This window comes from Lutra lutra, chromosome 14, assembly GCF_902655055.1.
Source record: "Lutra lutra chromosome 14, mLutLut1.2, whole genome shotgun sequence".
Taxonomy (NCBI): domain Eukaryota; kingdom Metazoa; phylum Chordata; class Mammalia; order Carnivora; family Mustelidae; genus Lutra; species Lutra lutra.
This window is the reverse complement of record NC_062291.1, coordinates 12,836,721-12,908,539: the sequence shown is the minus strand read 5'-3', so window position 1 is coordinate 12,908,539 and position 71,819 is coordinate 12,836,721. Positions and strand designations below refer to the sequence as shown.

General features: G+C 45.2%; 1 protein-coding gene across 1 annotated transcript; it reads left to right on the top strand.

Moving 5' to 3' along the window:
* The first annotated feature begins 22,617 nt into the window (after positions 1-22,617).
* FAS (Fas cell surface death receptor) lies at positions 22,618-47,183 on the top strand. The gene is made up of 9 exons (XM_047702844.1): positions 22,618-22,906; positions 33,945-34,110; positions 38,462-38,599; positions 39,647-39,755; positions 42,532-42,590; positions 42,744-42,812; positions 44,240-44,301; positions 44,732-44,756; positions 45,522-47,183. Exons 1-9 carry the CDS (start codon positions 22,877-22,879, stop codon positions 45,806-45,808), a joined length of 945 nt encoding a protein of 314 aa, XP_047558800.1. The 5' UTR covers positions 22,618-22,876; the 3' UTR covers positions 45,809-47,183.
* Positions 47,184-71,819: the final 24,636 nt, after the last annotated feature.

Genomic DNA, 71,819 nt, shown 5'->3' with positions numbered 1-71,819 from the left:
GGGTGAGATTCTGCCCCGGGAGCCAGAACTTTATCTTTAATCAGCGGGACATGTGACTTGTGCCTCAGTTTCCCCATTTGCAAAATGACAATGACTCCTGCTCAACCACTTTGCAGGGTTCCTGAGCTTATAGTACTTACAGAAAGACAAAAACTGCGCAACTGTTTTGAAAACGATAAAGTAGCAATCAAGGGGCACAGCACAAATTATCTGCTATATTGGGATTAATCCAGGCGGGTATCAGATGTCAGGAGATGCTCACATGGTCACCATCCAGAGGGAGGTGGGCGGCACTAGGAACTTAGGGTTCCAGTAGAAGATCCTGGGGCTTAAGTGAGGAGACCCTACAAGGAGCAAAGTGGCCTCGGTGGTGCTAAGGGAGGTCAGGCTGTGTGCCAAGATGACCCCAGCGTGAATGTGACACTCTTTTTAGCATCAGACATACTCCAGATCCTAGCAAAGAAAGCAAACAGGAAGGACCCTGGGAGATTTCTTTGGATGCCTCAAGAATTCCAAAAACTGCAACTTGGAATTCAAGGCATTCACTTCCTTTTCTAAAAAAATGAGACCCTGTAGGGTAATTTCATGCCAGGGAGCTCCCCCTCCCCCTAAAACGCTAGCTAAAAATCCGAGCTAGTTGGAACAGGCCAAGACTCTCCTTCTCTATGATGACAGGCATCATCAAGTAGGTGCTCTGAAATTCGGCTGGGATCAAACCCTGGTTTTCCAACTTACTTTGGGTCTTTGGGTCAATCACCCAGCAGGCCAGCTCCTCGGTTTCTTCATCTGAGAAATGGGGACAATGTGACATCCACTTCATTGGGTCACTGTGGGGAATGCCAGATTCTGGTGACTTTCCGTCTTCTGCTCCCCTCTATCACTCCGTCCCTGAGTGTATCTTCACCTCTGCCCACATGGCTCAAATCCAAATTGCTTAATGCAGCGCACGCTAGCAAACACAAACAAAAAGGAACACAAGAACCTTTGTGTCTTAAGCTTGCAGAGCTGGAAGAGGATCAGTTGAAGTCGAACATTTTGGTTCACGATTTTCTCCCTTGAAGTCCCGTCTTGTCAAGACCCATAGAAGAAAGCTGGCCAAATCTCTGCAAATTATTTCAGCCAGGGCAACAGCCATGAAGGTCCACATGCCTGCACACGTTTTAACTGTCATGACACAGAAAGATGGTTGATGAGGTTTTCTTCTCCCCGTCCCCTGCTTTGGGAAACTCCCTGGAACATACATACATCGGAGTTTTTTGAATGAGATATCTCAAGATTTTTTTGGAATGATCATCAGACTGCAAGTTTATATTCTGCCCAGAAATCTAACGACTGGAGTGCCCAGACAGTATCTGCTTTCTTGCTGTCACGTACACAGTAATTGGGATTTTTCTGGTTGTGACCCGAAGGTGTGGCGTGATCCTGCCAAGTAATTTGCACTTAATGCGTACATTGTATGCCGAGCTTGCATGGACCTCTTTGAAACCCCTTCCTTCAGATGTGTCAGAATGAGCAACTCTCATTTATCCGAAATACTGGCCTAACCACAATATCTCATTCTATATTTAGGGCATCAGATCTGTGCATTTAATGGACTTTGCAGCAAGAATGAACCACAGAGGTGATTTCTTTCAGGGAGAGAACCCACCAAGTCTACACTTGGCAGTCTTTGGTGCCCTTAGGCTTCAAATTCTTAAGAGAACAATTGAAAACATGTTTGTGTCCCTGAGTCCATGACAACGAGAACTTTATCCAAAAAGCCGCCATGGAGGCTGGTAACACGGGTTCTCCGCAGACCTGAAGGAATGCAGACGAGGTCTGCGTTTTGCTCACAGATCTGTCCACAGAGAGCTTTTTTGGTAGAGAGGACCAGAAAACCCCGGCTTCTTCCGACAACTGGAGGCAGGCAGCCCCTCCTCCAAGAGTAGTCAAAATACCACTCTGGAGAACCTTGACTTTATAAGGGAAGGCAGCTTCTGAGTCACAGAAAGGCTTTTCCTGCTCCATTCTCCCCGGCTGGCCTGGAATGAGCCTCTGCTAAAAATGCTTCATTTCAGGCAATTGTTGACGTAGGAATTCCTCCCCTCTCTTCTAGTAACAGAATGTGTACATGGTGCAAAGTTCTACGGGTTCCTATACCCCACTCATGCCTTTTAAAGCCTTCTTCTTGGAAAGTGGTGTAGGGAAGAAAGACTTCTCAGGCTCTGGGAAGGAAAGGCTCTGTCCACCAGAACTTTGTATGGGTTTGGAATTTGGGGTAAAGCACTACATTATTTTACTTGTTCCCAGGCTACATACAGATGGAAAATGCCTCTGGGTAGAAGATCCTTCTGGATGAGGAGAAACGTCCCAGTAAAATGAAGTGTTAAGTGTTTGGAAAGCTATTGCTCTGTATTTGGTTTGGTTTGGTTTGGGTTTTGCCCAAACTGAATAGTACTCCATCCATCCTACTCAATAAGCAGGATTTTGATTCTTTTTTTTTAAAGATTTTATTTATTTAATTGACAGAGATCACAAGTAGGCAGAGAGGCAGGCAGAGAGGAGGGGAAGCAGGCTCCCTGCTGAGCAGAGAGCCCGATGTGAGGCTCGATCCCAGGACCCTGGGATCATGACCTGAGCCGAAGGCAGAGGCTTTAACCCACTGAGCCACCCAGGTGCCCCAGCAGGATTTTGATTCTTAACCAAAAAGTGTAATCCTAAGTAATAGAGATGGGGAAAATGGGAACACAAGGTTATTTCCATAAGATTAAAATAGATTTTTCCCATGTCCTGTTGGCTTTCATTTCTCGCATCTTCCAGAAAACTCCACTGAATTTAGTGTTGATATTTTGTCTCAAAGACAAAACAAAACAAAACAAAAGAAAAACCCCCAAAACCACAAACCACAAAAACCCCAAAACTGCTATGGAAGAAATGAATTACCTCCACATTCTGGCATGTGTGGGGTATCAGTTATGCCTAAACTCCTGTCGTTATCTAAACAGCCGCTCTGCCTCAGTGTGTCTTAGAAAGGAAGAAAACAACCAGAGGGCCTTGTTGTCTAATTGAGCTAAGGAGACTTTCAGACATTTGGGCTTCCTCCGTCAGGATCCTTCGTGGGGGACGGGTCACTCCTACTCACATTTCTCAGATCTCTGGGATGGTGGCTTTCTCCAGGAAGCCTTCCCGGACCCCCGGAACCCTTCCCAGTTACACTCTAAGAGCGTCCGACCTTCTGCTGGTGGTACTTAGCAGTGTTTGTAGTAGTCCGTGTGTGCATGGTCATTTCACTCATAGTCCCCTCTCTCACTCGGCTAAGGGCAGGGACCCCGACTGCTCACCACCTCGTCTCCAGTGGCTATGCCAATGCCCGGGGGCTCGCAGGTGCTCAGTAAATGCTTCTCACGTGGATGTTGGTAAACGATAAACTTGCCTGGGCTTTTAGGATGAATGAAGGCTCCCAATCCTTCAGAAAATACATGCGTTTTGGAAACTATGCTGATGACACACCCGATTTGTCCCTGCACCAACGACTGGAAAGGACGATGAATTTAGATGACTTTTTAGCAATAGAACATTGTCCCCAGGATTCAGGCCATCCATCAATCTCTCACGTTCAATGTTAGGATGTAAGAGATGATGCTTGAGAAAAATCTTTACTCTGACAATTTTCTTACGCTTCCTTCCCCTGCGGTTCAAAACTTCAGTCGTTTGGATGGGTGGGTGTCTCACTTCCAGATGCGTGGGGTAATAGACAGCATGTACTTCCAGATGCGTGGGGTCAGAGACGGCGTGTTTGTTTTTCCGTCTTGTTCACTTGATGAAATAAGAACAAATATGAATAAGAACAAATAACAAATACGAAATAAGGACAAATACGAACACGAAATGAGCAAACCTCACGCGGGATGTTTTGCAGAGAGAGTCGGTAGGACAGCGCCATATGATTTTGTTTAAATTTTGTCAATGCAGCCCATTACAATTTAAGTTAGGAGCCGAGTGTTTGGGTAAACAGAATAAGCTAAGAATGAGTGGGAGATGTGTTTCCTTAAGTTCCATCTGCTAAAGGTTTAGCTCCAAATCTCATTATCTGACTAACTCCTTCCTCTCTAGACCATGTGGGTTTGATGTTTTTCTGATGGGTTTGCGAGAAGCAGAAGCATCAACAGTAACCACCTGAAGAGTCGTTCCCCGTTCGTTTTGATTTTGTGTCTTACATTTGTAAACCGAGGCCTAGGATGCGGGTGGGACCCGCAGCAGGGAGTGGCTTCAGCAATTTGTGTAATATCCTTCTTCTTGTCCTTGCTGCGTTTTGCCCTAGAAGACACTCAGGAATGGGTGTTCGGTGGGTGTCGCTCGGACCGGGAGGCAACATACAGATCTGTAGCTTTTCTAACCGTTTATTGAACCCAGATTTCTAGTTTCCGGAGAGCTAGAAGACTGCTGCCTGATGGAACCACTTAATAATTATCCATTTCTAGTGAAACGCGATAACAAACAGAAGAGGAGTGTAAATTCAGCTGGTCTTCAGGCAGCAGGAAAGTAAGAGATCGGCTACTGTTATTTTTAATAGTGATCGAAGTCAAAAAGGAGTTTGGGGGACAGAGCATTTAGGAAAACAATCAATCCCCATCTTTTTACTCTATTAACCTCTAATGTCATATTTGATGTGGTTGGATTTCCACCTACTATTTTATGACTTACTTCTGTTTGTTGCCTTTGTTTCCTCTCTTTCTTCTCTCCTGCCTTCTTCTGTATTATTTGAATATTTCCTAAATGTCATTTTAATTGTTCTACTTTGTTTTACTGTATCTTCTTGCATTGTGTGTAAACAGTTGCCCTGGGGTTTAAAATATACATCCTTGCATAGTCTCTGTCCACCTAGAATTAGTATTGCACCACTTCATGGGAGATGTTGAAATCTACATTTACCTCCTCGTCCTGTTACGATGCACGTGACAGATCCCATTCGGTGGTGTCATTTTTGCTTTAATGTTCTCAGTGTTACTTCTGTTTTAGTATATGTTCTATTATCAAAGTGAGCCTCTTATTTGGATTTCGATCTGTTTCTAATCTATCTTCCCAATATCCATTTTAACTGAGAACCCTAAAGGCAACCTTGTAGCGTTCGAGGTGTTGTAGACGGCGGATACAAAGATTCTGTGTATGTGTGTGGGGGGCCGGAGGGGGAAGCTATTGAAAAGTACCACACAGAACACTTAAACAGATTGAACCCATACGGAGTTTGTGGTTGTTTTACTTCATTTTATTTTATTTTAAGATTTTATTTATTTATTTGTCAGACAGAGATCACAAGTAGGCAGAGAGGAGGCAGAGAGACAGGGGGGAGCAGGCTCCCTGCTGAGCAGAGAGCCTTATGCGAGGCTCTTTGATCCCAGGACCCTGGGATCATAATATGAGCTGAAGGCAGAGGCTTAACCCACTGAGCCACCCAGGCGCCCCAGTTGTTTTATTTTAAAAGCTAAATTCGTAAGTTCTTAGTTTTTCAAAAAATAAATTTCAACTTCTAAGTTTCATTTTCCTATTTGCATTTTGCCGGGACCTTCCCTTCCTTTCCCCCCCCCCCCACCCCTTTTGCCCCATGTGACCCATTGAGTAAGAAACTCCTTATGGAGATAATTTCTGGCACTGCTCTGGAGACAGAGTCTACCAAGATTGACTCTAGAGATCCCTGTTTTGATCTACTGGATCCCCACTCTCAGTGACCTCCAGGACATTGCCATCTGAACAGGTTTAAGAGAAACAGGAAGTGGGATGTCCTAATGGGGAGTGACAAGGCAGCCCCAGAGATTGTTGGGGGGAAATTGTGACATCCTTTCGCAGAGGTCACAGCAAAAAGAACACTTTCTTATTAGAAATTGTGTGTTCCTCCCCCTTACCATTTTTGTATTTTTTTAAAAGATTTTTATTTATTTATTTGAGAGAGAGACAGACAGAGATAGTGGCAGAGATAGCGAGAGAGAGCACAAGTGGGGAGGAGAGGGAGAAAGAGACTCCCCACTGAGCAGATCAAGCCCACCCGGGGTTTGATTCCCAGGGCAGACACTTAACCCACTGAGACACCCAGGCACTCTCCCTCTCCCCTTTTCTAAAGAGAAATAGACTGTGTCATCCTGGTTAATCGATTTAGCAAGTGTTCATGCATTTTGAGGCATTTGAGGCAGTGTGGCCCCCGTAGGCTCTGTCTGGGATGCACTACCCTGCTTACCCTCCTTTCCCTATGCCCCCGCAAAACCCCTCTAACATGGGCTATTCCCTCTTACGGTACAAAGCGCATGACCCGCGTGAACCTCAAATGGCCCCAAATTCCAGACATTTGAATAAAATCTGTATTCATTTTTACAACTCAACCAAAGTCACTGGGCAGCCTTGTTTTTGTCAGGCCAAAGGCAACCAAATATATACGCACATGCGCATAGTCACCTGTCTATTTTGCATATTTACATAAACATGGACTTTTTGAGCTATCGATTTTTGTTAAACTTTCAAAGTGGGACTAAACAGGGCATTGAGATGAACTGTAAATAAAGCCTGACTAAAGTAATATTTCATTTGGCTTGAATCTCTGGTAAAGAAACAGACTCTCAAGGCCCCTATTTAGGAAACCCTTAGCAGAGAGAAAAATGTCCTTGGCTTTTTCCCCAAAAATAGATGTCCAAGGAATTTGCACTTTGAACTTTATGCTTGCTTTATGCTTTATGTATTAAAAGTCAGATGAAAACTAACATCTTAACCAATCACTTTGAACATACGGAAAGAGCGATTGCCATAGAACGTAACTTACTAAATTGTTGGTGGTCTTTTCCAAAATGAATTCCTCTGGTAGCCAGATAGATCAGTTAATGGTTATTAAGTAATAAAAATGTTTTCATAAATTCCACCTGACCACTGACCTTGGCATTCATGTCTCTCTTAAGACTGGTAAAATGAAATCTGTCTCCTCCTAATTAAGAAGCATTTTGGGGAAGCTGACCAATGCTCTAATGTCATGGGGTCAAAGAATATGTAGAATCTTGCCCCCCACCCCTGGAAAGAATATTCCCATGGTTGCCAGGAGCAAGGTAACTTTCTGGAACAGAAAGCAGAGGGTTTGGGGCACCTGGATGGCTCGATGGGTTAAAGTCTCTGCCTTCAGCTCAGGCCTACTTGGGAGCTCTGTCTGTCAAATGGATAAATAAAATCTTAAAAAAAAAAAAAAAAGCAGAGGGTTATATGTGGTCTCGGGATCAGTCTCTGGAGTTGGCTGAGCTCATTTCGAAACCCAGATCAATGCTCTGCTGGCTTTGTGACCCTGAGCAATTCATTTCACCTCTCAAAACTGCGTCTTTAAAGTGGGGAGAATCCTAAGGTTATTTTGCAATGAAAGGAGATATAAGGCAAATTGTTTAGTGCAATGTCTAGCATGTAATTAGTGCTCAGTGCATTTAACTATTACTACAGATTATGTTAGTATCACATTAAATTACCAACTGAAATAAAAATTAAACAGTGTTCCAAGTCATCAGTTTAAAAAAAAAAAAAGCAACTATCAAGCAAGAGTGGTGCTGTCTTTACATTTTTTAAGTCTTTGAACATTTGAACACAAATCTTTTAAGGTTGGGGAAGAAGATTGCTAAATTTATAAAAAGGGAGTTTAATAAATCAGAAGCAGCAGAGGAGTCCCATCTGAAGAAGATGAGAAAAACACCAGGGCTCTGATTTTTTTTTTTTTTTTAAGGAAACTAAAATTACTGACAGTGTTTCTGGTTTGGGCTCATTACAGATGAGACAGGACAAACTTTCCTGTCATCCCTGGTCTCCCGGAACTTTAGTGAGTCAAGGATCTCAGGGGATAAGGCAGGCCGTATATAGAAAGGGACACGGAGTGAGAGAGGGCAGCCTTTGGAAAACCAGCCTGTGGGCTCCAGGCCCTGAAAACTGGGGCCAGGCCTGCTTCTCCCTTGGACCGTAAGCTGCATGAGAGCAGACACTGTTTTCAGTTTTGTTCGTTACTGCATCGCCAATGTGTAAAACAGCGCCTGGCACATGGCGGGCTCTCAATAAATATTCTAGAATAAAAACAAAGCCATAACCTGGGAGTTACTTGAATGTTAAGGTAGTGAGAGCCTTAGTGAGACTCTGGCGACTTAACAGCTTTTGAACCTTACTGTCCTTGAATCTGTTCTCCCCTTCTATGTGGGGCGTGTGTACTGTAGTATTAGCCTGTAGTACTGACACTGTAGTACTAATACTACAGCTCTACACCATCGTGCTCTACAGGTATAACTCAGTGAGTTTCATTTAGAGTCAATCCTTATAACAGAGTCCCCACCTGGCTCCTCTTCATTAGATTCTCAAATTAATTGTGGCCAAAATCTGAAATCCCTCTCAAGCGTGGGGCCACGGCCAAATGGCTCAGCCAAATAATCTTATGTCCTTTCTAGATTAAGCCTCTATCACAGATTATTATTACTGTGAATTACCACAAATTAAATATAGCAATTATATAATGTATTATAGATAATTTAACTCATATATTAATAAGTGATATTATTACTAGGCAAGAGTAAAGATGAGGGGGCCATATTTAGTCTCAAACAAAAAGGTTGATAGGGTTGAGATCAACATACTGGTTCATTTCAAGAAGAAATGAAGAAGCTTTCCTGGGAAGAAAATTATGAACAGAATCCTTGAACATCTATGGTGAGTGCTGTGAAGTGTGTAAACCTGGCAATTCACAGACCTGTACCCCTGGGGCTAATAATACATTATATGTTTATAAAAAAAAATAAAAAATAAAAAAAAAAGAATCCTTGAACATGTTTCACGAAATAAAGCAAAATGGAACTCTCTAGATACTGGGTAGAGTTGAGCGTTAAATATTGAATGCTTATTTCTTTTATTAAACATTGTTAGACCCTTTTGGAGGCTTAAACCAGCACCATGTTTGTGGAAGATGTTTATATTATTCGAGATGCTTCCCTCTGGTTGAAGGAATTTTGCCTACATCCCCCAGATTCCCTTGGATGAGCAGCAAAATGTATTCCTATGGACCCAAAGGAGAAAATAGATTCCTTGCATCCTTGGCCCCTAGTCAATTGGTACTTTTGTGGGTTAAATTATTAAAAAGCTTAAAAGAAGCCCCTACTTTCCCTTTCACATAAATAGGTGAAGTTGAAAAACATAACCGTCAATCTATTTGTTGAACTCTGCAAATTTGCACGATCTTGTTTTCTGTGGGTTCTTGGAGAGTCTCTGTCACGCCTGTTCTGACCTGTCAGCCTGTCAGCAAACAGAAGGAGACAGAAAAGATTCTGTTGTACGGGGAGCCAACCACAAAGGAAAGAAGAAACGATAGCCAGTCAGGCTCACTCTGAGAGCTGGGTCTAATCATGCTTGGTCCAGGGCATTAGAACACAAGCTCACCCTGCTTCCAGGCAGCCCACAGGATGGCCCAGGACGGCCCTGGGAGCGTCAGGTGGGCAATGTGAGTGTTTTCTCACCCTAACAGGGGCTAACCTGTCCCACTTGAGTGGCAGTTTCTCCATAAAGCCTTCCGTGACACGTGAAGCTAGAAGCAGCCCTCAGGTTCTTGGGTCTCTTAGCAACTTCGCCTCACTTGTAGTAATAATAACACTAATAGGAACTGATACTCATCCAGAAATTCTGTGTCAGATACCGTGGGACATCCTTTCCATGAACCATCTGTCCCCTCCTAGAAGCATGTAAAGTATGTTCTGTTGTTACCACCTTTTTACAGACAGAAAGCCAAAAGCTCAGAAAAAGGAAGTGACTGCTCCGTGCCCTCATCGTTACTGTGTGTGGAGCCAGAAGTCGATTCCAAGGCCACGCCGTTAGTGCATAGATTCTCCTGGCCTGCCTGTGTACTTCCAGGTGATGGTACCCAGATCCCCTTCCTCCCTGTATCCTAAATCTTTGTTCTCTCTTACCACTGCAAAGACGGTGACTTGCCTGAAAGTCAATAAACATTTTTGAAATGAGAGCCCAGGAGAGATTCGGTCTTCAGGGGCATGCCTGGACTGGGAGAGACTGGCGTATGTCAGCTTCCTCGCTGAGGACCGTGAACACGGCAGGTGACAGTGCGAGCTACCTGGGCAGAGGATGAAAGACAAGAAAGTTGTCTCCGTAGACCTACATCTTCAGAGTTGTTAACCAAGTGGAAAGCAAACAGCTGATGGTTTTCAGGGTGACCCGGAGAGCTCCTCTTGGCCCTCACCTGGTTTCCTAAGCCAGCTCTGCGTCTGGCCACCCAACTGTCCGTACCCGGAATCCTACCCTCTTCCATAAAAGAACAGAGGAGAAAGGCTTTAACACCAGGGAGCAGGCAGGGTGGGGAAGAGTGGCTCCTCCAGACAGAAGTTTCAGTCCTAGGAGGTCCGGGCGCCCGCAACCTCCGTAAACACACGCGTGCACCCAGGGGTCCCCTTGCCTGGATCTACAGCCACATGGAGCAAGTCGTTGCCCTGTCTGCTCTGTTCACTGCATGAAAAAGGAGGATGAGCAGAGGCAGGGAGAAAAAGGAAGTAAAGAAGGGATGTGCACCCAACCGTGGGCATCAGGGAGAAAGGCATGATGATCCCGTGCTGTTCTGTTTCAGAACAGGGTCCTCTGTCTGCAAGGCTGAAACACCTAGTTGCATTCAAACCCTAGATTCTTCAGCTGCTGGGAAGCTGGGGCTATGGAGCCACACTGGTGTGGGGGTGGGGGAAGCTGAAATAAAGGGCAGGAAAAAATGGGGTCAGCAAGTTTCCAGGCTCTGCAGCAGGGAGAGCTTTGGCAGCCCTCTGTCCTAAGGAAGCCAGGCCCTGTGATTCATCATGGACCAGATGCCTGCTGACTTCAAAGAGAGATGTTCACGGGAACATGCCAGCATTTGGAAGGGATGACAGTCTGGCCAAGCAATTGTCAGGAGCCCTTGAAATGTCGGCTATGCATCTTGGGGTGATATTAAGCTCTGGTTAGTGTAGGTGGGAGTAACCCTAATTAAAAAAAAAATGGGAAAGTGAACATGATGGTCTCAAGCTGAGGCTAATGTCTCTTTGTCTCTGTCTCTGCCTCTGTCTCTGTCTCTGTCTCTCTCTCTCTCTCTGCCTTTCTATTGTTGATGATGACACTGTTGTTTTTCTGAGCACATCTGCCATCCCTGAGAGATGGAGAAGGACAGCATGGATGTAACTGTTTTGATTTGTTTATAAAAAATCAGGATGGGGCCCCTGAGTGGCTCAGCGGGTTAAGCGTCTGCCTTCAGCTCAGGTCATGGTCTCAGGGTCCTGGGATCAAGCCTCACATCAGGCATCTTGCTCACCGGGAGTCTGCTTCTCTCTCTCCCTCTGTTCTTTCCCTCTCTCTCTCTCTTTCTCAACTAATAATTTAAAAAATCAGGACACAATTCAAACTCCATTCAATCAGAAAAGGTGAACAAAGTTTGAGAGCTGTCTAGTCCTGACTCCACAATCCAATGTCAGGTGAGTCCATACAGAAGAAGCAAAGGCCATTTCCGGCTCTGTGTCCTCGTCACACACCTCCCCGCATGCATGCAAAGCTCCTGTGAGACTTTGGAGCAGGCCCTGGAAATACAGAATGGTGGAAGGGGCGCTCCCTGCCTTGAAGGAACTGCCAAGCTCATTATGGAGATGGACAGACACAGAGGAAGCCCACCACGGCCGCTAAGTCTGTGGTTTCAGAAAATGGCCAGATGGGCCCAAACCCACTTGGACCTCTTTCCACTTGAAATTTCATTTTATCTTTTATTTTATTCACTGCTTGCAATTTCCTCTCCCTTCTAATCTCGGGCGGAAAGTGAAGAGCTCAATCTTGGACACACAAAGAGTTTGAGATGATAAGTAGAAAATGGGACAAAATTACAAATGGTGCCCTGTAAGTGTAAACCGAAGTCTGAGGGCATGAGGTAAGCAGCGGAGCATCAGGCATAACCAGGGTGAAGACGCAGAGAAGGAATGAACCCCAACACAAGTGTCTGGGGAACCAAAGAAGAGGAACGTTTCTCCAGGCCACAAGAGTCCTTGGTTGACTATTGAAACCACTTTACTCTGTTGTCTCACTGGCCTGTAGAGCCCAGGGAGGGGGGCCATACCGTCTTGCTCACCGCTAGTCCTAGTGCCTGGTTCAGGCCACACCATGACATAGGTGCCCATAAATGTTTGTTTAATTAAGGAAGATTGTTGAGATCCAGACTTAAGCTCAAAGCCTCCATTCAAAGACCGTGGAAGATAATGGCCTCTTTTCAAGCAACTTGCTTCCTGATCAGTATCTAAAGTCAAGGGCAGTTGGGGGACAATGAGGAGTAAGAGTGGAGAAGTTCAATTCCACATCCACATGGATTTATCTGAAGCAGAAATTTTTCAAGAGAGAGATACTTTTTGGAGACTCCACATGAGAAAATCGGTCTCACTCGCTCCTCACGAGTGCTGAGGAAGTTCTAAGTTTGGAAAGGTTGTGATGGGCAGAAGCCAGCCAGGGAAGTCTCCGAGTTTTTAATTTTGCTTTATAGGGAAAATGGGAGCTGGATTGTGAAAGTGGAGGAAGAAGGTCCTTCCAGAGGGGCGGTTTGGGTGACAGGGTGGGGACAAGGTGTGGGGAGGCGGACTGTGAGGAAGCCAGTGCAAGCCGAGGACAAGATGATACACCATCAAAGTGGGAGTGGGCTCAGCTGGCAGAGGAAGAATCAGGACCCAGATTAGATGGTTCTAGAAAGTGCCCCAGGGACACTGGTATGTGCAGGATTCTAGGTTGTGCTTTGTATAGCTTTCAGGCTGGAACTCTGTTAAAAAAAAAAAAAAAAAAAAGCACGAGGCCGACTGTCTCAGTCACTAAGAAGGTAGAGATACCAAGCTATGGTGCAAAGAACACTGCCTTGACAGACAGACAGACCTCGGTCCCTTCCTTGCCTCGGGAACTCGATCCAGTTACCTGCGCGTGTGAATAAGAAAAGTAATTCTCTCATAGGTGTGGATATCAGAATTAAATGAGGTCCCACACATTACAGGGTTTGTAAAAGCGAATGCTCAATTAGTTAGCACGTGCTCGCTCAGGAAGAAAGTGGCCCCTTGTCAAATGCAAGAAGCAATCCACTATCTCGGTTCAGACGCCAGCTCTGGAGCTCACCCCCCTGATGAGGTCCCTCAGGGGCTCCTTCCTTCCTCCCTCCCTCCCTTCCTTCCTTCCTTCCTTTCTTTCTTCCTTCCTTTCTTTCTTTCTTTTTTTAGAAGAGGAGAATAAAGACATAAAAGGCAGAGTTTGTGGCACAGAACAAGACACACATCCCCACGACAGAAATAAAGAGGCAGAGATTCACTGAGGGGGGAATTTATGGACATTTATGGTCACATTATTCTGATTGGCTGAGGCATCAGTAGGCTTCTGGCCAGTTTTCTTACTGTTCACAGAAATAAAAGCTCAGCCTGTTTGAAAATGAACTAGGTTTGCTTTTGCTTTTTCTTCACAGGAAGAACGTATTTCTATAGTCAAGGCAGATGCATTTCTGCTAAGAAAAAATTTGGCCTGAGGAGTATAATATTAAGGTAATGGAAACTGGATAGAAATACATTCATTAATTTTGTGTGGCATCATTTAGTTTGTTGGTTTTCCTAGATGCCCCACCTAATACCATAAAAAAGGTACTCGGATGATAATATGACTGGCCAAAATGGTAAAAGTAGACTCAGCTTGTTTTTATCTGTGGATCAAACAATTGAATTGATAGGTGGCTTCTTCGGGCTGGCTCGTCCCTGGCCAACTCAAGCCCCTCTTCCAGATGGGTTACCAACGGCAACACGGGAGAGCTTGTGAGAAATACAGGGTTTCACACTCCTCTCCAGACCTACTGAATCAGAATCTGAATTTTTTAATAAGATTTTTTATTTATTTGAGAGAGAGAGAGTGAGCAAGCATGAGTGGCAGTGGAGGGGCAGAGGGAGAGGGAGAAGCAGACTTCCCACTGATCAGGGAGCCCTGTGTGGGGCTTGATCCCAGAACTCTGGGATCATGACCTAAGCTGAAGGCAGACGCTTAACCGACTGAGCCACCCAGGTGCCCCCAGAATGTGAATTTTCACGGCATTGCTTGGTGAGTTATATTCATATTAAGGTTAGGAAAACTTTGAGTTAGAGGGGGGACTTGTGGCCAAATAATCTTAGCTGGGTCTTTATTTCAATACAATTTGCACAAGCAAGGGCTGTGATTTTTTGAAGGGAAAATGGGGTATAAACACAGCAAAATTTCTTACTTGATCGAATTATTCAGCACAATCAAGAATTCCCTCAGCTCACAGAATTATGGTCTTAGTAAATAAAGCCTAAAATTTAAGCAAATAAACTGATAAAATGTGTGACCTTACTCAACAGGAAACCGTGTGTTCAACAGAACAGCACAACAGTCAGGGGTGACACTTCCTCGGGGAGTTTATGTCTCAATCATAAGGCCATGGATGCAACTTTTTTGAAGAGGAAGTGGATTCAGCAGGGACCTCAAGAGATTTTTCTCAGATACCTAGTAACCATGTGACCCTGGGCAAGTTGCTACAAGTTGCTCCCATGAACCGGGATGGTGGCAGGACCTGGTTCATGGGGTAGCTGGGAGGTTTGTAAAGACCACCCCCCCAAGGCCCCCAGCTCTCTATGAGTATTAAATATTACTACTGGTGAAACCTCATTTTTGTTTCTTTTCACAATTCCCAGCTCCCTAAACAGTTCCTCCCAACCTCCCCTTTTCAGGGTTTAAGTAAAAATAAATTAGAAGAAAAAATTTAAAGAATTTTGATAAACCTTTGGGATGGCTTGGAGATTCCAAGGGGGATTTCAAAGTCAGGGGTGGGGGGGGGCGTGTGGAAGTACCTTCCTGCCTCATATCCTTCTTCCATGGGGAGGCTGCTGTAAATATCTGTCTCCCCTAGTGTACCATGATCAGGGAGTCAGGCTGACTCCTTGTCCTTGTAGCCTGGATACAAAAAAAAAAAAAAAAAAAAAGTCTCCCGAACACGAGTCTGAGAAGAAGGAGGTTTGGGATGGTAAAAACGCGTCTTCCAACCTCGCGCTGAAGGAGCGCGATACTAGCAGCCGTGTTTCCTGGAGCTGGTCCAGCGCCGTCTCTAGGTAGTCCTCTTCGGATAATGATGTTGAGCAAACACTTGTCAAACTACAGGAAGCTGTAACGTCGGGGAGAAATTTCTAAGCACTGGAAAGCATTCTCAAATGGCAGGAGCCAGCTCAGGAGCCAGAGAGAGCCAGCGCTGGAAGGATTCGAGCCAAGCCTGGGGCCCCAGAGCGGAGGCTCGATTCAAACGGGAAGGACCTTGCTGGAGTCCCATTGGTCTCACCCACCCTGAGGTTCTGTGACTGCGGGTCTGAGGCTGGGAATGGGTTAGAACGCCCATGAAGGATCTCCGATAAAGATTCCTGACGCTAGCCCCAAATGAGATTCTGCATTGAAGTTTTAACACCTAAGAGACCCCACAGTTTTCACCAACCCGCTTTGATCTTTGTAATGATTTTGCCTGGCTTTAATGCACCAGGAGAACTTCCAAAGGCAGATAGGGCCAAGTTCAATGAACCAGGCCTCTCTCGGGACGTGTACATAAATCCCTGGGGTTCACTGCCCCCTTGATCCATGCTTCTGTTTGGTTCCTTCGCTCTTTGATAAGAAATCCAATCCAACCAAGCATATTGTGACTGTCCGCAGAGAGATGACCCATCAAACACGGCTCAGTTTGGCTCTGAGAAAAAAACTGAGGGTTGTGGGGGTAGGGGTTGGGTGAGCCTGGTGGTGGGTATTAAGGAGGACACGTATTGCATGGAGTACTGGGTGTGGTGCATAAACAATGAATTTTGGAATACTGAAATAAGATAAAATAAAATAAAATTCCAAACAAACAAACAAACACAAAAACAAAATACAAAAAATCACCTCATCGGGCAAGTCTTTCCCTAAGGCATTCTCCTGACCCCATATTAATATCACCTCCCTGACTGCTACCTTGATCCATCTCCCCCACCAAATATCCTTACCCTCACTGTCAATCTCCCAGCACCTTCTCATGCAAGGCCAGCCCCTCTGAATCAGCAGATTCCTACCACATGACAATCATGAGAGCTTCCAGAGAACCATCCTTCCTAGAAGGTGCTGTGCATATGGCAGGAGGGGATGCTCAGAAATTTAAAACAATTTTAAGTCCTATGTCCGTGCCTCTCTCCCTTTGGGTGGGGGGGTGTTTCTCCTGATCATTTTGAACTATTTGATAATAATCATTTAGGCACCTCACAAGGCAGATTATTAAGGTATTTGTTCTTTTCTTCATTGATACCCATTTGGTGGAATTGAATGCAGACGTGACCCAGAGAGCACAGACTGGCCATGTGGCTTGCATTTAGTTTCTCGTGAAAACTTTGGGCCTGTCTGAACAGTCACATTATATATGGGAGGAGAGAGACAGAAGGAGAGAGGGAGGTATCTCTTCTTCAGACCAGATCTGATCAGGAAACAAAAGCCAATGATACTGGTAACCGTGGGCAGGGCCCACAGACCTTGTCACCTATAAACATGTTGGTGACCCACAGGGTCTGGAGTGGACTATTTGCAAATTGCAAAAATAAAATAAAATGAGATTACAAAAGGCAAGACCAATTCCCAGGCTAATCCTTGCCACTCAAAGGGCTTATGTTAAACTGAGGAGGAGAGATGTTAAATATTAGGCAAAGCTTCTCCCAGTTAGTGAAGTTACAAGGACTGAAATCCACGGGGCCTTTCCTTGTCTCTGTTCTGCATTCGTTGACTAAGACTGTCTTCTGCAGAAAACCAGCTACTTCTCCCTTCTGTGCAAGTGATGTGCTCTAGATTGGCCTCCAGCCCTCCCCGCCCCCCCACAAAGCTTTCTCCTCCAACACCCCACTTGCTCTCTCGCTGGTCCTGCCAGACTCGCTTTCCCCTTTCCCCACCCAAGGTGTCCCTCAAGCTGACTCAGCCGCTCTAACAGGGAAAGGCCCGTGCCTGGTAGAGGGTCCTCCCATCCCCACCCCTGCAGTGCGATGACAACCCCTCCCCCCATGCTAAGTGACACCCGGTGTGGCTCCTGCTCCTTGCCTCCCTTCCAACTTCCCGGGAAGGGCCTGAGGCCCAGACTGCTGCTCTTTCTCCAGCGGTCACCCAAAGCAGACAGAAGGCCCTTCCGCTCCCTCAGTCAACTTCCCCAGAAGCACGGTGGCCTCACCATGAGCCGGTGTGGAAAACAATTTCTAGACGCACGCAGATAAATATTTTATTTCAATAGTTGTAGATTTATTTTTATGGATCCTGTCTATCTCGGGTAAGGAACGCTGATTTTCCATTTATGGTGATATTACAACATAATGTTTTCTTTTCAAAATAAAATCACTTCAGAAACCAAGGCAGTTGATTTAAAAACGTATAGAGTTAAATAACAGGACAAGTGAACCCCAGAAACGGCAGAGGATTGAGAACCATTACCTTCATCTCAGCTTTAGATCACATCACCTTGACCCCTCGGCTCCCCCAGATCAGCCCCTCTTGGAAAGCAGTCCCTATTTTGCTAGGGGCCAGCAGGAGGTGATCATGCTTCTCATGTGTGACTTCAGGGCGCCCCATATGCAGAAACAGCAGGAGGGGACTGTCCCCACCCACCACATCAGGAACCCAGACCTACAGAAGAGCTCCTTCTCCAACCCTTGTTACCCACATGTTCCCGACATCGTGGCTAGGGCTGTCTAAATGTTCTTTAATCCAGTCTTCGGGTTCTGCTCAAGAGGTGGGCTAGGACCCCACTGCTCTCACATCTCCCACGCCCCACACATCTGCGGTCAAGCTTTCCTGCTCCCTTCCCCCGGAGGCTCCAAGCACTTTGCCTTGAGCTGCTCTTTCAGGCCAGGGAACACATTCCTACCGGAAGTAGTGTGGGAAAGGTGCTGCGAGGCCTTTAACTTGCCTTTCTTTCCATCTGAACTTTGACCCCAAATTAGCACCCTGCACACCTCTTCTAGGAAGGGCCAGGCCAGGAGTATTAACCAGTATTCACTGAACCTGCTTTAACCCTGTAAGACAGAATACATTCTCAGGGAGATGAAAATGTGTCTGTGATCAGATTCACGAATTAACTCTGCTCTCCCCTTACCCAAGAACCAAAATACATTTCTATTAATTGATAGAAACAGTGTTCCGTTTTGTCGCCTGACTGATGTGGTATTTGGCGCCCCCTACTGGTAGGAAGTGCTTCGGCGGCGTCGAGTGTCTACATGTTGCGTCATCTCCACGGGCGCCTTTAGGCCATTCATTATCCAGACTTGCAGCTGAAAATCTAAGAGTTGATTTCTAACAATCAATTTGGGTACCAGAGGACTTCTTATGCTGATCATAAGCTCTGATGATATGTCATTCAGGATTCTTTAAGTTGCAAGAATCTGGCTTAAGCAAACATCGAGAAAGTACAGAGTTGGATAACTGGGTGTTCCAAGGCTCCATCTGAGGATCAAATCAGTCTAGGATTCAGATGACACGACCAGGCTCTACCACTCGGCATGGTTTCTGCTCAGCACGAGTTGGCTCTGCTTTCAGCCCTGGCAGGCCCACAAGCTCTCTACAACTGTATCAATCCCGAATGTCACATATTCCCACTTCCAATCCAGTGGAGAAGAAAAAGTGTTTGTGTCCTACTGTTCTCAGCAAAGGTTACAGGGCTCATGCCAACAGAATGTGATGGGCTGGTTGCTGAACCAAACGGAGTTCCCTATCCTCTCCCTCCTCCCACCTACATACACACATACAGGCCCGAGGATGGTTAATTCTATGTGTCAACCTGGCGAGGCTATAGGACTCAACTATTTGGTGCCATTCTAGATGTTTCTGAGAAGGTATTTTTAGATGCAGTTAACACTTAAACCCGCAGACTCTTGGTAAAGCCGAGCTCTCGGCAATGTGGGTGGGCCTCATCCAATCAGTTGAAGGTCTTCCCCTGACAGAGCGAATTCTGGCAGCACATTGCCTTTTGATTCAAACTCCCCTTTTTCCCTGGGTCCCCAGCCTGCCAACCTATCTTGCAGATTTCAGATTTGCTGGGCTTTATAGTCACAAAAACCAGTTCCTTAAAATACATCTCTCTCTCACTACATAGATAGTTATCTCCTATTGTTTCTGTTTTTCCTGAGAACTCTGATTAATACAGTCACCCACATCAAATAGTTGAAAAGAAAAAAGAGCTGCAATTTTTCTAGAGACAACTTGGCAGTGCTGTTACTAGGAAGAAGGAGAAAATATGTAGAAAAAGAATCACGGATGATCACTACAGCTAGGAATTATTACAATCAACTGATTGCTATTTAGTAAGAGCAATTTGGTTGACAACAATTTTTAAAACATCAGGTCCATGGGGAGAAAGAATAAAAGTAGTTTTGGCGGGGGAAAGGTATTGAAGGTTTTCTTCCTCCCGGCTTTCTATATAATCAGATACGTGTTTAAATGTTACTCAGCTTGGGGCGCCTGGGTGGCTCAGTGGGTTAAAGCCTCTGCCTTTGGCTCAGGTCGTGATCTCAGGGTTCTGGGATCGAGCCCCGCTTCAAGCCTGCTTCCCCCCTCCCCACCCCGGCTGCCTTTCTGTCTGCTTGTGATCTCTGTCTGTCAAATAAATAAATAAAATCTTTTAAAAAAAAATGTTACTCAGCCTGGGATGTTGAGTGGCAAGCCTATCTTTAGAGGAGAACCAAGCTTTAACCTATATGGTGTGGTTTGAGTAAAACCAGGATGATTGTCCAAAATATCTCCCACATCTGGTAGAGGGCCTGAAATTCCATTATTAAAATTGTATATCTTTGCCTTGAAGGCTTGGAGGCCCTTAGGATTATGTTGTTAAAATAAAAATAGCCTTTAGAAACATCCAAACAGTTTTCCCTAGAACACCAGCATTCCTGAGGTGTTCATTCAGCAGGTGTTCCTAAAAGGACCCCCTGAAGAGGACAAACAAGTGTGGGCGACGGTCTATACCATATCCCCCTCTTAGACAATACATATTAGCATAGTAAAGGCTCTGAGAAGTCTTGAATAAGAGACCTGTTTAAATTTTAAAGATCTAGAATATTCTAAAATCATTGACTGTGAAATAAGTATCTCCCCACAAAGCACCTACTACTATCTCATTGAAGCTGAGGGTGATTGCTGGGGCAGGGGGTGAGGGGAGTAGTGGATGGAAAGAGCAGGGCCCAGGAGCAAAAATACCTAAGTTTAATTCCTGGCTCTGCTATTGATTAACTAACCAATTTTGTCAATATTGCTTAAGCTTTTTTTGGCTACTGTTTTTTATTTGTAACGTTAGTTTAATAAGCACCCACGTCTCTGGACTAAAATGATTAATATTAAGTAAGGGAGAGCCATTTGTGAAAGTTGCTGGCTCATAATTCACACTCAGGGGATGCTGATTTTGTCCATTGTCCCCTCTCTCTCTTTCTCTCTCCTTTTTCCCTTCCTCCTTCCTTCTTCTTACCATATTTTTTTAATTTCAATGAGTTTTTAATTAAGAATGGTTTTGGATATACAGAAAAGTTGCTAAGAGTCCCCTATATGCCAACTCCCATCAGATTCACTTCTTTTGTGTTTCTTCTGTGTCAGAACAGTGAAAGGAAAGAGCCTGGCCCACCAGGGTCTGGCCAGGACTCATCAACAATAAACTGGAAGGTGAGGCAGAAACGAGCAAATGCATACCCACAAGCCTGGGCCTTAAGTGCAGTGCAAACCCTAAGGTGGGTGAAGGCCCCCAAGAGAGTGACCTAACCCAGACTTTGGGTGCCTGAATAATCTTCCAAAAGAAAATATCAACACATATCAGATAAAGGGTTAGTATCTAAAATCTATAAAGAACTTATCAAACTCAACACCCAAAGAACAAATAATCCAACCAAGAAATGGGCAGAAGACGAACAGACATTTCTGCAAAGAAGACATCCAGATGGCCAACAGACACATGAAAAAGTGCTCCATATCACTCGGCATCAGGGAAATACAAATCAAAACCACAATGAGATACCACCTCACACCAGTCAGAATGGCTAAAATTAACAAGTCAGGAAATGACAGATGTTGGCAACGATGTGGAGAAAGGGGAACCCTCCTACACCATTGGCGGGAATGCAAGCTGGTGCAGCCATTCTGGAAAACAATATGGAGGTTCCTCAAAAAGTTGAAAATAGAGCTATTCTATGACCCAGCAATCGCACTACTGGGTACTTACCCTAAAGATACAAATGTAGTGATCTGAAGGGGCACGTGCACCTGAATGTTTATAGCAGCAATGTCCACAATAGCCAAACTATAGAAAGACCCTAGATGTCCATCAACAGATGAATGAATAAAGAAGAAGGGGTATATATATAAAATGGGATACTATGCAGCCATCAAAAGAAATGAAATCTTGCCATTTGTGACAACGTGGATGGAACTAGAGGGTGAGCGAAATAAGTCAATCAGAGAAAGACAATTATATGATCTCTCTGATAGGAGGAATTTGAGGGGCAGGATGGGGGAAGGGAGGGAAAAATGAAACAAGATGGGATCAGAGAGGGAGACAAACTTTAAGAGACTCTCAGGAGACAAACAGGGTTGCTGGGTGGTGGGGGTGGGGGTTGGGAATAGGGTGGCTGGGTGATGGACACTGGAGAGGGTAGTGCTATGGTCAGTGCTGTGATTTGTGTAAGACTGATGATTCACAGACCTGTACCCTTGAAGCAAATAATACATTTTATGTTAATTTTTAAAAAATTAAAAAGAAAATGTCAACAATGAAGAAGCCTGGCTAGAGGAGTGAGCCGGCCAAAGGGAGGAGGCATCGAGTGTTCCTGATGGGATGACCCCAATCGGAAGGAAGAGGGAAGAGAGGCAGCAGACGAGGCTCAGGACTAGAGGAAGGTTGTACAGAAATACTGAGTACTTCACTCTTGCCCGGCCTGGGAACTGCTTTCAGAATCACACTCCAGCGGTGTCATTATACAAACTTCCCTTCTGCAAAATTCTTGCAAAACCATCTGAACCGATAGATCTATTTTTCCAAAACAATAGCGGCTTTGAGCTGCCTTAACCCAAGTACCAAAGAATTACAACTTTTTTAAATGCGAAAATTGGCCAGGAAATAATGAGTAACAAAGGAGGAGGAGTCGTCGTGAACATTTCATGGGGCTTGAGCTGCGGGAAGGGTCCTAACTAGTTAGTTAGCTTTGTCCCCCTCTTGAGTGATACAGGTGAAGGGATTCCCCCCTCTTCTGAATCTCCTGAGCGCCGTATCTGAACCTTTCCTTGGGTGAATGTCACTTGGTACAGGGGTTCGTGGCTCCCGCGAGCCTTCGGGCTCAGCCACAGCTCGCGAGCTCAGCGAGGCCGGTCTTCCCGGGACGTTCCCAGCGAGCGGCCATGGCTCCGGCGGGAGGGGCGTCCCGCAACTATTCTCAGGGTGTCCGAAGGTCAGCCAGCTGCTCCCGGGGTCCTCACCTGAACCCCGCCCGCCAGCCGCCCGCGGAAACGCCTCCGCACGGGGAATGCCCGTTTGTGTAACGAAGCCTGGCCGCCCCCCCCCACCCCAGCTCCCACCCGCTGCGCGGTCCCTGGGCGCACCTTCCACCGCTCCCCCCGCCCCGGGCCCTCCTCGGCCGGGCTTCCCCCTGCGTCGCGGGCCCGGGGCCCACCCGCGGAGCCCGCGCAGGTGCCGGGAGACTTCCGGGGAGCGCGGAGAGAGACCCGGGCGGGCCGGGGCGGGCCGCGCGGGGAGCTCACTCCCCGGCCGGCGGGGCTCGGGGAGGGGCCACGCGGCTGGCACTCCTCCGGGGGCAGGTGGCAGGCGGCGTTCGCAGACCAGAGGCGCTGGCCCTCCGGAGCCATGTGGGGGACCTGGGTCGTCCAGTGTCTGGTGAGTCGGCGCGCGCTGGGGCGGCGGGCGGGCAGCGGGCCGGCCGCGGTCTGCGGGGCTTTCCCGGCCCGCGGAGTCAGAGAGCCGCTCCCTCCCGGCGCCCCTCCCCGGGGACCGCTGTGCGGGGCGCGGACCCGGCCGGGAGAGGAGGGGGTCTTCCGGGGCCGCGCGGCGTGTCCGGCCGCACTGCGGCTCCGGGACGGGGGGGTGTCCGCGCCCGGGGACGGGAAGGGGGTGCACCGATCCCCGCGGGGACCCAGCCCGCGCGCTCTGCGGCCGCTCCCCAGCGCACACTTTGCCCTCGCTCTCAGATCTAGGGAAGAAAGCGGCCTCCGGGCGGTGGGGAAAACTTGAGGCTTGAGGCCAAACCCTCTCTTTCTCGAAAAAGTTATGCCGGGGCTGACTGCATCTCCGGAGGCTTGTTTACCTTCTTACCACCACTCAGAAAAAGAAACTTGTTCTTGTTTCCCTTCCGGGAATACTTCTCCTTAAGACTGTAAGTCACGGTCTCAGGTTTGTCTCTCTTCTCCTCTCCTCTCCTCTGCTCTCCTCTCTTCTCCCCTCCCCTCCCGTCCAGTCCCGTCCTGTCCTCGCCCTTCCTTTTCTTCTTGCAGTCTTCCTCGCTTGCACCCCCTTTATGGCTTCTGTTCCAGGACGCTGGGGAGTCCGGACCCCGCGGCTCTAGCGGTGGTACCTGGCTCCGGGCGCGCACGCCCCCGCGCGCCTGCACTTAACCTGGAAGCCCGGGCCGCTGCTCCCACTTTGGGAGAGTCCCTAGCGCACAGCTGCCGGCTTGGTGGCCAATCCAAGAGACTCGGGTCATCTTCGAGCCGAAACTCCCGAAAGTCCGAGGATTTTCATTTTATTGGGATTGACCCCAAGTTCCGAGCACCGTGATCAGACCGTGTATCAATGCCAAGTCAGGCAGGTGTCACAGCCTGCTCAGGGAGATGTCTTCTTCATTTCCATTTCATTTCCATTTAGATAGCTAAATGGAGGCCAGGAAACCCCAGGAGATGAGCCAAGGTCATACAGCTACTGTAAGTGGCAGAGCTGGGACTTGGTTAGGACCTACTTCCAAAGTCCAGGCCAGTTTGTTGGTGGCATCTGGTTTCCAGACTACACCAAAAGTTGAAAGGAAAAAGGCAGTGTCTGGAACCATCTTTGATTGGGGGAGAAAAACAAAACAAAACCTCACTGGCTCTTTTGGAAGTAATGTGCCATATTTGGGTTCCTTTAGAAACTCTTAGAGAAAACTTAATATTCAAAATCGAACTATTTGTATAGCTCTGACCATGCTCTTTTTTTCCTGCGGGTAACCACTGCGTTATTGCAGTGTTGGTTGCTTTGGAAAATCTCTCTTAGTTCTTGGGACAGCAGTACTAGTAAGTGCAGCAAAATTATCAAAGCCCAGAGGGAGTTACACTTGTTTAACCTAGCATCTTTGCCAGAGAGCACATTTAAAGTACCAAGGACATTTTGTTTTTCTAAGCGAATGCACACACACATGTGTGTATATATTTATTATATACACTTATTATAACATCTATAATAGGTTAAATATTTGTGTATTGTGTTTACATATAATATATGGCCTAGGAGATTAAGAAATTTAAGAGTGATTAAATAAAATTTATAAATGCAGACAAATAATTCTTCTGAAAAAATCTGACATAACCCTGTCACTTAGATAACCACTGTCTATATTTTATAATGTATATTCCATTTTGCCCCTCTAAACATGACTCCTCAGTTTAGTTACACAGAATCCTGCCTTGCACCCACCACTTGCCCAATAGCACACCTGTATTCTTAAAGAAAGTTCCAGACTGTCTGTCGTGTCATCCGATGTGTGTCCCGCAAACACGTGCTTTTGTGCCTTTGCACTTAGCAGGGCTTACTTAGTAGTAGCAAGAAGATTCAAATGTGGGTGGGATTGCTAATTACAAGCAACACAGAAGCGGATTTTGTTTGACCACATGAATGGGCTATGAGTAGATGGAAAGGAGCTGCCTCATTCTCTCTTGTCCTCTTGGTTGCCCTGGTGCCCTTGTCACTGTTGCTTCCTATCCTCTCTTATCTCTGTGGTTCTCTTCTTTCTGCCCCCTTGGCGGTCCTTTTTCTCTCCTCTAGTTTCTAGCTATTGTGTCTATGATGCCTACAAGAAATAAGTTTGAAATCACCAAGCAATTCACAGATGTCTAAAGGAGACTTTGAAAATGAGTCAGGCCTAATATAGTCATTTGTATAAGAAATAGCTGTGGGCATTGCTTCCTTCCTTCCTCTTTCTTCCTTCCTTCCTTCCTTCCTTCTTTCCTTCCTTCCTTCCTTTCTTCCTTTCTTTCTTTTCTTTCTAGCACATGGCTCTGATAGGATTTTATTTGTATCGTTGAGGTTTGTGGTGAGGCAGTCAGTTCTACATACTCAATTTCTTCTACATTTCTTAGAACAGTTGTCTTCAAACTACGGTCAAGGGAAAGGAGAGGGCATTTGAAAAGAAACCAGTGTATTTATAAAAGAATTCTCTGGAAGATTTTCAGTGGAAAAATAAAGAATGGTTTATTTCTAATTTAATCATTTTCCTTAAACCGAACTCAGAAACATGAAATGGTTTTTTTTCTTAAAATGAGTTTTACTTATATCACAAATGACTTGAAAAGTTTTTAGACTGAAACAAAAATATGAAATGTAATTTAAAACAATGACAACCTGGAGGGGAAAATGCCAATTTATAAACGATGGCAAGATGCGGAGTCAGAAATGAAATTGACACACGGAGCCCGGCAGAGCCACTGTGAGACTGTAGGAAGCTTCCTCTTGTCCATCTCTGACGTGCAGTTACCACCCCTAGTGGCAAAATTAGAGTTTAATTTAGAAAAAGAGGTTTTATTTCTCGCCCTAAGTTTAGAGGGGGTAGGGATGAAAAAGAGAGGTGAAGGGGGCCCAGGATTTGGATGTAAGACTCTCTGGGACACCAGGCAAGTAATTTACTAGTAAATAGCTCTTGCAGTAGAAAGGAATCCCTCTGAAGGGTTCTAGAATGCTAAAGGAAAACCAGGTGACTATAATACAACAGGCAGTTGGAGAAGAGAGCCAACAGTTTACGAGATGTTTAAAAACCTGAATAAGGAAATCCCCCACTTGAAAACCCCTAATGAGCAAAGTGCCTTTTGGTAAATTATCTTGGGTCCCAAAAGTCCCTCACTGAGCACATGTTTTGTAATAGGTACTGAAGACTATTACCTTAGGATGAAAAATAATAAAAGGGCACACTTAAAAAGTGGATCCAGAAATCAAAAGCATGTCGAAACCAAATTTAGGACAGTGAATCTCTTTCTTCTCTTTAAATAGATAGGTAGAGAGAAACTGACTAGATGATGTGAAATAAAAAATAATTCTTGAAAAAAGTGAAGTCCTTCCTTATTTTATCACTTAAAACAAGCATTTTGTATTTTACTTATGGCCTCTTAGTTTTGTCTACACCCGTATGTAACTGCATGTTTGTTCAATGCTGTTTGTACTCTGCTTTCTGTCACTTCTTTGGGACACAATTTTTATCTTATAATTTTTATTGGATGCATTTACAGGGAGGGCATTTATTCAATAAACTAGAATTTCTAGAATTCTTATCATTTATTAGTTTATTTCTTTTCTTAGTAATCTATTATTTTATTTTATTTTTTTAAGATTTTATTTATTTATTTGAAAGACAGAGATCACAAGCAGGCAGAGAGGCAGACAGAGAGAGGGGGAAGCAGGCTCCCCACTGAGCACAGAGCCCGATGTGGGGCTTGATCCCAGGACCCTGGGATCATGACCCAAGCCGAAGGCAGAGGCTTTAACCCACTGAGCCACCCAGGGGCCCCGTAATCTATTATTTTAAAGAAACCATTTCTAATTGTACTGGAATCTGCCTACATATATCTTATTACAAAAAAAAAAAAAAAAAAGCTATTTGTAGAACCATTGTCAGTATTTTAGCCCATAGTCTTGTATTCTTTTTGCTATCTATGTGTATCTATTCACAAAAGTAGGAAAATAGCATTTAATCACCTAGAAAGTCCTTTTCATTTCCTTTCTGCTTTAAAAAGAGAAATAAAGCACCTTTAGCTTCTTAAGCAGCTGGATTCTACCACCAATTATTTCTCTTGAATTCAGTCTTAAACAGGAACAAATAATTGAATCTACTAGCCAACCTCTATATTTTCTTTGACATGAGATATAAGCAGTAAAGCTCCAATTAGAAAGGAACTGATCATTGGAGTGAAAGCTCCACCTTCACCAGAAGGAAATGAGCTGGTTCTCTCCTTTGATCTCTGCTCACTTCTTGTTTTGGTATGGACTTCGGTGCAACCAAGCCACTCCCATCGTGGGTGTTCAGAAACAGCCGTCTATGTTGGACCACTGGCCCGAGTTCCACAAAGTGTAAGGATGATAATGAATTTACCGTGGATTTAGGCATTTTGAGCAAGGCCAGCCTTACAAATGAGCAGATCTGACTGCAGCTCCCCAAGCAGATGCCCTCAGCCCAGCGAGGCCGGCATGCCTACTGGAGGTTTTGTTAAGCTGCAAACTGGGCTAGACTTGTGAAGAATAAACTTGGTCATGGAGTCATTAATGACAGACTGTCCTTTGGTCAAGTTGTGCAAGAGTCCAGATGTACTCACATCTGTGTTCTGGGAGGCCATAAAAATACAAGATGCGAGAAACATCGATACTTTTGATTTTGGAGGGCGGAGGTCTTGGAAGAGGGAGAAAATACGTACTCAGAGCATGTGGGTTACGCTATTGCCCCTTGCTGATGACTGAGCTTTGGTTTTTAGCCATCCTCACAAGAGAATCCTTGGCCAAAGTAGACTGTTTTTCGGATGGATGTCTTAACAGATTTAGGCCTGATTTCAAACACTGAGCAGACACTGCCCTAGACTATGGGTATTTTGTTTCGTTTTTAGCCTGCATGGTATTGACACATACAGTAAATATATATATGTAATACTATTTTTAATATTGGTTGCCACCTAAATGTTGGAGGATTTTGGTTTCTCTTGAAAAATGGAAAACCTAGGACCACTGACCACATGGCCCCCACTCCCCTGCCCTTTGGTCCAGGTGGCTCTCTCCGTTTCCACAAGGCTGTCCTCTCCTATTGCCTATGACACGTGGACACCTCGTTCCTGTGCTACTTCTTTGGCCCTTCCGGGGCAGTTAAGGATTCTAGGCTCTAGTTTAGGACTTGGGGGCCCTCCCATTATTTGTTTCCTCCACCAAAGATGACTTCTCTTCCTTCAGGCCAATTTTTGGGAAGGTTCATTACTTCTCCATGAGAAGTCAACTTCTGATTTGTGAGTGCGGGCCCCAGAGGCTGTTGGTCTGTTAACCCCTTCGGCTTCTCACATGTAAATATAGTGGTCTGCTGCCCTCAGATCTTCCTGGAGCTGGGCTGTTTCCAGTTGTGTTGAGCATCCCCAGAATTGAGAACTTGCTGAAGATGATCTCAGAGACCCTAATTCCATGTCTGCGGTGGGACCTGCACTATATTTTTTTTTTAATGCATCACCCCATGATTCTGAAGTCTACCACAGTTTTACCACAGACTATTTTTCTCACTCTAGCACTAAACTCAAAATCTAATCCCAGGTAGAATTTTCTAGATCCCCTCATTTTCTTTTATATATTGCTTGATAACTCAAAGGTCTCGCCAGTGCCTTATGCCCACTGCCTCAGCTATCTCTTTCTCTCCTGGTCTCCCCAGAAACTGGCCTTGAGAAAGAAAGAAGACACTCCAGGCATAAGCTTCCCATGCATATTTTTACTTACATGTTTTGAAAAAAATGAGGAGGAATAGACTCTTCACTCATCTCTTTCATGTAGAATTTTTTTTAAATTTCTCTGTATTTCAGTGTTTCAGTGAAGGACCTACTACAGGAGGTCACTACTATTTCCTTATACTTTACACCACTACACGAGAGACGCCTTTCATAGTTGGAAATGGCCTTTTTAGAATTTCTTTCTTCTCGCATGTTCTAAATAACTGAGCGTCCAAACAGTGAGCAGGCAGAGTTAGTCAGCTGAGTGTCATATCTTGGGCCATTTATGTCCTCAGCAGCAGAGGACAGAGCTTGATCTTGAAAAAATTCACTGACTCTTCAGGCATCTCTTGGTCATTCTTGCCATTCTTACATTTTTCACTGCCTCATATCTTCTTTTTTTTTAACTTGCTGCTTTTAAAAAATTATTTTCCTGTTTGCTTCGAGCTTCACTAAGAACAGGGAAAAAAAAAGTGATTTTTTTTTTTTAACTTCCTTTTCAAATCTTAGCTCATCTCTCAGGGCAATCGATTCTTGTAATCCAAAGGTATTCTCAATTTCTTCCAACAGTTTGCTTAATTCAGGCACTGAGATGTTACAGTATTTGAAACTGTCATGTGAGATCTCCAGTGCTGTGAGTCCTGGCAATGCGCGGACAGCTTGGCGACCCAGGGTGCGGTACGGGGTGGGAGGCGGTCTTCAATTTCTGGGTCTGACTCTGCCGGCTTCATTTCTTGTATTGAGTGCCTTGGTTGGCTCTGAAAAATGGTCCATCCCTGATGCAGATAACTAATGAATGCCCAGTTATTCTCTTAATTCCTCATCCACTGATACAAGGGACAAACTCTCTTGTAGGCCTGTCACTGAGTTTCAAAGGGAGTCAGTGCCAAGATTCTAGTCTAGGAAGACTTGGGGTCCCAGCAGTCCCAGCGGGCGTCGTGGCCATTCTTAGAAACTCAGCACCCCGATTGGAGGAAAGGAAGTGTAAACCCCACTTCTTTCCCAGCTGCAGACCAGGGGTGCGAACTTTCTGCCTCCCTGCCATGCCAGCCAGAACCCCAGCCTTGGGGGACCCTGCTACAGCCTTCTTACGCTGAGACTGACTTCTGGTTCTCAGAGAGTTCCTGACAGACCCCCTCCCCAATCCAAAATATGCATTTGCTTTGAAGATTCTTTTTTTTTTTTTTTAAGACTTTTTTACTTATTTACTTGACAGAGAGAGAGAGAGAGAGAGAGCACAAGCAGGGGGAGAAGCAGGCAGAAGGAGAGGGAGAAGCAGGTTTCCTACTGAGCAGAGAGCCCAACGTGGGGCTTGACCCCAGGACCTTGGGATCATGACCTGAGCTGAAGTCAGACACTTAACCGACTGAGCCAGCCAGGCGCCCCTGAAGGTTCTTTGTATAATTAACACTTGGGCTTTTTGTCAACAGTTATCTTTCTGAAAACAAATTGAGTTGTTGGTGCCCCTAAATGGAGTAGAAATAATTAGGAGGCTGATTTACGAACCTGAAACAAAGGCCAGGTCCGGGTCAGAGGTGCCGGCTTTCCCCCGGCCTCTCCTCACTGTGGATTATTGGATAGGTCTTTTTTCATACTCTGTGCTCAGCTTCCTCAACCGTAAAATAAGACAGTAAGAATTCCTCATGCAGAGGCTTCTTGAAACTACCACAAGGAGACATATATTAAGGAATTTTGTTAACAGGCCCGTCATAGGTCCTGGGGGAAAGGGAAAACCGCCCTCCACGGACTGGAGCTCTCACTTCACATTTTCTTTCTTTCTTCCTTTCTTTCTTTCTTTTTTTTTTTTTAAGATTTTATTTATTTATTTGACAGACAGAGATCACAAGTAGGCAGAGAGGTAGGTAGAGAGAGAGAGGGGGAAGCAGGCTCCCCACTGAGCAAAAAGCCCGATGTGGGGCTCAATCCCAGGACCTTGGGATCATGACCTGAGCCGAAGGCAGAGGGTTAACCCACTGAGCCACCCAGGCGCCCCTCACTTTACATTTTCATGGGTGAGTCAGGAGAGAGAAAGAGGCACATTTTCTAGATTTGCAGAAAACATTAACTTCCTGTAGATAACGAAAGACCTAAGACAGTCCATTTTCTGAAATCTGTCTTGCCTCTGAACAGGTGCATATGGTCCCCCTGCTCTGACATTCCAGGAGTCCACAAGACTGCGGCATCTAGGGGTAAAGGTTGGCCATATAATCCCCCCATGGCTTCCATCGGCAAAAGCCTGATGACTTGTGTGGCTCAGGAGACGGAGATCTTTATTTATCTTCACCCCTAGTTGCTAACGATGGTTTTGCTGAGGACGTGAGGTTCTCCCTCATCTTGATCAGGCCGAGTTCCTCTGGGTATGACCCTCCAGGACAGCTCTTTCCCGAAAGCCAGCTCTTACCCACATTTCCTTCACCACAGGAGCACATACCCTCTCATTCCGTGGCCTTCCTGGACCACGATTTCTAACACAGCCCTGCCCCACCCTTCAAACTCTCCATGCCCCCAAGCTTGCTTTATTGCTTTACACAGCACGAATCCCTCCCCGGCAGAGGCCCTGTTTCTCTGGTGATTCATCTCCCTCCATGTGATGCTTCATTTCACGTGTTCTTGTGACTCAGACGTGAGCTCGGACGTCTGCTCCAACCTTACCCTGGATGTTTTGTGAAGGTGTTTTTTGGTTTTGGTTTTGTTTTCTGCCGCTGTCGTTTTTTGACAAGTTGACATTTCAGGTGGTAGAGCCTGAGTAAAGCAGATCCCCTTCCCAATGCGGGTGGGTTTCATCCAGTCGGTCAATGGCCTAACAGCATAGAGACTGTGGTCCCCTGAGGAAGAGGAAGTTCTGCCTCCAGATCACCTTTGGACTTGAACTGCGATTCTCCGTGACTTTCCAGCCTGGTGGCCTACCAGATCAGATGTGGGACTTGTTTTCGTCTCTAGAGAACCCTAACATACCTCACTAACATATAAACCCTATGAGAGCAGAGTCTTTATCTGTTCACTGGGCTGTTTCCAGCTACGTGTTTGGCACCTAGTAGGTGCCCAACAAAGTATTCATTCAATTCATTATTTTGATGAATGGATTAGCGAATATTCCCAGCAGAATAAACAATCGAGGTTTCTCTGACTTTTTTCATCTTTAGGATGATGGAGATATAAAACTTGTTATTCCTCATTTCTTTCCCATTTGGTGATCACGTGACTTAGTTAATTCACATTTTCCACGGCATTCACTTTATCCATTTTCTGGCCTTTTCAGTTCTTCTGAAAATAAGTTTTCTGAGCAGTCAGATCATTTTGTCCTTTGTGGGTTTCCTGCCTTGTCACAGTCAAAACGCAGTTACTGTCTGGACGGTTTGGGTTAAATCTTTGCATATTGCAAACTTGAGTTAATGCAATGATTAAAAAGCAAATACAAGGTCTTTGGAGCAGTGCTGGCCTCACCTTGGGCAGCGGCTCCCACATGCTCTTTGAACCAGCTTTCTTTTTCCTACTTGAAGACAGTTTTTGAGGCTGAACTAAGTAAGAAACGTTTCCAGAAATTCAGCTCTGTGACCCGGCTGTGATCAGACACGAGCCGAGCTGCATGCTGGTGTCTGTCCTTAGAGGCCAGTGGTGGTCCTGACTTTCAGCGTTCCGCCCCACGCTTCGCGTTCCTCAAATCCTGGACGGATTTTGGATGGTGGATCTTGATTCCCACTGAGAAACTTCAAAACAAAATGAGGGAAGGCACACATTTGCTTTAGACGGCTTGAGAAAGTTGACAGGATGTGGAGTTTTCCAGAAATAGCATCCATGTCACGATCCATAAATGTGAAATGTGCTGCTGTCCTGAGCGCTTATCGGCTAATATTGTCTAATATCGGCTGATATTGTCTCAGGAATCCTGGATGGAATTAGAATACGAAGGAGGCTGGGGCCCCCTGGGGCCATAGGACACACACACACACAGGATTGGGCATCAACTATCAACTTTAAGTGCTTTTCACTTTTGGCCTGCTCAATCCCTATCAATCGCTTCTGAATTTAAGCCTGTACCGGTTTCTTCAATTTCTGATGAGACACCAGAATCGAAAGAGGAGAGCTCGTGATATCTCCCTGTGAACCCCCCTTCACAGCAGTGGGGGCAGCTGACAGTAGGAAAGAACTACTTCTACTCAGTCGGGTTGCTTAGGTTCAGTTTTCCATTATCCGTTGCAAACAGGACTCACTGGTCTCTTCCAACTCGGGAGAGATTTTTTTTTTTTTTTAAGATTATTCCCAAATGCTTCCATACATCTTAGAAGGCTCATTTTTCTAAGGAATTCTAGTCTATAACTCATGAGATAATTCTGAGACCATATCACTTAGACCGATGGACTTTCACCTTCAGAAGAAAGAAAGCCCAAATAAATTAAAGATTGGTTCTCCACTAAAAGAAGTTCTTTTTTTTTTTTTTTCCTGAGCAAAGGTGAAGAAAATCCCATGAGATACATTGTATGGTTGGTGAACCAGACAGGAGTTCATCAAAATTGTTTATTCTGTGGTTATGTATAAAGAGAGAAGAAATAGAACGTGCTATAAAATAAGAACCAGGCTTGGGAGAAATTATCACTTTTTATCTTCAAGACAGAAAGTGCCATCGTCACTTCCAGGTCAGACAACTGAGGCCACCTGGTTCTATAATTTGCCTAAAGTCAGCAAGCTGACAGTAGAGCTGGGATTCATGCTGCCATCGTTTTGAAATTTCATGGTTTTTCCTACTTGACTATGTTGTTCCTCACTAGAACTTCATGACGATAACAATAATAATAATTAATAAATTAATAATGATACCGTTTACTGGACATCTATTTATTATGTGCCAGAAATCACGCTAAGAGCTTTCAGTGCATTGAATGAGCACAACAAACCATGAAGAGGAGATGATTTCCACTTTACAGATAAAGCAATGGAGACTCGGAGAATTTAAGTGACTTCATGAACCACAGCGACAAGGCTGGTAGGTGAGAGCCAGGGTTCACTTTCGAACCCACAGCCCTGGCGGCCACCATCCATGATGCTGTTTCCAGAGTAGTTTGGACCATCCCTTTTCCAGAGATGTGCAAGTAGAAGGATGGAGCCCCCACCCCCCATGCATTTAGTCTCTGCAGCCTCAGACATAGCCCCATGGGGCAACTTAACACCTGTTGTCCAAGTTGTCTAGTTGGGAAGGAAGTCAATAACATTCTTCTCATGCTTTTCCTTAACAGATATTTACCTCCATTGCTGGACCATGGCCTAAAGCTGTCAGTGCTCAAGCAACTGCTGTCAACTCCAAGGCATTGAGATTTCGTAAGAACATTACCATAAGGGAGACGGGGTGCTCGGAAGGTCAGCATGGTGAGAAGAGAGTCTGCTGTCAGCCATGTCCTCCCGGTATGCTCCACCCAGCAGCCCACAATTAGCTTGACAATCAGGGCGAGGAGAAGCAAACAGTGATAATGGAGAGAACGGTTCACAGTGCTTGGTTCTCCCACATCGTAGCATTACTGGGAAGAAAAACCACCAGGAAATTACTTTCCCGAGACTAGCTGAGTTCAGCTTTACCCTGTTTGTTGGGGAGAGGAAGAAATGGAATTTGCAAATGACATGTGCCCCTGAAGGGAGAGGATTTCTCTCTTTAACTCCATTTTTGAGGAGGAAAAAAAAAAAAAAGACTCCTTTGTGGGTATTAAAGCTTATCGCAACAGAACTATGAAAATGTGTCATCGTAACTGAGGCGTTCTGAAAGCGAGGACCCTCCCCTCCTTGAGAGCCGTGTCTAGCCATTCCCTCCCATCAGAAGGTCTCTGAAGCCTGCAAAATACATTTGCATTTTTGCAGCTGAAACTAGATGAGCTAGAGAAGCAATGGACAGAACCCAGCAAATTTTTAACACCAGAATTTTGAAATGCAAACCAATTTCAGATCGGAAATCCTTCAAACACTAGCCGATTAGAAGCTTTGCAACATGCAATGGCACAATGTGCCATTTTTCAATGTGGAGTAGAGCTGACTACCATCTCCTATAGAGATGGCTCCCTCTCGGCCGTGTTGTGAAGTACGAGAGGAAGATGAAAGGAAGGAGCACGCAGGTTGCTGCTGTGGATGAATGGAGCCGGGAGGGACTGCCCGTAGTAGGTTTGGTGGTGAGCATGCCAGGCTTCTAGCATTCCCACAGCTGAACAGGCTTAGACCCTCTTTATAAACATTCTACCGGTCTCCCTTGGCCTCCTGTCCACTTTTAAGAACCCTCATGGAAAATCTCCCTATAATCCAACCCATTTATACTTAAGCCTATTTGCATTTACTTTCTCCAAAAGGGAATAGACAATGGCTTTCTGACCTTTTAATGTCTTGCCAAACATCATCTATTTGCCCTAGGACTTGAGGTCCTTGGTCCTGTTTTTAAAACCTTAAAATGCAAATTCAAACAAAGATAATATGCTTTGCCCTTCAGACCATCAAGAATTTTTGTCTGTTTGCTTTTCTTTTGTTTTGCTTTGTTTTATTTTCCCTGGAGAAGTGCTTTCAACCCTGGTGGGTCTTGTTGAGATAAGAACTCTCATAAAACCATAATTGGAAGGTAAATTGTTACAGTCTTTTAAGAAAGAAATTCGGATATGTGGGTTGGAAACTCGGAAATGTTCATGCCTCCTGAAGTAGTAATAAATTTACGGGGAGAATGTCTTTAAAAATAGTCAAAGGAAAATACTGTATGCATGACGTTCCATTGTGATACTCAGTGATGGGGGATTGGTTAAGCACATTTTGGAGTGTTCAAAAGTTGAATATCTCCATCGGTTATGTCACATTTTCTCATATATTTCTGACATAAGTCTCAATGTAGAAATTCCCTGAAGGATTTTTTTTTTTTTTTTTTTTTTTTTTTTTTTTTTGAGAGAAGGAGAGCAGGTGGAGGGAGAGAGAGAATCTCAAGCAGGCTCCATGCCCAGCAGGGAGCCCACAGCGGGGCTCCATCTTACAACCCTGAGATCATGACCTGAGCCAAAACCAAGAGTCAGATGCTTAATCGCCTGAGCCACCCCAGGTGCCCCCTGCAAGGGATTTCTTTCTTTCTTTCTTTCTTTCTTTTAAAGATTTTATTTATTTATTTGACAGACAGAGATCACACGTAGGCAGAGAGGCAGGCAGAGAGAGAGGAGGAAGCAGGCTCCCTGCTGAGCAGAGAGCCCGATGTGGGGCTCAATCCCAGGACCCTGGGATCATGACCTGAGCCGAAGGCAGAGGCTTTAACCCACTGAGCCACCCAGGCGCCCCCTGAAGGGATTTCTAACTGATCTGCCTGCTGAATTAACTGGCTCTCTCTTCTCCATCTCTAAGAATCCTGGGTGGTGTCCAGCGCACGCTACTCCTCTTTCTGCTCTGTTCTCTCTTGTTGAATTGTAGGCTTATCGCTATTCAAATTGCTTCCAAGTCTTTATGCTCATTGGTGTCGTGATATTAACATGTAATTTAATTAACTAGTGTGTAAATCAATGCTGGACAAATGCAGAGAAAAGACAGATTTTACTTCTATATAAGCTTGTTTGAATGCTTGGAGGATTTTGTTCCAGGTGAGCAGCTAAAAGAATTGTTGATGAATGAGATGAGGTCAAAATCAATGAAAAAAAAATCACAAAACCCTGGAAAGCCTGTCATACAAATTATTGGTATCTGTGAGGGTTTATTCCCATCAAAAAGAAAGGAAGAAAGGAAAAAAGGGAGGGAAGGAGAAGGGGAAGGAGGCAGGGAGGAATGAAGAGAAAGAAAAACAAGAAAGGAGGCCTTTTAAATGTCACCTACATGAGGAAGAATCTGGAATTCTTACTACCTTTTTTCTTAGGCCATGAGACTGGCCAATAATTACACATTATACTTCGTAAATTAAAATATTTACGGTATTTTTTTCAATAATGCCCTACATGAACTGACAGCTTTAACTGATCAAAAAGTCCTCATCGCATTACCTTATCCAATCAGAAGGACTCTGTGGTATACCACATACTATACACGCACACACATGCATGTTACATACACATATGTTCACATGCATGATGGGTATACACGTGTAGGGATGTGCCACAATGAGAACCATGAATCTCTCAGAGTGGCTGACATACAGCTTCTTTTTATACTTCCCGAACTTTTCCAAATTCTCCACATTGAGCATGGGTACTATTACACTCAGAAACAATGTATTTTAAAATCTTACTTTCATGAAAACAACCACTCATGGATGCCTGGGCGGCTTAGTCAGTTAAGCTGCAACTCGTGATTTTGGCTCAAGTCAGGATCTCAGGGTCGTGGGATCGAGTCCTGCCTCGGGCTCTGTGCTCATCGGGGAGTCTGCTTGAGATTCTCTCTCTCCTTCTCTGCCCCTCCCCCGCTCACTCTCTCTTTAAATTAAAAAAAAAAAGAATTAAAAAGCAAAAGAAAATAACCATATATTTTGATAAATATTTGATACATTGAGGTTGCACACTTTGGAGGAGAGAAAACCCTGTGTTTACTCTCATGCCATAGGCATTGTGCTAGACTTTATTCTGCAAAGTAATTCATTAAGGGGGCCAGTTCATTTAGAAACCAGTATAATACCACTGGCAAGCCAACAAAATTGTACTTTGGCTTGGTGTCCTTAAACACTGCTATGATGTTACACAGCCCCCGTGTTCAATGATGTTCGATATTTGAATTTGGTTCTGAGTTTTCACAACTTACTTTGTGCTCTTGACACACTATTGCCTTTGCTGACTACAGTATCACCTCTGTTTCACTTTCATCACTTGCTTATGTAGTATTTTGTTTTCTCGGAAAGAATGTGAGGAGGTTGTTAAGAAAGTCTTGTACCCAGGAAAGAGTGTAAATTGCTTTTGCCCATGCCCACACATGTGTGGGTCAATTCTTTTTAATTAGTTACACCATGAATAATGAGAGCCACGAGACTGGCTTTCCTCTTTGATTTTCCTTCATATTTTCTGTCTCTTTCTTCTTCGTCCTCTATCGCCTTGCCCTAATCCAGTTTCCCCAAGGCACTTACCACCGTTTGACATCATACACTGATCTGGGCATGACCTACTTCTTTCCCAGCAACATGAAGCCCTTGCAGACCTAGGCTTTGTCTTCCTTCCTGTAGGATCTCTGGGCCCTAGAAAGTGCCTGATACACACTAGTCATTTAATAAACCCTTGCTAAATCAATGAATTTTCAGTAGAAAGCATTGTTGCCTACGGCTTACGAACACCAATACAGTGCCTCGCTTTATTTGACAAGTGAAGCGAATGCGAATGTTATTTACAATTGTGTGGATTACGATAAATGCCATCTGATGATAAAAGTTGGCATTTATGTTCACACCTTCCCATCAAAACATGCTCTGTGCCTTAAAAGCAAAGGAATAGAAAGAGGAATGAATACAAACCCCTGCCTCCTTGCAAACCAAGTTGCTAGATGCATTTCTTCGGGCGCATTTGGTCGTTCTAACCCTTTAAAAGATATGTATTCTTATTGCTAATCATCCTATGTCTTTAGTCATATTCTTTGAGTCACTCTCTGAGCTTTTGTCTTGGGAGACTTTCTGTCTGGTGACATGACTTCTACGCCAGCCTTCTCTCCCACTGTATTGCTGTATCATTAGTTTGACCGTCCTGACTCCCTTTCCTTGCCATCCCCGCATATCTCCCATGCTGTTGCCTGCCGTTTGTGTTCCTCGTGTTCCAACGCTTGCTGTGTTTTTTTCCTGGGGCAGGCACACGGAAGGAGGGTGACTGTGAATCTGCGGGGGGCGAGTCAAAATGTGTGGCCTGCCAGGAAGGGGAGGAGTACATGGAAGAGAACCATTTTTCGGATAAATGCAGAAGATGTCGAATTTGTGACGGAGAGCACGGTAAGCGTCTTAAAAATCGATCCGAAATACCAGTGTGGTACTCCAAATAAAGCCAGTTATAATACGGTCTGAAATGGGACCCACTCTGGGCTGGGTTGGCATGGAGGAAAGGACAGGATGGAGCTGGCTGGAGCAAAGGAGGAACAGGTACCAAGCACATCGTCAGTCTAGACATTTCTGGGTCAAATCTAGGCATTTCTCCCAAGACGACTGAATATGAACCTGGTGAATAGGGTTCATCAGCTATAATCAAAATTGGCGGAGATTTTTTTCTTTCCCACCTTGATCGGTGCTCTTGTTACAGCCAGCAAGAGCTTGGAAGGTTCTGATACAAGGACAGAGCAATCCAAGGGGTAGGTGGGATGCTTCCCCTCCCCATGCTTTGGAGGTTGATTTTGTCCTGATCATTCCAACCAAGGACCTGAATTTTTATGCACGTCCTCTATTGTGAGAGCCCAGATTCAAATGTAACAGAAACACTCCCAGTGTCATGTGATATCAAGACATGTCTGGACATGAAACTTTTCTTTTTGCTCTGACTGGCTAGGTCCAGAGTAGGGTCTGATATTCTGCATTTTTTTTTTTTAAGATTTTGTTCATTTATTTGAGAGAGAGAGAGCAGGCATGAGTTGGGAGAGTGCAGAGGGAGAAAGAAAAGATACTCCCCACTGAGCGGTGAGGCCAATGCAGGGCTTGATTCCAGAGCCCTGAGATCACGATCCCAGCAGATGTCAGATGCTTCAACAAGGTGCCACTGATATTCTGCATTTCTGACAGGCTTCCGACTGAGGCCAAGGCTGCTGGTCAAACAGCCACGCCCTAAGCAGCCAGGCTCTGGAGGAACAGGGGAACTCTTTAAGCAGAAGTGGGATTGTGTTGGCTGCTGGACTGTCTGTCCACTTAAAACTCTGCTGGGATCTCTGGTTTGGCATGTAAACACTCCCCGCATTGCAAAAGGTGTGCTGATGGAAGTGAGAGATCTCCAAACCTCAAGCAGCCCCTGCTCATCAGCTGCGAGAATTAATAGTCTGCAAACTGGTTTTCTAGGGTTGGAAGTGGAGAGAAACTGTACCCGGAGCCAGAACACCAAGTGCAGATGTAAACCAAACTTTTTTTGTAACGTCTCTGAGTGCGAACATTGTACCCCATGCACCACGTAAGTTTTCATCTTTCTTTGATCATGGTGCTAGATACACCTGGACAGACCACGTCTTCCCAGGGGGAAGCAACACTGGTCGAGAGTCCAGAATTTGGGTTCTAGTCTTACTTTGCCTCCGAGCCACTAGATAACTAGACGTCCAGTCTCCAAACATTTATCGAACACCTCCTATGTGCTTGAAACTGCACGCTGTTAAAGCTAAAAAGTGTTACAAGCAAGCCTCATTCCTGGCATCAAGGGTCCCAGGCAAGAGGCAGAGAGAGTCAAGAAAAGCATTGGTTATGGGGTCAAGAACCAGAAAAGACACGTGTCAGGCTGTTATGAGTTCTACAGAGAACCTTACAGCTCTGCCCGATGGGGTGGGTGAAGATAGGACACATGGTGGGAGTTTTGAGATAGGAAAGAAAGAACATTCCCAGGTGTGCCAACATGGACAGGACATTTCAGGTAGCAGAGGAGCATCTGCAGAAAGACAGACGGCCACTCCAGAGAGCAGAGTACCGCTGGAGGGTAGCAAGAAGCACCCAGGGCCAGACCACGAAGGGCCATGCCTGTTACACAGAAGAGCTTGGTTTGGACCCAAAGTTAGAAAACCTGATGGTATATCTCACTTTTCTTCTGATTAGTTGGGTGATTTTGAGCAGGTCACTGAGCCTCTCTCTCTGAGCATCTGATCCCTCCGTCAAGGGAAGCAAATGGTATTCACTTCTCATTTCTGTGAAGCATGGACTTAGTGGTGTGTGCTGGAAAGTAGCTTTTGCTCTGTAAGATATTGTGTGGTACCAATATAAACATTTAGGATTATATTCACGTGCCTCTCCTTAAACTTGTATTTTGCCTCGGGAAACGTTTAGGAGTTCACCTAGTTGACTTGAGAAGTAGGGACATGACAGGTTATGTCTTCTATTGACTAGAAATTTAAAATTATGTGCAGTTCACCTAGAAATTTAAAATTATGTGCATTTCACCTAGTCTTTCCCTTCTAGCCCTCCCATGGCTGAGAGTGCCTCATGATGACGGCAGAAGAGGGGACTGTGGGGGAGGGATGGACGCACTTAAATAATAATGCTTTGGCCCATCAACAGCATGGGTTTGAACTATGTGGGTCCACTTATATGCGATTTCTTTCTACCTATAAGTATAGTACAGCACTGTAAATGTATTTTCTCTTCCTTAGGATTTTATTGTTTTTATTTATTTTTTTTAAGGAAAGAGAGAGAACATGAGCAGGGTGGGGAGGTAAGGGCAGAATGAGAGGGAGAGACACTCCTGAGCAGGCTCCATGCCCAGCACGGAGCCCAGCGTAGGGCTCCATCTCCCAACCCTGAGATCGTGACCTAAGCCGAAATCAAGGGTCAGATGCTTCACTGACTCAGCCAACCCAGGTGCCTCTTCCTCCTGATTTTTAAGTAACATTTTCTTTTCTCTAGCTTCCTTCATTGAAAGAATACAGTCTAGAATGCATGTAATATACGAAATGTGTTAATCAACCGTTTATGTTATCAGTAAGTCTTCTGATCAACAGCAGGCCATTAGTAGTTAAGTTTTGAGGGAGTAAAAAATTATACAAGGATATTCAGCTATGCATTGGGGGGGCTGAGTGCCCCAACCCCCACATTATTCAAGAGAAAACTGTAACAATAGTTCTAAATACCTCATAATCTCAATTTAATTTTCTTCTCGCCATAAGCCTCCTTGATATTGTAATGTAATCTCCTTGTTATTGATGAGAAAACAGGCTCGGGGTGGTTAAGCAACTCACCCAAGTGCACAGAGTTAAGGAATGGGCTGAACCAGGCTGTCATTCAGTCTGGCAATCCAACCGTCTGAAGGAAATCCCAAGGATTTTCCTCTCGAGGGTCCTGATCACCGCTTGCTGGTGAGAGGCGAAACCTCGGAGGGCTGGCTGGATAGGCTTTTAAGCAACATCACAGGCAAGGGCTGTTGTCCAGTCATTTTATTGTTCAGTGGGACTGTTTTGAAATAGCAGTTTATGATTTTAAGACCACAATTTACTACCAGTTTTAAATCTTTGTCTATTTCATCCTTTCTCCTATTTGTCAATATTTGATTACTTTCCTTTAACTCTTGGTATTTTTTTTAAGATTTTATTTATTTAATTGAGAGAGAGAAAGCACAAGCAGGGGAAGGGGCTTGAGGGAGAGGGAGAAGCAGACTCTCTGCTGAGCGCAGAGCCCAGTGTGGGACTCAATCCCAGGACCCCGGGATCATGACCAGAACTGAAGGCAGACACTTAAATGACTAAGCCACCCAGGTGCCCCAACTCTTGGTGTTTTAAAACAATTACTCTTTAGGATATTTTTCATCCAACATCCAAATTATGTTATGAATTTATACCGGCTTTAGATGTTAATCTGTCAGTATTTGAGGGATGGTGTCTGCTGGAGATGCAAAGATGAATAAAATGGCCCTAGATTTAGAGTGTGTCATTGCAGATGATCAAGGAGTCAGTCCGTCTGGCTTTTTGAATTTCCTCTGTGTTTTCTTAAAGATTTTATTTATTTTGAGACACACACACACACACACACACACACACACACACACATCCAAGTGCTGGGGGAAGGGTGCAGGCTTCTCAGAGAGAATCTCAAGCAGACTCCACGCTGAGCGCGGGAGCCGCATGTGGGGCTCGACCCCATGACCCTGAGATCATGACCTGAGCCGAAATCAAGAGTTGAACGCTTAAGTGACTGAGTCACCCAGATGCCCCTGTTAGTTTTTGTTTTCTTTTCTTTCTTTTTTTTTCTTTTAGGTGTGAACATGGAGTCCTTGAGAATTGCACACCAACCAGCAACACCAAATGTAAAGAAGGTTATTATTCCTTTTTTATGATTACATTCTCCTTTCTCTCATCCCTACTGTAAAATACGAAGAAAAGCCAATCCCTTTTGATTCTTTGAGAGTACTCTGTTTAATCTTAAAGAGTGCTTATTTTCACATTCAATGTTATGTTTCTACCCACAGGATCCAGCTCCAGCTTTCTGTGGTTTTGTGTCCTAATCCCGATTCTAATGGGTGCGCTAATATATTGGTGTAAGTTCTTTTTTTTTTTTAAAGGTTTTATTTATTTATTTGACAGAGGGAGAAAGAGATCACAAGTAGGCAGAGAGGCAGGCAGAGAGAGAGGAGGAAGCAGACTCCCCACTGAGCAGAGAGCCTGATGCGGGGCTCGATCCCAGGACCCTGAGATCATGACCTGAGCCGAAGGCAGAGGCTTAACCCACTGAGCCACCCAGGTGCCCTTGTTGGTGTAAGTTCTGACTTTGTTCAAACAACTGCAGATCGAAATAACTTGGAAAGTAGTGATTCACAAGAACTCCCCTCTGTCTCTTCCCCATAAGAAAGCTCATCCCAGGTAGGTGGCCCCATGATATTGCTAAATTCCTGCCACTAAATGAACCCCGGAGAGCTGATAAGAACAAGACGATATCATCCCTTGGCTCCTGTTTTTGAGCAATCATTCTGGAGCTCAGAATGGATATTCCCATTCTCTGTATGAACAAGGGTAGGTTTTCACCCCAGCAGCAGCAGAGCCGGTCAGGGATCGGAAGGAATCCTTGCCGGCTCGTAGAGATGGCCCCCTAGAGAGCACAGGAAGCAAGGATCTTCCTGGGAAAGACTGCAGGGAACACTTGCTGAATTCACCTTCTCTGTGCCTCCTCGCCCTTGTTCAGTCAGACTCCATGGTTTTTGCCTTGTTACTGTTATTTCTCCACCTTAACTTCAAATACCGTGGCAATAGGGTTTACGCTAGGGTTACTTAGGAAAGTCAACAGGTGAGCCCAAATGGAGCATAACCATGATGAAAAATCCCCAGAAATCACTCAGAAAACACAGAGGGGTGTCAAGTCTTAATAACTCGGAAGCATCCAATTTTCCTTCTCTGTTGGAACCCATCACTGTTTCTGTAGACCAGGTGAGGATAAAGAAGTCACCTTGCCTTCAGAGGCTAAAAATACATGCTCAGTGCTTCAACACGATCTGTGTGCTCAGAGACGTGTCCACTCCTTTTCTTTGATTTCATACTGACTTCAAGGCACACACACACTGTGTATACTGTAGGGATTTGTGGGTGTATGCACTTGAATTTCTGAACCTTCAGTGCCAACTTTCCATATCCTGGGGCTTCTGAGTCCTGTCGCACACACACCCCCCCCACTGCCCCCAGTTCTATTCTGGTGACAGGGAGTAGTGGTGACCATAGGGTAAGACAAAAGCCAGCTTCAGGCTAGGCCAGCGTGTGACCATTAGATGGCTTACTTACAATGGGACATATCTCTAGAAGATTTGACCTCGTGGGGTGGGATTTCAGACAAGGCTGCTTCTTGGGGTGTTGGTCACTTGAAGTTTCACTGAGTTTCTCCTTCCTTCTCCCACTTCTCTTAGTGTCAGAGTCTGTTCTCCCAGGCTTGCTGCGAGGCTGAGACCGGATTCTGACAGAAATATCTTTGATTTTCCAGGGAGGTTGAGAAGGCACCGGAATAAAAAGACTGAAGACCTGGAATCCAGACCCTCGAATACTGTAGGTATCGAAACAAACATCTGCTTTCTTAAGAAAATGGAGAAAGTAGTAATTCGGCCTTTTATTTGCTCCTTGTTTTAAGACCTACATTTCGTGTGAGTGCGTGTGCATGGGTTAGAGGGGCAACAAGAACGGACGAAGATTTGGTGCCCCGTTTATAGGAACACGAACAGCATAAGAATTAATTAACAAAGAGTATGAGAGAGCTAAGTGAATGTTCCTTAGTTTCTGGCAAAGCTGGAACTTTGCAGAATAACAAACTGAATAGGAAAATCATCCTTAATCACGTCACCTAGCTAATTTTATACATCAAGCTACTGATTGTACTTCCTTCAGTTTTAAGGGAGAATTTGACAATTACATTTAGAATGTCACAAATATATTTTTATTTATCTTGCTCCTTCCCTCTATTTTTTTTGGTCTCCCCCAGGAAATGATGCCAATAAAATACGCAGGTAAGTCTTCTATCATTGTATTTCCCAGGGATGGCTTCCTTGGGAGTTAACAGGCCAATTTCAGAGTGAAATTTATGTTGCTAATTTCAGTGACACGTGGGGTCTTGCTGTTCCTTGAGCTTATAGCTCACTCTGCTCACTGTCAAGGGTGTATCAGACAGTGTGTTTGAATGTATAACTAATACTCATCGTTAGGAAAAAATCAGGTAGCAATGAAATGCTATAGTCTGAGGCTTAAGAGAATTTTCCTTCACAAACAGATATATTATAGAACTCCTGCTTAAATTGATTTCCCTAAACCAAATAAACTGATCTGTAGACTTGGTTATTACTGGTATATTCCTGGCCCTGGTGTCTTCCACGATTCTATACAGTTCTGCTTCTCTCTGTCTGTGAGTCAGAGAGAAGATCACAAAGTCTTTGCCTGCCTTTTAGGTTTGTGGGTCATCGATCATCAGATCCATAAAGAACATTGGAGATGATCTTTTCCAACCCTCTTATTTTATAGACGAGAAAAGAAGATAGAGCTATGTCATAGATCTTGCCCATGTCATGGCGCAAATTACTGGTGACCTAGGAGGGGTTAGGGTTAGAACTTGATGGGGAGGGAGGGGGGGTTCTGTTTTCATTTTCCCCGACCAGTCTTTCAATCTCTAGGACTTAACCAGTATTCTTACTACTATTAGAAGAGAAATAAACATAGTTTTCAGAATTAGAATTTCATTTAGAAAAACAAATCTTCAGAGACTGTCTTCTATTTTTCAGACGTCGACCTGAATACCTATATAACTACTATTGCTGAACAAATGAAAATAACTGAAGTCAGAGAATTTGTTCGGAAGAATGGTATCAACGAAGCCAAGATAGATGAAATTAAGAATGATAACCTCCAAGACACAGCAGAACAAAAAGTCCAACTGCTGCGTAATTGGTACCAAGTCCACGGGAGGAAAGATGCTTATTACAATCTACTTAGAGGCCTCAGAAAAGCCCATCTTTGTGAACTAGCAGAGAGAATTCAAGAAATAATCCAGAAGGACAGTACTAGCTAACTTGAAAATGGAAACTTCAAACTATGAAAAGAAAAGATAAAGCTGGGCCAAAAGCAATAAGAATGTAGTATAACTCAGTCCTGAGCAGATACAAGTTGATAGAAAGAAAAATTAGGGTTTTAGTTAAGTTCTTACTAGCTGTGGACTGAACATTGCTTGGCTTTTTATAGCGTGTGCGTTTCATTTGTTAGATTTGTAGAGCTAGCATGTTTACAGGTTCTGAGGCTCTCAGGATTCTGACCTCAAGGATGTTGGGAAGACAGAAATGGTTCAAAGTAAATTCAGGGTTACATGAAGAGTACAAGTTGTGTGCAAAGGACAGAAGATTAGGAACACACTCTAGTATCTAAGGGGAGGGTGTGGGTATGATGGCGTCGGTGTGTGTGAAAACAAATGTCTGCAGGCAGATTGACTCCATTCCACGAATCAACAGGAGCTGTGACTTTTGGTTGCCATGTCTCAATCACTGGAAAGCCTACTTGGCTTCTGCATTAGCTCCCCGGCTCCACGACGACTCTAGAGACGGTACTATTTTTGTGAATTTTGCAACTCCAGAGCAGAGGATCTGAAACAAGTTTGCATGCACCTCTGAATAAAGAATTTGATAAGGGTCTATCTCAAAGATCTTTGCACAGATTATTGACATTTCGGTGTGAAATATTTCAGTTTTGAATTCACTCACAAAACGCAGACTTGACTTCTAATGCTTGAATATTCTCTACTCGAATGCCGTTTTACCGGATCGAGATAATCTCCTTATTTCTCAGGTGTCTGGACATTTTCATCAGGAAAGTACTTCTGGGGTGTTGCTGCCTCTCCGTTTTCTCTCTGATATGTATCTTGACTGTACACCCTCACACCCAAAAGTACTGCGTGAGAAACACCTCATGATCCCCTAAAACCATGGCTGCCTGTAGAAACTGCTAGCCTGTTTTGGGGAGACTAACCGCTCTTCTGGAAGGTAGCTCTGTGATGTATCAGGAACCCACAAACCCACCAAAGTCTTATTTTGTCCTGTTCCTCACAAAGTGCTCAGTCACTCCCTTTGTGTCCTCTGACTACAAATGCCATTCGTACACAGCAAGGGTGAAATCGTTTTCAGGTTTTAGGGTTGTCTCTTGTGATTCCCGGTCGCTTCTGAGGCAAACAAACCCCTCTCCCCACTGCTCCTTCCTCACTTTTCCATTTAAACACTTCCAGAAGTTTGTATTAAATATGGAACTTAATAAATACTATTTATATTTATATGGATGTACACGGAAGCATGCTCCAAACTAACACAAGCATTTAGAACTACCTAAAGAACTTCTGTTGTTGGAAGATATTTTTTCCTTATGTTTGGAAATATGAAATATTTAAAATCACGTTTCGGACATTTATGATTATGTCTTTTCTGGTGGGGCCTTGTTTTTTGTTTTTGATTCCCTGTTCTGTAACGACAGCTTAATGTAAATTGTTTATGAATCTCGAATTCTCTCTTGGGTCTCTCGGAAAGTACCTCCTTTGTAAAGTCCTCTCAGTAGTTACATAATTCCCTCCATTGGCTGTTCTGGCCAAGAACACCTCTCCCAAATAGCACATAATGATTCGTCGTGGTAGGATACATTACAAGAGGATTATATGTTGGGCTGTGAATGTGCATAAGAAAGTCACTATTTCAAAGGTCAGGTTTTATTGATAAGAAAGCTAAATGGGGATTTTGAAAAATGTTCTTTCCTGCATACGTTCCATTCTGGCTACTTTGTGACCACTGGACTACCTCTCTCTCTCTTTTAAAAGATTTTATTTATTTATTTATTTATTTATTTATTTATTTGACAGAGAGAGAGAGAGATCACAAGTAGGCAGAGAGAGGAGGGGAAGCAGGCTTCCTGATGAGCAGAGAGCCCGATGTGGGGCTCGATCCCAGGACCCTGAGACCATGACCTGAGCCAAAAGCAGAGGCCCAACCCACTGAGCCACCCAGGCACTTCTCCCTCTTTTTTTTTAATTTAAAACTTTAAGAAGATTTTATTTATTTATTTGAGAAAGAGAAAGAGCATCAGCAGGGGGAAGGGCAGAGGGAGAAGGACAATCTGGCTCCCTGCTGAGTGGGGAGCCTATCCTGGGGCTCGATCCCAGGACCCCGAGATCATGACCTGAGCTGAAGTCAGTTGCTTAACTGACTGAGCCACCCAGTTGCCCCAAATTTAATTTTAATAATAAATTCTATTTAGCCTATTATTCCTGAAGCATTCTCATTTGAAGGTGTAACCATTATAAAAGTACTAATGAGGTAGCTTACATTCATTTTTTTCATACAAAGGCCTTCCAAATCTGGTATGTATCTTATTTATATGAACTTCAGATCTGTCTCCAAAACCTGGCACCTGGGTCCTCCTCAGCTTCCTCCCAGCCTGGCCGATCACATCTGAAAAGTCTCTCCAGCCAAGCTAAGAAACTCAGCTGTCTAGCACCAGATCTAATGTCTGCCCTTCCCGTGCACCTCTTCTGAGACCACTTCGGAGGTAGGATTCTCTCTTCCATCTTCGAAGGTCAAACGTCACACTCTTCCGAGGCTTTGATGAAAGCCACGCATCTGATGAAGCCCTCCCCGGGGCGTCGGGCTCAAGATGCCTTTTTGACTCTGCCATTCTCAGAGCTTGGGCCCCCGCCACTCATCAGGGCTGATATGCTTCCTCCCCTTTGGTAGAGCGGACAGGAGACCACTGCGAAAAGAGCCCAGTACAGCGCCTAGCTCACGCCAACATGGAATCTGCTTTTCCAGTGATCACTCTCATCGACACTGACACACAGTTACACAGCTTATCACCATAAAAACAGGAAGGTAGGAGTTCTGTCTGACCAATCTCCCACGTGTAAGGATTTATGAAAAATTTGCTGCACAAATGACCACGCAAATTAGAGAGCCAGTCAATCCCTAATTCATCGTGGAAGCAACGTAAGGAGCAAAAGTGTGGGTTTTTTGTTTTCTTTTGTAATTATGATTGTGAAGTACAAGGCAGCAAATGCATTCATTGTTTTTTCCCCTTAATTCTGAAGCCAGTGTAGTCACTTAGAAAATTCAAGTAATACAGGTAAGAGTAAGGAAGAAAGTGCAAGGTAACCCGATCCCACCAACCAGAGGTAACCACTCCCATGAATCTGTGGATATCTACACACACACAGAGTTAAATAAAAGTGACCTGCCAACTATGCTTATAGTCTGGTTGTTATTCAACGATGGGTTATGCATGCTGTTCCATATTAAGAAATATGAAACTATCTTCTTAATATTTAAAAATATGTAACATCCACTTGGGTGGCACAGCATTCTACCACTTTGAGGTATTGTGCTCTCTTAAGATACAAATGTTATCATTTGCTTTGCTAAAATACGAGTGTTGCATAGGAAAATGTGAAGATGTTTAGTCACTACGGGCATTCACCCTTAAGTTCCTATTTGACTTACTTAACCTTGAACTAAAAGCTTGGTGGGGGCGGGGTGCCACCTAGGGGGCTCAGTCGGTTAAGGGTCCAACTCTTGGTTTTAGCATCAGGCTCCGTGCTCAGTGGGGAGTCTGCTTGGGATTCTCTCTCTCTCTCCCTCTGCCCCCTCCCCTGCTTGCGTTCTTTCCCTATCTCTCTAATAAATAAATAAATCTTTAAAAAAGGAAAAAGAAAAGAAAGAAAAGACTCGGTGGGGAAATGCAAGGAGACAGGGCCCTAGAACATGGGCACTGCGGAGGCGGTACCCTGGGAGTGAGGGTGGTTTGTGGGGATCTCACAGTGCATCTCCTTTAGCTCCCGGGACACTCATCGCTGCCACAGGAGGGCAGGACACTGGCTCTGGGCACCACAAAGAAGCCACGGCTTATGGTCTCCCTGGAAGCCAACAAGAAAAGCCCAGAATTTATAAACGTGCAAAAAGTTAACCTTTGCTTCATACCCCCAGCCCTGGGCAGCTCAAAATGGATACAGAGATACTATTCTTACAACTAACGGTACCCACTCATTTTTAAACACACACACACACACACACACACACACACACACACACACACACACCCTGTTGTGCATGGTAGGTCTAGGCCAGTCCTCTTTAGGATGGATCTGGTATGGAAAATGAGTCCCATGCCTTGGCATTAGAAGTCCAGAAAGGAATCTTCTAGTAGTATTTACAAACCTCAGCTAATCCTGGCTTCTCCTCTGACCTTTCACCTGGTTCAGACCCTCCTTGCTTTCCTACACCACCTGTTCCTCTTCAGACCAATTTCCAGTGTCTCAGTAGAAGGAGATCCAGTCAGGGGGCAACTGAGTTCAAGCCTAATTTCCCACGGACCCTGCAGGCAGAAGGCTCTCTCGAGGACGCTATGGCCGACAGGCCAGCTCTCACCTGCAAAAATGGGAACTTTCCCTAGGCTCCGCTCTCCAAATAGTTGTCCCCCCCCCCAACCCCCACCCGCCGGCTGATCCACGTGTAGACCTGAGTGTAAACCTGAGCTCACTGGCCTCCTCAGAACATGGTGCGGGAAGCAGAGCCTTGGGACTCACATATACAAAAATACAAACCCGGAATCTTGATACTACAGGGAAAAAAAAAAGTAAAAGTGCACGAGATTGGTCACTTGCACACAGCCGTTGCAGCCAGATGCCGTTGCAGCTGGCATCCTGGAGAAAGTGGGGCCGAGGTGCTGTCCTCCAAAGGACATGCGGCCAGAATGGAGTGGGAGTCGGCTCAAGGGCAGCGGGCCTCCTGCTGTTCCCCCATAGGTCCTTTGCCTGCTGTCGCAACCCACAGCTGGGGGCAGTTCTCGGCACCTATCCCCGGAGCCGGTTATGACAAGAGGTGGAAAAACCCTGCCGCCCCCCTGGGAGATTCCCTCCCACAGAATGTGGTGGCCCGTGGGTTGGGCCCATCAATCTAGTCTCCTGCTTCGTCTTTTCACTCTGGCCCGGGGGTAAATTATGAGTACACAGCCTTCTTAAGAGGAAAACAACTTCCCTATCCAGGCCACTTTCAAGAGCTGGAGACCCGGGGCCGGAGACTCCGAGAAAGCCCAGCGGGGAGGGACTTTCCCCCTGGAGGCTGGTTGCTGCTCCTTTGCGGGCACCCACCCCCCACCCCCGGTGAGCTGGGGGCCTGCCCTGCGTGGTGGCCTAGACCTCCACGGATTGTCGCCCCTGACCCCCTTCGATCTGTGCTTCTGCACATCCTTCCCTTTTGGCGGGCCCCCACTCCCGATACAGAAGTCCCCACCCGGGGGTGCCCTGATTGATGCCAGGCCCTTAGCGGGGTCTGGAAGGTGCGCGCCACCGGCTCACCCTCCTCCCGGCCTCGGAAGCCGCCCACCGGCAGTTTGCTCTGCGCATGGAGACATCCGGCGAGGAGTGGGTAGGGTCTAGCGTGAGACCCCCGCAGGCGGTCACGGACAGGAAGCCGAAGCCCGCGTGCACCGCGCAGCAGCTGCGCCCCGGGCCGGGCCTCCTCCGGCAGCTGGGGGCAGCCACCTGTCAAACTGCTTGGACACAGAGCCCTTGGTAGTTGGCTGAGCCCTGTCTCCTCCTCCCCGCCCGCCATCGTTCTGTTATCCCCAATTTGCAGATGAAGGAGGCAAGGGTTTAAAAGCTGCATGAATTTATCCAAAGTTGCAATCAGTAAGAGTCAGAATATTCTCAAGAAATCAGCAGGGGGTTGTGAAGCAAAATCGCCGTCTTTCACAATCTTGCCAGGACTCCAAGTGTGTCTGACCTCTCCCCGCCCTTGAGGTGGGGGTTTTAGGGCAAGAGGGCCTAGGCATCGAGTTTTTCGATCTCCAGCACCAAACAATCTCACAGAGACACAGCTTGGGACATGGGATCTGAGGGGGTAAGGCTGAGGCTTTTGGAGCAGGATGGGCCTCGCTTGCATGCTCAGGGAGGGAGGGAGGGAGTCCGTCAATGCTTACTGCTCTCCCCCTGTGTGCCAGGCACCATGAGAGGCTCTGGCTTACAAACTGATACTTCCTGGGGGCTCCCATCTAGGGGCAGACATGACTGAGAGGGAACCACAGTTAGATGGCCAAGTGCAACTTTGACAGATGCTGTTGGAAGAAAAGGACGAAGGGCAGCAGGACAGGAGGGCGTGACCTCATGTGTGAGGTCAGGAAAATGACCTCGGACCTGAGATCTGGAGGAAGGAAGAGGATGTGAAAGGTTCCTGTGGCAGCAATGAGTAAGAGCAGTGGGAGGCAGAGGGGTGAGCAGGGCTGCTGAGCTTGGGGTGGAGCTCAGGGCTGGTGGGGGGCAAGGGCAGGGTGGGGGGAGCAAGGGGATCCCTGTGGGTCTACCACCCGCAGCTTGCAAGTTCACCATCTGAAGTGAGATAAGCACATGTGAAGATTTCCAGAAACGAGGACTGAGAATTTGCACAGCTGCCTGGGGTGGCTTAAGCAGATTTTGTGTTATCTTGGAGGTAAATTGTTTCGTTTACCTGGCCAGATAGCCCTGGCTGCTTTGGGGGATGTCTGGATAGTTCTGTGGTCCACATGACAACTCCCCACAGTGACTTCCGCGGAAGTTGCAGAGGTCCGCATGCTGGGAGTGGAGGGGGGCAGAGGGGTGCCTCATCTCCATGTTCTCCTAGAGGTGGGGGTTGGGGGTCCTCTTCCTTAACACTCAGATGACACGCTGGTTTTGTCAAAAAGATTTTGTAACTTTGGTAAAAAAAAAAAAAACAAACAATACCAAAACAAAACAAAAACAACAAACCCAAACCACTTTTGAATAAATATTTTTTTTAATGAAAACTAAGCTTCTAGAGATACAGAGTAGGGTATGTTGGCCCTAGAAAGTATTTCACTAGGGTCCCTTGGATCTACTGATTTTTACGTGGCCCTAAAGACCTTGCAGTGTCCTGCCCTGTAGGAGTAAATTAACTTCAGCTAGGAGAAGAAAAGTTCTCGGTTACAAAACCAAAGCACAAAACACCAGTCAGCGGGTCCTTCAAATGAGTGAGGCCAGCTCAACCCGAATCCATCCATGAGAGGTGCACCAAAGTGAGCAAGAGGAAATGATCCCCGGCTCAATTTAAAAAAAAAAAAAAAAATTAATTTTCCCCCCTCGGTCACGTCTCCCCATAATGGCCACCAGATGGCACTGTTTCTCCAGTCCTAACTGCCTAACTGGGCCTCTGTGGCCCAGTTATCCCTGTGGAAATATATCCCAGTGGTTTCATAGTTTGATCCCCCGCTCCCCCCCACCTTTTTTTTTTTTTTTTTTGCCAGCGTGGGGCAAGTCAAAGATGAGATCTGAAATCAAGCAAATCCAGGTTCAAATTTTAGCCCTGCCACAAATTAACTGTATTGCCTAACATCTCTTGAGTTTCCCTTTTCTTATCTACAAAATGAAGACACATTTCACCTGCCCTTCTGATAATTACGTAGAATAAGAAGAAAATACATCTTAACCATTAATGTGCATAAGAATGGCCCAAGGAACATTTTTAAATGCCTATTTGCAGGTTCCGCTCCTAGAGATATTTCAGTGAAGTCCAGTGTTGGGCCTGGGAATTTGCACATTACCAACTACTTTCAATAACTGTGATGCAGAAGGACCACAAGGCAAGGAACTGTCCTTTGCAAATAGGCTCCAATGGGAGGAGAAAGGCTAAGGCACAGAAGTTATTCTTCGCTTCCCTTATAATGGCATTTATGATTTTCTATCGTAAATAAAAGTTCTACAAAGTCTCCATGGCACACAGATTAACGAATGAGGGCAGAAATCTCTATTTTGTTCATTCTCCTAGGTTCATAGCCAGTATTTGAAATATTTCTCTGATGATTAACAGACCTGGGACAGCCTTCAGAGTAACTCTAGAAGTTTTACCCCATTTATTGGTGTGTTTGGGTCATAGGATTTGGCAGACTCAATAGAATTGTTTTGAGCTCTGCCTTTGGACCCCCACAGGTTCCTTTTTGCTTCCAAATAAATGACCGAGTGCCTACTGGTAATGGCTGAATCACGGCTTCACTCACCCTGCAGAAGCAGGCAAGAAGTTTAGCAAAGAAGTTGCACGAACCTCCTGGCATTTTCTGTCCCTGTGGCTATGGAAGACCACCAGGACTTCGGACAAGTGCCGGCAAGGTTTTCACAATTTCTAAGCAAAGACCTAGGCTCCCCCCTCCTTGGAGGGTGTACCCCTACTGTACTATGGCCCCAGCAGAGAAGGTCTGATTCAAAGTGTGAAGAAGCTGGTGAGAGACGCAGTCTGGTCCCTTGGCCGCGGCCGGGGGATTTGGATTTGGATTCCAAATTTGGGATTTGGATTCCAAATTCCAAATTTGGATTCCAAGATTTGGATTCCATAACCACAGCACGTGGAGGTGACTCCTTCTACTCTCCTCTTAGGCAAGAGCGGACAGGACTGTTAGCAAAGGACTGTGTTCAGACTTCACACTGATGGAGACAAGAAGGGGCTCACACACAACTAGGGGATTTTGTCTCAGCAACTATTTGCTGAACAAATTTCTGAGCCGGGCATCATTCCAGGCTTCCCACGAGAAGCTTAATGCAATAGCCAGGACTCTGCTGGGGTAGAGCTGAGATTCCAGCACCAGGAAGCAAGAAACAATCCGTGGGCTTGATTGCCCTTTGGAGAGCCCGCGAAGACCGTTTGTGGGATTGGCAGAATCCTGAATCCGGGTGGGAAGGGCAGTCAGCGCGGCATGGTCTACACCCATCTTGCCAAGTCTGTATTGTGCACGTTGTACTCTGCTCTGGGGCATTCTCTCCACTCCTCCTCCAGCTCTTGGCTTTTCCTATGCATCATACCTTACTCATTTTTCCACCGAGAAAGGATTTTCTTAACGACTTGGAATTTGGAAAGTCCCTTCCTTCCCTCCACCACCTGTTGTTTTTAATTGAGGTGAAATTCACAAGGCATAAAGTGACCCACTTTGAAATATACCACTCAGTGGCATGCGGCATACTCCGTATTGTGCATTGTGCAACCAGCCACCTCCTTTTTCCAAAACATTTCGCTACTCCCAGGAAAACCCTGCACCTGTTCAGAAGCCCCTACTTCACTCTCCCTTCCCTCCAACCTCTGGAAACCACCACTCTGTTTTCTGCTTCTGAGGATTTAAAACTATTCCATGTCATTCATACAACGTGTGGTTTTATATGCTTATATGTTTTTTTTAAAAAGATTTTATTTATTTATCTGACAGAGAGAGAGATCACACGTAGGCAGAACAGTAGGCAGAGAGAAAGGAAGCAGGCTCCTTGCTGAGCAGAGAGCCCGATATATATAGTTTTATTTGGTTATATAGTTTTATTTGGTTTTATATATAGTTTTATTTGGTTTTATAAATATGGTCATATTCGCTCGCTGAAGTATACTGCTCAGCACTACCAACATTCCAGTGAAGGTGCGGGTTTTAATCCCCGCACAGCCCCAAGAGCAGATACAGTAGCAGCAAGTTACTGTCTGAGAGTAGCGATCTCAAAGGCTTTCCACTGTCTTCAGCATCAGAGGGGGGTACATATATAATGCTGTCAGACTTGTAGATCCCAGAGCTAGTTGGCTTTGGATAAAGATCCAGAAATCAGATGACAACAGGAATAGCTCCCTTCCTGGCAATGAGAGCCAGTGTTGGAATAGGGAAGTTTACTGAGATGGTCTCCCGTGGGGAATGGGGATGGAGTGGAGGGTCTCGGGGGCGCAGGGGTTTGAGATGGTCTCATGTTTCCATGTATGGAGTATTATCACTGGTCCATGCAAGTACCCTTTCTACTTCTATTTTCGCTGCTGGCATTTTATTCTCCAACTCTGAGGCAGATGCTATTACCCCTGTTTCATTTTGTTTAAAGATTTATTTATTTATCTGAGAGAGAGAGCACACGAGTGGGAAAAGAGGCAGAGGGAGAGAGAGAATCTCAGGCAAAGTGCCCATGCTCAATCCCAGGACGCCCCCGAGATCATGACCTGAGCCAAAATCAAGAGTCGGTCGCTTAACCGACTGGGCCACCCGGGCGCCCTATCTCCATTTTAAGAAGAAATGGAGGTTCCAAGAAGACAAAATTTGTGCACATTCACACATCTTTCTGCGGACAATGCAGACTGAGTTTTCACACCCAAGAGAGATTCCTAAGTCATGAGCAATGTCATTTGTAGGAGCACTTAGTCACACCCTCACTGGAAGCCTACTGAGCTTCCGCTGACAGCCAGCACGGCAGGAGATCTGGCATTAGGTGAGCGGTGACTGTCCCTTCCAGGAGAAGGTTCCCAACTGGCACTTAGTACGGATGACCAGACCAGGCTCGGTTCAGCCAGAAACCTTTGCCTCCTATCCGTTTTCATCGATCGTGCGTGTGTGTGCACACACGTGTGCACGTGTGTGAATTCTCTACTCTGTTTCAAATCAACAAAATGCAGTGGTTTCCAGTGAGAGCTAAAGTGGCCTTTTTTGTGTCCACGTGATTCTTTCATGATTGCCCTTGACACAGTGTTTGAGGTTGCTGCTGGCCAGCTTTAGAAGCACAAGTCCATACACATGCATACAGACCCTCAATATTAGTTGACTAATTCTAGAACTATGTGTTGAGTAGGTATCCAGCGATATCCCTGGTACTCAAATTCTAGGGATACAATAATGAATAGGACAGACACTTGAGTTTATCTCAGGGTGGAAATATATAGCAGGAAACATCTATGGTAATTAACTAAATAATGTATTCTCTAGTAAGGAATATCAAGAAAAAATACATGTACTATGAATTGGTATAACGGAGAACTTCATCTAGAATGAGGTGGGGGTAGGAGATCAGGAAAACACTTCTCAAGAAAATGACATTCAACCTGTGTCCTTCCATATCTAAATGTATCTCTATGTAGATATGAACAGATATTCACAAAAACTCAAAGATGACTGTCTCCAGGGAGTGGGCATTGGAATTATGTGGGATTATTCTTTTTTCTTCCATAAAGAGTACATTTTATTTTATTGAAGATTTTCTTTATTTTTGTGAAAGAGAGAGAGAGGTGGAGTGGAGGGGGAGGGGCAAGAGGGAGAAGGTGACTCCCGCCTGAGGATGTGGGGCTCGATCCCAGAACCCTGACATCATGACCTGAGCTGAAGGCAGACGGTTAACCGACTGGGCCACCCAGGCGCCCCCACAAAAGGTATATTTTAAAGGCGGTTCCTATGCAGATGATGGTACATACACATTTGTTGAGAGCTATAGTCAAGAAGAATCAAGTCATATCCATCACCGGCTTAAACCATCCTGATTTTGTGCCTCTGGAGCTCTTTGATGTTCACAGAGGAACTTAGGAAATCTCAAGTTCCACTCCTCTGAGAAACGGATTGCAAAATATCCACTACCGACTCGAAAGTGGACAGTGTCTGCTGGGCACGACCTGAAGCCCTCACGTGAGGCTAGTTTTCCTGCACCACCGGGGAGCTGGCCTCCTCTATGAAGCACCCACGCTGGCCAGAGCACCCCTCCTGCGCGGGGATGCAAGGGATGATACTGGCCAGAGTTTCCACTGCTTGGAAGCTTGCTAGCTAGTGGGCAAGACAAGCCAGGTGCCTAGAATCCCATTCTGAGGACACGTGGTCTGAATCCTCTTTTATTTCTGCAAATGGCCCAGAATTTAACCTTGGTGGAAGTGAGTGTGTAAGAATTACGCGGCAGGGTACATTTAAATTTTAGAGGACTGTTCTCATGCCAGAGTGTGTAACACAGAGGCTCAGTGCAAAAATCTGAGCCCCTGGGACACCTGGGTGGCTCAGTGGGTTAAGCCTCTGCCTTGGGCTCAGGTCATGATCTCAGGGTCCTGGGATCGAGACCTGCATCGGGCTCTCTGCTCGGCAGGGAGTCTGCTCCCACCCCCCTGCCTGCCTCTCTGCCTACTTGTGATCTCTGTCTGTCATATAAATATATAAAATCTTTTTTTTTTTTTTTTAAATCTGAGCCCCTAACATAGTTCTCCTGGAATGAGTTGAGGATTCTCTCCCCCCCCCCCGCCCCTTGCCTCCCCCCACACTCACATTCTCTCTCTCTCTTTCGAATAGATAAATAAAACTTTTAAAATCCATGTTGAAAATGGATTAAATGTCACCTCCTTGGACAGCTGACACTGCTGTGCATCTTCCCAAGTGCCACGTCCTCATCCGGGGACTTTACAGAAATCATTTCATTTCTACAAAAACTTATAAACTAAGTATTGTACAAACAATGAAACTGAGACTCAGAGAAATCAAATATCCTCCCCTCTACTGAAAGCCCCTGTGCAATTCACCCATTTAAAATGTATAGTCCATTTTTTCCCAATATATTCACAGAGTCGTGTAGCTATTACCATAATCTAAATGTAGAACATTTTCGTCACCTTCCCCCAAAACCTATATTCACTAGCAGTGAGTCCCCGTTTCCTCCCCGTCAGCCCAAGGGAACCACTAATCGATTTCCTGTCTGTATTCCGGACATTGTACATCAGTATAATCATGTACTATCTTGCCTCTCTCCACCGGCTGTTTTCACCTGGTACATTATTGTCAAGGTTCATCATGTTGTATCATGTATCAGAAATGTGTATCAGAACTTCCTTTTTCTTTTTTTTAAAGAGCTTATTTATTTACTCGACAGAGATCACAAGTGGGCAGAGAGGCAGGCAGAGAGAGAGAGGGGAAGCAGACTCCCTGCTGAGCAGAGATCCCAATGTGGGGCTCGATCCCAGGACTCTGAGATCATGACCTGAGCCTAAGGCAGAGGCTTAACCCACTGAGCCACCCAGGCGCCCCCAGAACTTCCTGTTTATGGATGTGTGATAGTGCACTGTGCGGATATATCCCTTTATTTATCAGTTGGTGAACATTTGGGTTGTTTACACTCCGTGGTGATTATGAATAACACTGCAACAAACATGCATATCCTAGTTTTCTGCAGATAAATGTTTTCGTTTCTTTATCTCAGGTATATACCAAGGAGTAAGCAGAACTGCCAGATTATGTGGTAACTATCTCTATGTTTCACATTTCAATAAACTGCCAAACTCGTCTGCATAGCACTTTACAGCAAAGAATGCAGTCCCAATCACCCCACATTATCCCTAACACTTGTTACTGTCTGTCTTTTTGATTAGAGCCAACCTAAGTGGATATGAAATGGTATCTCACTGTGGTTTTGATTTGCAATTCCTTAATGACTAAGAACGTTGAAAATGCTTTTATGAGTGCATTAGCTGTTTGTACATCTCCTTTGGAGAGATTTCTATGCAAATCCACCACCATTTTTCATCTGCTTGTCTTTTTATTATTGAATTTTAAGAGCTCTTTACATACTGTGGCTGTGAGTTATTTATCAGGTATGCAATCTCCAATATTTCTCCCATTCTGTGGGCTGTCTTTTCACTTTCTTATTTTTTTTTAAGATTTTTATTTATTTATTTGTCAGAGAGAGAGCAGAAGCATGGAGAGCTACAGGCAGAACAGGCAAAGGAGGCATAGGGAGAAGCAGGCTTCCCGCTGAGCAAGGAGCCTGATGTAGGACTCTATCTCAGGACCCTGGGGTCATGACCCAAGCTGAAGGCAGATGCTTAACCAACTGAGCCACGCAGGCATCCCTCTTTTTTCCACTTTCTTGAAAACAACATTTGCAGCATAAAAGTTATTAATGTAAAGCAGTTCACTTTGTCTGTTTCCTTCTCTTGTCATTTATGCTTTTGATATTTTATCTAAGAACCCATTGTTTAACCCATGGTCCCAAAGACTTGTTTCTATGCATTCCTCTAAGGATCTCATAGTTTTATATCTTGCACTTAGGTCTGTGTTCTATTTTGAGTTAATTTTGGGATATTGCATGAGATAGGAGTCCAATTTGATGTATTTGCACATAGAGATCCAGTGGTCTCAGTACAATTTGTGGAGACAATGATTCCTTCTCCTTTGACTTGTCCTGGTACCTTTGTCAAAAAATCAACTGATGAGAAATGCAAGGGTGTACGTACGGACTCTTAATTCTATTCCATCGATCTATATATCTATCCTATGCCAGTACCACACAATCTTTATCACAGTATGTTTTGAAACAAGAAAGTATGCATACTCAACGTTGTTCTTCTTCGTTAAAGATTACTTTGGTTATTTGGGGGTCTTTTGTATTTCCGCATAAATGTTAGTATCAGTTTGTCAATTTCTGGGGGAAAAAAAAGCCGTGCAACTGCAAAGCAAATTTATACTTTATCTTCCTTTTCTTGGTTGATATTAGACTCAGAATATATAGCTTATTGGCAGACAGATATATTATTCAAGCTGCTGTGTTACTGAATAATGTTTCCACAGGCGATTTTCACCACAGTATCATCGCAACGAAAACCTAACTGTACCAATCAAAGATGGAAAAAACAAAATATCTGTAATATTATGGATTTCCAAAGCTATTGGAGCCTAACACCTTACTTAGTGCTATACTTCAAAGAGTTTTATACCATCTTGGTGACTGATCACTGCATGGGAGTTAAGGTTATTGCTTAGAGTCTAACATTTGTGATAAGAAAGCTAGCTGTTTTATATTTAATTTAAATAGGTTGTTTCTAACTGGTGAGGTGAGTTTTCCAGTCTGCTTTCCGTGAGCACGTCTTCATAAATAACATATTCAGGTGAGAAGAGTTTTCCTACCAACAAAAAAAAATCAAGGTGTCCATAATTGAGGCTCTTTTTTTTTTTCCTTTTAAACTATATTTTTTTAGTACTCAGAGGTGTCCAGGGTCCTGTGATTTTGAATAATTACCCAACAGGAAAGTTGAGAAGGAAGAACTGCATATGTAATACTGCTTTCCTACTAATGGAGCATCTCATTTCCTAAATTCATTTGAGCAGTACCGACTGCATACATACTCTGAGGTGGAGAATGGGGGGTCAGGGGAGGGAGAAAAGCAGACAGGGACTCACCCCACAAAGCCAACAGTCAGGTGGGTGAGACCTTCCTCCAAGCCTGCTGATTTCGTGCAGTGACTTGGAAGTGCTTCCCAAATTTCACTGCAGTTCTAGCGGCGTGATGGTTGCCAGCACACGGAACCTCACATGTAAGACGGATATCGGCCGTGAGGATTGGATGGTGTGGACGAAGCAGCTGGATTTTACACATCCTTTCAGACTCCTTCATCTCCACTATCTCCTGGGACCCGAGCTATCAGTCCAGATACCTAAACTCTGCATGTGCCCCCCACTCCAGATCCCAAGGCCAACCCCTAGCTTGCCCTGAGCGTGCTCGTTCAGCTCTGACTGAGCACCTGCACACTGGGGAGTTTCCAGTTCTGGTCACCATTTCCAGAAGGGACCAGCACATACCAGGCGTGGGATCTAGCATCCCAGAGGGTCCCTGGAAGGGCTGCACTGACGTACTCAGAAGTCCAGGGGGCATTATCTCCTTGTGGGGAGAAATCTGACCATTGGGAAACATCAGTCAAGAGACATCTGGGCAGAGAAATTCTCTCTCCTTCCTCTTTCCTCAAGGAATAGCTTTCCCTGGCTCCTCCAAAGGAGAAACCCAAGTAGATATGCCTGCGAGTAGCCCTCCGTGTCTCTCGCGTCTCTCGGTGACTTGTCACAGAGCAGGGAGCGGTAGACAGCATCATTTGAAGTGACTTCACCTCCTTCCTTGCCAAGAGTTCACAGACACACTTCAGCAAAGTTCAAGAAGAAATTTTCTTGCCAGTTACTGTCTTTCTTGGTCTAAGCCTTTTCTCATGTAGATTTGGGTTAAGAACTGGTTAAGACCAGGGACAGAAGCCGTGATAAATTAACCGAAAACTCACCCCTTGGGCAACTGCCCAGTGTTCCTGGACAGTCTTTGTAGATTAGGCTCTCTGGGAAGCAGGAAATGGTTAACACAACAAAGGGACACCTTCCGTTCTACTCTGCTGAGGAATGCTTTCAGCTGCAAAGTTCAAGCATCCTCCCCTTTTTCTTCTATTTTCCACATCTTATCTATCACCTATGCTGGTCCCAGGATTTACTCATGTGTTTTTAACCACTTCCGTGCTTTTTGTCCCATTATCAACTTCTTTGGACTCCAGCCACCACTGCTCTAGACAAAAGTCCTCAGAAATGCTGGTCAACCAGCCTCCGGGGTCACCCTACTTGAACCCATGCTCCAAATTGCCTTCAGATCAGTCTGTCTAAAATATAAAGCAGATTGATTTCTCCTCTGCTCACAAAACCTCAAGAACTTCTCACTGCCTTGAGGGAGAGCCTTCAGGTTAGACCCATCCCATGACCGTCCACCCCTCCCCCAGCAGCAGAGAATTACAAAACTGTACGATAAAGATTGAGGAGGGACAGAGGAACAGAGAGACAGCCCTGCACTCAGGCTGAGAAGTAGTCACCATCAGCAGGGGGCTTTTGATATTGGATCAGTGTCTTTTCTGAAATCTACAAAGAATTTATCGAACTCAACCCAAAGAACCGATAATCCAATCAAGAAATAGGCAGAAGACAGGAGAAGACATTTCTGCAAAGAAGATACCCAAATGGCCAACGGATACGTGAAAAAGTGCCCGACATCACTCAGCATCAGGGAAATACAAATCAAAACCACAGTGAGACACCACCTCACACCGTCAGAATGGCTAAAATTAACCAGTCAGGAAACGACAGATGCTGGCGAGGATGTGGAGAAACGGGAACCCTCCTACACTGTTGGTAGGAAAGCAAGCTGGTGCAGCCACTCTGAAAAACAGTATGAGGTTCCTTAAAAAGTTAAAAATAGAGCTACCCTACAAGACCCAGCAATCACACTACTGGGTATTTACCCTAAAGATACAAATGTAGTGATCCGAAGAGGCACATGCACCCGAATGTTTATAGCAGCAACGTCCACAATAGCCAAACTATGGAAAGAACCTAGATGTCCATCAACAGATGAATGGATAAAGTTGAATGGATAAAGATGAATGGATAAAGAAGATGTGGTCCATAGATACATTGCAATACTATGCAGCCATCAAAAATGAAATCTTGCCATTTGCAATGATAGATGGAACTAGAGGGTATTATGTCAAACAAAATAAGTCAGTCGGAGAAAGGCAATTATCATATGATCTGACTGCTATGTGGAATTTGAGAAACAAGGCAGAGGATCATAGGGGAAAGGTGGGAAAAACGAAAGAAACCAGAGAGGGAGACAAACCATAAGAGACTCTTAACCTCATGAAACAAACTGAGGGTGACAGGAGGGGAGGGGAGTAGAGGGATGGGGTAACTGGGTGACAGACACTGGGGAGGGCATGTGTTGTAATGAACACTGGGTATTATATAAAACAGATGAATCACAGACCTGTACCCCTGAAGCAAATAATCATTATATGTCAATTTAAAAAAGAAAAAAAGAGTAAGCCTTTTTTATTTAAAAAAAAAAAAAAGTGGGGCGCCTGGGTGGCTCAGTGGGTTAAGCCTCTGCCTTCGGCTCAGGTCATGATCTCAGGGTCCTGGGATCGAGCCCCACATCGGGCTCTCTGCTCAGCAGGGAGCCTGCTTCCTCCTCTCTCTCTCTCTGCCTCTCTGCCTACTTGTGACCTCTCTCTCGGTCGAATAAATAAATAAAAATAATAAATAAATAAATAAATAAATAAAAGTAAAACAAAACAGGGGCACCTGGGTGGCTCAGTGGGTTAGGCCTCTGCCTTCGGCTTGTGTCATGGTCTCCGGTTCCTGGGATCAAGTCCCGCGTCAGGGTCTCTGCTCTGTGGGGGGGCCTCCTTCTCCCTCTCTCTGCCTGCCTCTCTGCCTACTTGTGGTCTCTCTGTGTCAAATAAACAAATAAAATATTTTAAAAAAGAAAGAAAGAAAGAGTCCAAACCATGGACACTTTGACTGTTCTCTTTCCCCATAAGGATGTTCCCTCCTGTAGGTCACCAGAGTGCCCACCCCTCACCCCTCCCTGTGCGTGCCCCAGGGGTGGACTGGCCATGTGACTCTCGCTCCTCTCCTCCGGGCAGAATGATAATTTCCTGCACATTTGAATTGTCGTCAGCCTCGCCTCCAGACTTCTTTGTCCAGTGAAGTGTGATCGGAAACGTGTACCTCTTCCAAGTAGGGTCTTTAAGAGCCCCAGGGGTTCCTTCACTGCCTCGTCCACCCGAGTTGACTATGAGAGCATCAGGGTGCAGACAGAGGCTGCTCTTCCGGTCCAAGTCCAGAGCAGAGACCGTGGAGCAGGGCGGCGGTGGCCCCACAGCGGACAAGCGACAGGACTGAGAAGTCAACCTCTGCTCTTATAAGTCTCCGCGGCTTGGGGGCTGATCGTGTCCGGGCTGGGACCCAGTTTCAGCTAATCGATACCTTCCTTTACGGAGTGTTTCACCCCGAAACGAGTGGCTGAAACGTTCGCTTACAGGTGTGCAGCTGCTGCAGGGCCTGGGGAGGCGGGGCAGGGGGAGCTGGGAGGGGCTCGTCTCCGCTCTGGGAGCAGAAACCCAAGTGGTTCCACCGCTGAGGCCTGGAAGGGAAGACCGCTCGCTCTGGAACAGAAGATCGCTCGCTCGCTCACATGCCTGGGGCTCGAGGCTGCTCGTCGCCCCATCTCTGCTGGACTGTGACCACAGCACCAACATGCAGAGTTTTCGTTTGGCTCCTCACCATCCTGCTAGCCTGGTGGCCGGGTCTCGACCACAAGCACCCAAAAGGAGCAAGCCGAAGGTCTACCAGCTTTTCTCCACCCGGCCTTGGAAGTCTTACAGAGTCATTTCTATGTCGCCTCAAAACACACACACACACACACACACACACACACACACTGGATTATTCAGGGCTCTCTAGAGAAGCAGGATTCCTGTAACAGCAGTATTTCTTCTGGGCAGCGGACAACACCTGACTTCAATCTGAAAGAGCGCTGTACCTGACCTGCTGCAGACTCAGAACGACAGCACAGATGCCTCCCGGCCTGCCCTGCCTGCCCTTCCTGCCCTGCTGATCTCAGACATGCCAGCCTCACCCCTGTACCAGCCAATTCCTTAAACCTCTTTCAGACTCAGCTTGGGACGCTCTCTCTCTCCCGTCCCCCCCTCACCATGCTTCCCTCTGTCTCCCTCTCTTTCTCTTTCTTAAAATAATAAATAAGTAAATCTTTTTTAAAAATGGAATCCACTCATGAGGTATTAAGGAAAAGTGGCTATTATACAAAAAAATTTTTTGTAAGGTTATAATGCGCATTTAATTTAAGATACTCTGATTATAAAGAAAAAAATCAAATCATTTCACAGGAAAGAACTGAATTCTCACAGAACATTGAGATTAAGGGAAAGAAATAATTAGGAAAAGTTAAAAGGAGATGACACATCTTGGTCATTAAAATGGCTGTAGAATTGTAGAGAATATACTCTGACATAAAATAGCTTTATTTAATCCAATCAGCTAATAAAACGCCCTTAGTAGGAGCCGGAGTATCATCGAATCACCTCATGGCACGTATATGAAAGATGTTTAGTTAGGAACCCAGAGGACAAGGTTGAAAAAACTAACAGCTTGTGATGAATATTAACTTGGACTCTTCCATTATCTTCGTAATTATCCAAAAAGAAGGTGCATGTGGGTGTGAGGAAGTCTAGCATTTCTGTGCCTGGGGCTCAGCTGGGGCTGAGTGGCCCTCAGCTCTGAATGCTGGCCCAACTTTTGACTGAGAGTTAGCTGTATTAAAGTCTTCAACTGTCAACCCAGAAACCGCAGTCTGTTGACATGGTAACTTCAGTTCCCTGGAAGGTAACCTCCGCTCATCTTCTAGGTAACCTCATCTTAACAGAATAACTCATTTCTTTCCCTTCTTCCTTCCTTCCTTCAGTCCTCCTTTCCTCCCTTCCTCCCTTGCTCTCTCCCTCCCTCTCCTCCTCTCTTCTTCCCTTCCTTTGTTGATAGATCCTGCCTTAGGCTTTTTTTATAAAATGTCCCAGGAGGACCTCAGCCCCATGCAGACAGCGGCCCAAGGTCACTCCAGCCATTCCTCGTCTCATCAGCAGACAGAGGCCTCTACTCAGGAGCCTTGGCAGAGGCCTGGCCCCTTCTTGATCTTGATCTTGCACTGGAGCTGGGCCAGAGCTAAAGGGCAGCTTGGGTCTTGGTTTGAGCCTTGGCCCCAGATTTTGACCTGCAGAGCCCGAAACTCTGGGATGGGGTCATGAGCATCACGAGCAAGCTGCCCAAGCTTGGGGTAGGCGGCGTCGGCGAGTTGAAAGAGCCTGTGGCTGACACCCTCTGCGTGGTGGGCTTGACCTCTATGGGCTTTGTGAACCCCCTAGTCTCGGCATGCACACACTCATGGTCGTGGCATTGTTGGCCCGAATCTTCTTCAGACCCTCTTCTGTGGCCCTTAATGGTTAGTATAAATGGTTTTCAACCCAGTAAAATTAATATTAAAGTATAAATAGAATATGAAGATTTACCATGTGTGAACTAGGCTTAAGAATAAGTTTTGTCATCCGTGGACTAGACTCCCAGTATTTGAATTTAAAGTGTTTGCAGAAGGCTCCTGGGTGGCTCAGTGGGTTAAGCCTCTGCCTTCAGCTCAGGTCATGATCCCAGGCTCCTGGGATGGAGCCCTACATTGGGCTCTCTGTTCAGCAGGGAGCCTGCTTCGCTACCTCTCTCTCTGCCTGCCTCTCTACCTACTTGTGATCTCTGTCTAATAAATAAATAAAATCTTTAAAAAAAAATAAAGTGTTTGCAGTGATGGTCATACTTATGTAAAATTATATGACCTGCAGGAACCAATAAAGGGCTCTCCATGGCCAAAGCTGGAACAACTTGAGCAACAAAATAACAGAGCATTGGATTAGAACCCAAAGTATAAAACAAATATCCACGAGTCCATACTGATACAGCGAATGATTGAGTAAAAAGAACTAGAGGAGAAAAGACAACCCCTCCCTGCAGAAAAATTCCAAATAATTGATGTAGCTGCTCCCTACTTCTTATGTGTGAGCTGCGCATGGTAAGTTCCTTCCAAAGGAGAGGGTGTGGAAGTACAGCGGGGAAATTGGACAAACACTACCTGGGTCAAGTGAGCAAAGTCAACATCAAAGTCATTAAGCATGTTGATAGTATGTAACTTGGATATGACGTGATCAAAAGGCACTTTACGTATGTGATCTTCCTTCCCCAAATTCATAACCCTGGTCTAATCCGGAGGCAGCATCAGAAGAATCCCACGTGAGAGACATCCTACAAAACACCTCACTAGCTGTCCTCAAAACTGTGAAAAGTCATCAACACACAAGCAAGTCCTGATAAACTGCCATAGCCAAGAGGAGCCCATGGAAACCCGGGACTGAATGTGGGATGGTGTTCTGGGCGGGGTCTTAGAACAGAATAGGGACAGTAGGTGAAAATTAAAGAAATATGAATAAAACATGGACTTCAGTTAATACTAATGTGTGACTCTTGCTTCATTAATTGTAACAAGTGTGCTGTACTGATTAATAATAGGAGAAACTGGGTGCTAGGTATATGAGAACTTCCTGTAAGATCTTCTCAATTTTTCTGTAAATCTGTTCTTAAAAAAACAAAAAACAATCTCTTTAAAAAAATGTTTCAGGTGCCTGAGTGGCTCATTCGGTTAAGCGTCTGCCTTCGGCTCAGGTCATGATCATAGGGTCCTGAGATCGAGCCCACCTCGGGCTCCCTGCCAGGCAGAAGTCTGCTTCTCCCTCTGCCCCTCCCCACTGCTTGTGCTCGCTGTCTTTCTCTCTCTCTCCCAAATAAATAAATAAAATCTTTAAAAATATAAAATAAAATATTTCACTGTCTTTCAAACACGAAACTCCCCAAAATGGAAACTTCTGAGGGCTGTCCCGGTCCAGCTTCTCCAAAAAGAGAATGTGTGGGTGATAAAATTCGAGAGAAATGCCCACATAGGCTGTGCCCCCAAACTATTCTGCAGAGAGCCAGTCACCTCATTTCTTGAGTTCCTAACAGCTTTTCTGAACTTGAGATAGAAATGCCCCTTTGAGGATCTAAGCCTTATGTGTTGGAAGCCTTAGAGGAAAGTGAGGAAGAGAAAGATGGAAAAATAAGGAATTATACAATTTCTTCTTCTTGTTCTCTGGGTGGTGTGTCTTACCTGTACGGCAACTTGTTTCTGCTAATAAAGTACAGCTTTGCTTTTCCTTTTATAGTAAGACAGTTTTGTAACCATCAGACCAAACTAATCTTATCCCCTTCCTCCTTCTTGGCTGTGTTGGGTTTAGATTTTTCGGGGGTTTGCCTCACTGTTTCATGCTGGATTTTGGATTGTGATCTTGAGTGGTGTTCCTGATGCCAAGAATTTAAGAGTGCTGCAACTGGGCAAAAAGTTTGTTTCTACTTTGAAAAATGTAAATGTAACACAAGACCCTATATATTTTGTATATGTCATTATATAGATAATGTACGTATAACACAACACTGCCCAGGACAATACAATAATAAAGCATTTACGTACTTGCTCCACACGTATAACAAATATCAGCCGTTTGTCGTATGTATCTTGGATATTTCAATAAAAGAAAAAAAGTTTAAAAATAAATGTCCGGCGGGGACCCTATAAAAATAGTCTTAACACAAAAATTCCATTCTAAGAATTTTTCACTTTACCTTGAATCAAGTAGGAAGTTAACTTGTAGAGCTCCAGGAAACAAGAAATGAACATTATAGTGCAAAGCTCTGAGAAATAAAAAAATTAATAGAGATCTGTACTCTTAAAAGGAGGGCCAACAGATCACACACACATTTCCCCTTACGGTTTCAGGAAGTAATTTACTACAAAAGAATAGGGAAAAACTACAACACAGCCTTGGGGCCGTCTTTCCTGGAAAAATACAATTGTGTGCGCGCGCACACCACACACACACACACACACACACACACACACACACACACACACACATTTGTCCCAGTGTTTAGTCTTCCTGGAACTTCCCACATGACTGAGAAGTCAGATTTACCTGGCTTCTAGTGCCTTTGGCTCTTACTATCTAAACACCACTACCTTATCATTTATTATCATATTCCTTTACATAGACAGCTGAGGGGTCTATTTTGTAACTCCACAGTGAGGTTAGATCTCTTCACAAATCTTTTCAGACCAACTGGGTTGGAAATTCTTTAATAAGGGCTCAGGTGTCCTTACGACATTGGAGCCCCAGAGCCCCCAGATTTGCGAAGTTGTGCACACTGTAATCTTCAATAAAGACACGTTGCTTGATTGAGTGAACTGGTATTTTTAATGTATAATCAGTGGTTTGTTTGCATTTTAAACTTCCCACATCAACTCAGAGCAAATGTCCTCTATTTTTGAGATCTTCACTAAATTCTATTAATATTTAAAAGCCCACGGGTGCCTGGGTTTCTCAGTCACTTAAGTGGCTGCCTTTGGCTCAGGTCATGATAACAGGGTCCTGGGATTGAGCCCCACATTGGGCTCTCTGCTCAGCAGGGAGCCTGCTTCTCCCTCTCCCTCTGCCTGCTGCTCTGTCTTCTTGTGATGTGTGTGTGTGTGTGTGTGTGTGTGTGTGTGTGTGTGTACAATAAATAAAACCTTTAAAAAATTATTTTAAAAAATATTTAAAAGCGCATCTTAAGTCCATAATTCTGGAAGAAGCCTTTTCTGGCCCTCCAAAACCCAGACACTGACATTTCTAATCCATACAATTCCTTTGGGAATTCACCATGCACTTAAATTGAAATCGCACTGTAACTTACATGCTCCCATTTGTGCATTTTGTAGCCATACTATGAGCAATTCGACAGCAGACATCTCAGGAAGCCTGCATCCTGAAGTCATAGGCCAGCCCCTGGCCTGTTACGGGACCTCGATGCTGTGCCGCGGGGGCTGGGGGGGGTCCCATAAATCTTTGTGGAACAAATAAATAGCTTAAACCCTCCCATTCTCGGTTTCTTCATCTATGAACCAGCTGTAATTTATCTCACCTAGGGAAATAGTGGGAAAACCAAAACCAAAATGTATCAAATGCAATCCTATATAATATAAAATGTTTATTTCAGGGCACCTCATTGGTATTCGCCTGCCTTTTCTTCGGCCACAGATCAAGTGGATTTCCTTCCTAGGGATCCCCAAGATATCTTACAGTTTGCCTTTGAAGGGAAATAAACCTAAATCACTTTGAATTTCTTCCTTCACTGTGCCCCATGTACTTCCTTCATGGTTCTTGCCATGAGGCATGGTTTTTGGTGTGCCCATCGTGGCTTGATGGTGTTCTCCCCTAGACACTCAAGCATGTCCCTGTCATGTTTACTGGTGTGACTCAGGCTCACAGCTCAGCTCACCTCGCTGTGAGCCTGACAACCCATTTGCACCCTCTTCTGAGAATTATCACCTCGGAGCCATGGCGTATAGGGCTGCACTCCTGGGTCACTTGTGGGAGTCACCCTCAAGACAAAAGGAGGCAATCTCTGCTCCCCGACAGGCGACAGGCGCTTGTAATGGTGACTTCTTCCTCTCCCCCTCCCCCCACCCAGAGATGTTGAAGAGACACTGGCAGCGGTAGGTGGGAGATTCCCCCCACCCCGGAACTGGAAAGTGACTGGCTCCTTGGAGGCATCTATTAACTCCTTCAGGACAGAACGCAATTCTAAAGGACCTTCTTCAGCAGGAGTTTTCTAATATTTGAGCCCATAGGAATATTCGAGTGCATAAAAGTCTGTTGTAATTGCCGATTTCCCAAGCCCTCTTGCCCGGAGACTGATTTGTTAGGGGCGGTGCCCAGGAATCTGCATTTTAATGCTCTTACCTTCCCACTCTGTTGTTGCTGACTGCCCTCGGGCCCCAATTCAGGAAGAATCCTTACGGCAACCAGAGTCCTTTTCTCCAAACTGGTCCTCACCTTCCTGGGCCGGGTCAGTCTGAGAGCCACATGGAAGACTAACGGGGTCGGTAGGATGACCCCTTCGTGGCTCGGCTGGTTCTCGGGCAGCACTGATTCTAGCAGAACAAGAGGCAAACAATAGATTTCGTCATTCAGAACCCTGGGAGGTTTATAAGATGGGCTCGGGACTCAAATATTCTGTCCAGTTCTGCATGACTTGCTTTTCAAGTGGTGTCCCAAGATCTGTCCCAGAGAAAAGGAGATCCAGATGGTGAAGGATTTAGAAACCACGACCCACGTGGGAGGTGCTGAAAGACCTGAAGGCTCTGGGGCCACGGGGAGGGGGACAGTTAGCTGTCACATTTCCCATATAGCTTGCGTGGGCAGAGGGGTACACAACCTGTGTGGTTCTGGAAAACAAAATGTATTTAGCCCAGCAGACCGTCCCCACCCCGGATCCACAGCTCAATGATTTGTCACAAACATCACTGTGATCACGAAGACATCAATCTATAGAAAAAATAAATTGAAATAATGATCAAAATTTGGTTGAATCTTTGAAGGTGAGAATAATTCTTTCCTCTCTAGCATTTCCAAATTGCCCTTGTCCTTTCCTCCTTCTGTCTCCAGGTCTTTGCTCACACAGTTTCCACTCTCTGGAGTGTCTTCCCTCCTACTTCTCCACCCGGTCACCTCCCATTTATTCTCTAAGTTAGACACCTCCTCCAGAAAGCCGTCCTTGATTTCCAGGCAGAGTTAATTCGCTATGGCGTTCTTGCAGTTCTACATGTCTTGGGAGGGAGGCATTAGCTGTCCTTTTGTTTTGGATGATCTTTCCCAAGAGGCACATACAGAAAGAAGCCTTGGAAGATAGATACAATGTCTCCATCTGAAGAACTTGCTGCTTACTGTGTAGTAGAAAAAACTCAGAGTCCCTGAGCTGGAGGGACCTCGACTGTGAAGCAAGCCCCTCCTCGTGCAGCACCCACATCCCAGATCCCTCTGTGTCACCCTGGTGGGAATCACTGGACAAGGGGAAGTGATATAAATATGACATTCATATTTGTGTCATGAGTAATAGAGTGATAGAGTTCTTTACCTTTGATCCAGAAGTCTGGTCTTTATCTTTGACCCAGAAGTTTTCTGGGAGCTTCCACAAAACTGTCAGACTAATGTGTTAGCTTATAAGGAGGG

What these genes read in the sequence shown, in the direction of transcription:
- FAS (XM_047702844.1), top strand. Translation starts at nt 22,877, where the DNA reads ATGTGGGGGACCTGGGTCGTCCAGTGTCTG. An exon ending in CTGTCAGCCATGTCCTCCCG is followed by an intron (nt 34,111 to 38,461) that starts GTATGCTCCACC and finishes TTCCTGGGGCAG; the next exon opens with GCACACGGAAGGAGGGTGAC. An exon ending in AATTTGTGACGGAGAGCACG is followed by an intron (nt 38,600 to 39,646) that starts GTAAGCGTCTTA and finishes CTGGTTTTCTAG; the next exon opens with GGTTGGAAGTGGAGAGAAAC.